We start from the raw sequence: 72,089 nt of genomic DNA, 5'->3' as shown, positions 1-72,089 counted from the left end.
GAATCCCATGAGGTGGTGCTTCTACAGGTACGCTGCATGCCCCTGCTGCCCCCGGGGTTGTGTGGTTGTGGCAGCTGCTTCCGGAGAGATCTTGCTTGATTTCAACTCTCACAAGCTCTTCCTAGAACCCACAACAGCAGTGCAACCCATGTAAGCAAAGCTTCGATGGGGTGGGGTGTCTGTGTCCCACATGGCGGGCACCTTTCTGCTTTGCCTCAGGTAGCGAAATGGGACAGGGTGCCCTTGGCTTCAGCTGGGACTACAGCAGAGGGCAAGGTCTTGAAAATTCTGGGTTGGAGCTAGACACGTCAAAGCATAGCTGTCAACTGTTTCCTTCTTTTAAGGGAAATTCCCTTATTCCAAATAGGATTCCTCACAAGAAAAGGGAAAAGTTGACAGCTATGCGTCAAAGCAGCATTTCAGTTCAATGCGTTGTAAACTCAGAGAAATCAGTAGGGAAAGATGGGACTCCACAGCACCATCTGGTGTCACAGTGTTACATCGCGTATACAACGCATATAAAATGCTTTTTCTTTACGAATCTAGCTGAGTCCCTGTCCTCTCCCCACTTGGGTCCCAATTTAGTTCAGCGCCCATGCAATTAGTAATTGCTAGCCATACAACTGGCGCCTTGTCTAGATATCCACATATCTGCAACAAATGGCTTCTAATAATGCCAACACATAAATATAGAAGGCTGGAAAGTTTGGTGTGAGAATATTGATGGAACCAAACTTTTTAAAAAGAGACACACACAGAGAGAGAGAGACTCAGCTAAAGAACACCTACAAAAGGAATAGCAAATGATTCACTGACCTCCTCTCTGTCTGAGGTTATTTTCCTTTCTGTCTGAAGGATAGGCATATGTGCTGGGGCATCATGACAAAACTCAGTGGGTTCGAGAATGGGATGTCTCAAGGCCATCTTCTGGAAACCTTACTGCAGTATCTCAAGTCTAATATTTGCCTATTACAAAGAAATTTCCAGGCCTAACTGCCTGCTGATAATCTGAAGATACTGCTTAAGAAGTCAGTGTGAAAGTTTGGTGTGGAAGGATTTTATTAATGGAAAATGAGAAATTTAGGTACCACATCTGAAAGAAGCCCATGCATATGGGTAAAGCAAGCTGTGCAAATAGAGAATACTAAAAACTTTAGAACTGAATAAGGCCACGTGATTGATGGAGTGTCATGACCGATATATTTGCTTATGCCTTACTATTTATTCGTTAAGTACTTTGTTAAGCACATTGACAATTGAGACTGGTTGATATTATCCCAGTTTTAAATATAGGGAACTGAGGCACAGTAGACATTTGCACAATATTATCCCAATTTTACATATGGAAAACTGAGGCAGACATAAAAATTTGACTAAGGCAAAGACTGGGAATGAGTAAAAAATGAGAAATCATTTAACACTTGTAAGATGATTTACATGAGAAATGTATGGCCTTGGTTTCGACGAATGGCATAAAAAAAAACCCAAACAGCTAGCACCTACCTAGGAATTAGAGGTCACTTTCTAGCAAAGAAGGTCCTTCAAGGATTTGGTGCTGCTAATCATATCTGGTTTATTTAGTCATTCATTTATTTAAGGAATCCATTCAGTGCTATTCTCTTGCACAACCTCAGATTTATTACTAAAAAGCTTTAAAATCATTTTATGCAGATGAGAATATACAGCAAAATCAAAGTGAAGCAGAACAACAGTCACGTTAAGACAATTATGTGGGATAACATTTCTTCAGCTTTTGTATTAACTGGATTAAATGTGGCTGTCCTTCCTCGCTCTCTCTTTTAAGCTGCCTTACAATTTTAGACCACTTTTGCGTAACTTTCTGAGACTTGCCTCTAAATGCCTGAAGCTAGTTAACATTACTGTCCCCAAACCATTTCTCTGTATTATAAAATGCAAGATAAATTGCAGACTTTAGTGGGGAACGAATTTTCCATTTACCCTAATTTTGGCATGGGCCTAGCTAGCTAGACCAGTTTGGAGTGGGAGGTAATGACCTGGATTGCCCAAGCCCAGCATGATGACGGAATTTCAAAAAATAATTACTTTTTCCTTCTCTTTCCATTTTTTTTAAACACTGTACCGAATCATCTCACTTTCCAGGGGGGAGTCAAGTGGTGACTATACATATTTGGCAGCTCTTTCTATTCATGATATGCGGTTGAGCATATCCACAAAGGATATATAAAGGTACAAGATGGGAACCATTAAAGAGAAAGCACCATATAACACTGAGCTGGAACCTGTAAAAAAGAGAAAAGAGGATTCAGTCAGGAGAAATGGTTCACTGGCTGAAAATTCAAAGCTGACAAAAATATACAATCTTTGAGACAAATGTATAGTAGGGAGGGAGGAATCTACAGAAAAGAGAGATGGGCAACCAAAGTCTCTAATAAAAAGAAATGAATCCAGTACCTTGGTAGGACTGGGGTTTTTTTCCACGGCATGTTAGGCTCATTGCCAGTGGTAATAACTTTCACTGAAGATCAGCCTTCAATTCACTGACTCACACAAATAAGAGCAGTGGTGACTTGGCACTACAAGGCCATAAATTCAAAATAGAAGAAAAGAGCATTCACAAGAGGTCAGTTTAGAATATGTTTTCAGATGATGCAAAGGCATATTCTAATTAAAAGACTGCAGGAGCAGGGACTCTGAGGGTCCATGTTTTAATCTGGAGGGTGTTAAGCAACAATTGGGAATTAAAAAATTATTAACAAATATGTAAAAAAAAATGACTGCCTCAAAGAAAAGCTCTCTCCTTGAAAAAGGAAAACAGAAAAGCATAGCAGCTGCAGAAACAGAACCATTTCCCTTGGCTGAACTACAACGTAACAAAATTGGCCCACTAGTCTGAAAGACAGGTGACCTTTTTCAGGGCAAGACTGGACCATTTTGATTGGCCACATTTTAGAGACTATATAATACTAACCAGATATAAACACTTGGAATACCAATGAATAATTTAGAACTTAAGTCTTCAAGAAGAAGAAGAAATAGTGATAAACCTGAGAACAACAAATTGTGTTCTCCCTAAAAGAGGGCATGTGTTGTGGTGAGACCTGGAAAATGATTTCCTGTGTTGTGGGTGGGTTGGATTGGTTTGCCACAACACCCGATTGGTAGGTCCCTCAGTGTTGGGTTCAACCTGACCAATGGGGCGCAGTCCAAACGGATCGAGGGACCTATTTATACCCATGCACATGACCCAGAGCTTCCTCTTTCGGCTCTTGCATTCAGAACACCCGCCCACCTCTCCCGAATTTTAGGGATTTGTGTGATTTACCTTTGCTATGCCGTCCTGTGTTGTCTGTCATTGGGACAGGGGCACGGTAGGAATTTCCCCACTTGGCCTGATTGGCTGTTGCCATTTGGGTTTCGCCTGCCGCGTAGTAAATTGTCACAACTTGTAAGGTTGCAGATAGGCACTGGTTCAGATGATAGGTATGGGGGAGCAGTCTCACCATCCCTATGTGAAGGGTATTCTGTTAAAGGAATCCAGGGACTCAACTGATTTGGTCAACCCCTGAGAGGGGGTTGTGCCCGTACCTGAGTCCAGGGTGGCTTCTGGGTGGTGAACAGAGTCTGTTCCCGTCTTTTCACTTTCCCAGATGTTCACCCTTGGCTGACCTATGCTGGTGCCCTGGGTCAGCGCTGCCTGCAAGAGTGCAGGGAGCTAGCTGAACCAGAGCCTATGCAACCACTCACTTGTTGTAATCAATAAAGTTGTGGCCTAAATTCTGCCAAAAACCAAAACTAAAATTTGAGTCATGTGTGAATTTATTTGGGGGGAGGTTTCTGGGTCTGAACATGCAAATAAGGAAATCCATGAAAATCCACTCTTGCCAGTTCAAATAAAGCTGCTGTCTTGAATGGGACTTGTAATAGCTTAACGGTGTGCTGCATTACGGTAATTTATTTTATGGTCCTTGGAAATGGGTTGAAGGAGTGGGTTCTGTTTATCTCTCCTACACCATGATAAACTTGGCTGTATTTCGCCATAATTTCATCATTCTCAGGAAATACAGAAAGCAGCCATCTTCTGTGAATCTGCATTTAGCCCTGTTATTGGCAAGTGTCTAAAACATGTAGAAACGGCATTGAAAAGATATGAAGGCAGACTGACTCATACACTGTGATTAAAAGGCAGGCTGCAGCTTACTCTGCATTTTATGAAAAGTGGCAGACAGTAGTGATTGTCCAGCCAGCTGCATTCATTTGGTGTGCATGAGAAGTCATGAGAGTCTCATAATTTCTCAAAACTTGATTTTGGCAATGCAGCAAACAACAGTTTGCTGGAGATGCTTGTCATTATCATCAACCTTTTTATTCGACCGTCAGTCAGAAAAAAGTACATTTGTCAATACACAGTTAAAACATCCAGGAAGATTTTACAACTTAGCCAACACTAAAATGGGCTAAACAGATAGCCCTATAGGAGATGCTTGTGCTAGTAGCTTATGATAAACAACAACAACAGAGCTATCTTTGCTCATCTTGTGCACTCTCATTTTATTTTGTCCACCAATAGAGTCTGGTCAAATGGCTTTTCCAACTCTGCCCCAAAGTTACGACCCAATGGAGCCTTGCCCACATCACAGTGCCTATTGAATCAAACTCCTGTTTATGCCCAAGTTATTCATGCATTGTGAGTTGTGTGTGTGTGTTAATATCTGGCTAATCATATGCAAAAAATTGCAGAGGTAGTTGATAGTCCTGCTTTGTCAGCTTTGTACATGACGACTGAAATCAAGAAAATAATTAGATTTCAGATTCTGGTTTAATTGCAGTGGTATGAAACTGCTTTGGACATCATTGCTGGAGAGAATTCTATCCCTATGCCTTATTTCATAAACTAGGGTGTTCCTATTGACTTGAAATATAAGTATTCATTTCTGTTTGGTTCCTCGGGAACAGAATCCAATATGGTGCAGAAGTCTGCAGTATGTGTGTGGGAGGCAGTGCAAATCAGATGTCTTGAACTACGTCAGCAGAAACATTTTCCACCAAGGCAAATTTAGCACTGGATGTAACCTACGGTATCTATGTCACTGAATTTACAAAAAGGAAGGAAAGAGCAATGATTCAGTCTGTCCATTTACAAAAAAAATACATACAAATGTTTTCCAAAGGTGGGGGGGGTAGGATGTATGCTGCTGCCTAATAAATTCCCAGAACTGTGCATAGATGCCTTTGCCTTGGACATCAGGATAGAAAGAAATAAGTAGAGAGCAGACATAACCAGTGAGAAAGTTAGAGGTCTCTGAAAGGTCATGTACTTCATGAAAAAATTAGTTTCAAACTTAGGAGAAAAAAAGCATTGCAACCGAGTAAAATCAAAGATAGCATATATTCTGGCCAGTTAAATGTCAACATTCAATAAGGCTAGATGAGAAGTAGCTCGAAGACCTGCTCACTAAAGACCAAATAAACAAAACAAAGTATTTTTAAAATTTCATTGGAAGCATGAAGCTTGTCAGAAAATTGGTGGGGCCATTAAACATCCAAGATGTAAAAGGAGTCTTCAAGGACAAAGGTATTGCAGGGAAACTAAATGAATTCTTTTCATGGTTCTTCATTCCGGAGACTTTTGGGAATTTATCCTCATGTAAGCCTTCCTTTTAAAGTGATAAATCTGAATAATTGCTTGAAGTTGAAATGCCGGTTGAAAACGTTTTAAAGAAAATTGATAGATTAAACAGTGATAACTCATTCAGAATTACTGTGGGTAAATGTAAAAGAATGGTAATCTGTCCCGAATATGGTACCAACCAGCATAGTCTCACTTCTTACTGTAGAGGGAAATCTTCAGTGTGGGATTAACAAGAGAAGAGAAGTGGGACCGTCTCTGTCATTTAAAGGAGTTCAGGCAGAGAACCTGGTATGCTAATTGTAAGTAAGACACATAATAATGAAAACCTTTGTTCAGTAGAGGGACTCTGCATATCATCAAACCAACATGGTGCCCTACGGATGTTGTTGGACAAACTCCCATTGGTTCCAGTCAATGGTAAGAAAGAGTGGAATGACTGATGTCTAGCAATGTCTGGCCAGCTCCAAGGTGGCTACCCCCAATTTCAACCAATGTTCACAGTAGAACTACAACCTTAATCCAAACTATAGAAACAACAAAAAGTATACACGCCCATTTTAATAGAGAACCTTGACTGCTACTTTTTCACTGGCAGTAGGTAATGAAGGACAAAAAACTAAAGCACGGTACCCCAATGTTGCACATGGCAGCAGGACATTTTTTTCAGTGGGAACTCCCCAGAACTCAGATCCTGCACCTCTCAGGTGGGTGCCATTGCCAATCTAAGAGAATGGGGGGCATGTTCATGGTGAGTTCTGGCACCTCTTTTTCTAGAAAAATAGCACTGCGTGACAGTACAGTGGTACCTCGGGTTACAAACACCTCGGGTCACAAACACTTCGGGTTACAGACTCTACTAACCCAGATGTAATACCTCGGGTTAAGAACTTTACCTCAGGATGACAACAGAAATCAGGTGGTGGCGGCAGCAGAAGGCCCCATTAGCTAAAGTGGTACCTCAGGTTAAGAATGGTTTCAGGTTAAGAACGGACCTCCGGAATGAATTAAGTTGGTAACCAGAGGTACCACTGTATTACTTTCCCCAGCTCAAGCTTGCTACTGCTACATTTGATGGGCTGGGCTGGGCACACTGATATATTAACAGGAAAGCAGTCTTTCAGAATTTCTTCTGGGTACTATGCTTCACATCCCAACTCATCTCTAAATCTACTGTTGGCAAACAGAGTTGTCAAAGGAAAAATTAAGCTTCTAACTTTCCCTAAGCATAAATGCTCCTTCTTGGTTGCCTAGAGTGTATCCATAGTACACATTTAAACTGGGTTGAAACAGGTTAATTGTTACAAAATCTTTCAAAGCCCCTCAGGTATCGACACTTTGCAGGCCTGCAGAGGATTCTTGTTACAGATCCCTAGTCCTTCACAAAATTACAATTCTCAGAGTACCTTAGTTGAAAATCGCATTAGGCTTCAAATAGGCTTAACGGTCCTATGCTCGTAAACAAAGCACTTTACTAATAAGATAGTAGGGTCAACCCTGTGGGATCAATGCCAAATTGTTGCAGTTTGGGGTGTTCCTGGTTAGGGTTCCAGCTAGCCATGCCTCCCCTCCCCTCACAATTCTCCATTCCATTCCCTCTTTCTCTCCAGGTTTTCCATTCCTCACCCCAACATACACTCCGATTCTGTGGCTACTGTATCAGTCAACATTGGGTTGTTTGGGGCAAGTTTGCCATTTTAGTCCCAGCCTCCCATATATTGTTTCTACTTCTACAAATTATGCTGTTTCCCGGGCCATACTTGTTTATAAGTAGCCACATTTGGGCTAGACAGCTGTCATAACTCAACATTTGAGTTTGCTATATATCAGGGGTATCAATCTAGTGCTTTTTATTCGTTTATTTTCCCAAGCAGTCTGCCATCAGTTGCCACTGGGAGGACTGCTGCTGCTGCTGCTGCTGCTGTTGTTGCCACTGGTGAGTTTCACTTCACCTCCAGCTTTGCACATATTAATTCCTCCTCACCCAACTGATGGGGGGGGGGGCTCATGTAAGAACTTTTATCTCCTACACAGTCCTTTAAAATAATAATAATACTGAGCCGCTAACATCTCCTTATCTTAATTACATACTCTACTGTGTTGTTAAATGAGAGTTTTCACCCTGTATTACCTAATATCTTCTGTGTTGTCTGTTGAATCTGACTAAGGCATTTGCATTCCACATAATTTAATGGGCTTATTAATGGAGTTTTATACAATCTTTGTGGCAGGGCCTCTCAATGCCAGGAAGGCAGCAGAGTTTCTTATTGGACGGAGAGGGAATGGCAATCTGGGTTTCTATCTATTTATTTATAAAAGTGTTTACGTACCACCATCTTATAAAGTAGCAGGGCAGTGTCTGTTTGTAATAAAACACAAAACACCATTTAAAAACAGTACAAATCATTAAAATAACTGGCTTATCAAGGTTTTCATCAACTGTTAGTGCCTGTGGAGATTAAAAAAAAATAAAAGTCTTCCAATGATGCCTGAAAGTCAAAAGCCTGTCAGCTCTATGATTCTACAACTTTTTGCAGGCAGTGTTCTACATTGTGCTGATACATGGCAATACTTATTGCATGACGTCAAGAAAACAGCTCTGAGCATGCTCAGCTCCTGAGTCCGCCAGATCAGTTAACCTTATAGGTCTTGGTTGGATTGACATAATGACAAGAGAAGTGGGTTGGAAAGCTGTACAGTTGGAGCAAATTAAGCCCAGGTAAAATACAAAATTGGAGGCTGATGGATGGCACCTCCTGGCTACAGCAATGCTTTTGGACTGAGATTGGCTGAGTGGTGCAGAGAGCTGGTTGGCCAGAGAATGGGAGATTGACAGAAAATATATCCAGGACTCTCTCTACATGTTTATTATAGAAGGACCTGTGGAACAGAAAAGAACAGGGCTTTGAGATTGTGGGGCGGGCTTAAAAATAAATTGCTGGGTGTTTCACTTAGTAGGGCTCATCCTTAATGGATCAGCCTCTGCTGATGTGGTCACATTGGGGAAGCACTGGGGAATAAACTGAAGCAGAATAAATCCACCAAGGATGCATTATTAGGTTGCAGAATACACCTGGAATAAAATACCTGTCCCGGGGGGCGGGAGCTTATACTGTTTCATTCCACCTCCCTTCATTGGGGTCTGAGCAATGCAAAATCCATTTTCATGAAATCTTCAAATTAAATCGCACATCTGCCACCCGCCACAAAAAATGTGGAAGTGGCATTGCACTTATGAGAGTGGTAAGAAGCAAAGGTTGTCCAGAGGATAACACCAAAAGGAGGGAGAAGTTCTGTGCCCTTCACTTTCCTTTTGCCATGCAAGGAGGCAGGGGAATCCACTGAACCATCTTCCCACCTTGCAGCATACAATTATCTACAAAGAGGGGGGAAAACATTTAGTATTTGGCCAGGAGCAACAGAGCCAAGGAGGTATTTTTATTCATACTAAATGCGTCTATTTCACTATTTGTGTGCGATTAAGGTGAGATTCTCAGCTGCTTGATGCATGGTTTTAAAAAACAAGTAAAGATTTCTCTTTCTCTTTTTCTTTTTGGCAATGGAGGGTGTCTTTGATGTAGGACTCCACTGTACTTTCCAAAGGAGTAAGAATGTCAGTGGGAGGATTTACAGCTGTTTGAAGTATTCCTCCACCCCTGCGATTGATTTTAATGGAAACAAGTGAAATAATATCCTGTACACATGCAAGGGCTGTTCTGAATTGCTGGCCTCTGTACGGAAGGAAGGTGATTTTATTAAAGTAAAAATAGGTTGCGATGATATCTGTTTCGGAAGGTCTGCTGAATTTAAAACTTGCCAAGGGAAAGAAGCAAAATCCGCTTGTTCAGAAAAAAGAAGAAAAAAGACAAAAGGGGCCACTCTAAAGTGGATGATTCCTCTGTTTCTGTTTCCGGTCATGCATGAGATTATTGCCTTTTTGTTGTTCTGGAACAACTCTTCATTGAGTGGAATGGTGATTTCTGGGTACCTTGTGCTGGTTAAGTATTTCTGCAGGAATATAGCAGTGGTTTTAATGTGCAGTGTTCCATTTTAATAGCCAATTGAAATTACTATTAAGCTGCAGCACTGCACATTTAGTTTCTATGGCCCAAGTAAATAAGACTGCCGAATGTGTGTAGTCTCCAAAAAGCACTATTCATCTTAATGGAGAGGTGCTGCCTGCAACAAAGGGAGGAAGAAGAAAAACCCTTAATAAAAACGGAAAATGGGGAGGAGAAAGTCAGCAAACTAGCGAGACTGTGCCCTGTTTGCAAGAGAAAATTCTATTTGCTCTGCATTCCTAGCTGCTGAAACCTCTTCACATTGGCCTTAGCCTGCTATTTTATTGTGTTTTCTATTGAGGAAAATGGTAGTCTATAGCTGCAAGGTTTCAGCGCCCTATAGTGCTCAAGTTACACTCTAGTTGGAGCACAGAAGGTAATAAAATGTGATACTTGTCTTAGCTGATATTTCTGGAATACTAATGTGTTTGTGTGTCTCCAAGACCAGTATCTATGGGGTTCTGTTTTGGTTTCGTTGCCTGCACAACGATACCACATCCTAGAGCAGAGGTGATACTTCCTCTCCAGTCAAGGCAAAGACCTGGCTTCTAATATTATACAAAAGTCAAGTCTCTGGTTAGCTATTCGCAGACATCAAGCAGATATTTGTAATTCTAGCCAGCTGCTAATAGTTTAAAGGAATGAAGATGTGAGAGGTGTAGCTAAAAACCTGGACTCTGATATTACAAGAAGACAGTTCTGGACGCCATTAATGTGCAACACAGTTTCCTACTGAGTAGAATCGATATGGTCCAACTGAGTCCTGTAAAAGTTGCTTTCAACCATTTTACAGCAGATCTTATTTTCTGTATGCACACACATGAATGGAGAAAACTAGTAAGTCTTTTTTAAAAAAAACCACAAGAGCAGGGGCATTGTTGAATGTTAAAAGCAGCTTCACATATATTATCTCAGTAATCCTTACAGCAGTGCTGTAAAATAGATAGGTTTGTTATTCACAAACTGAGGACAAGAGTGATTTCCAGCTTATGATTCTGTGGTTGAATGTAAGATTTGAATGCAGGACTTGAAAGCAAACAGTCCACACTCTGACAGTGGAATCCGATGGGCTTATTCTCAGGTAAGTGTAGATGGGGTTGCAGTCTTAGTCACTATAACTAAGCAGTGTTTTGATTATTTGGAGCTGGTGCAGATGTTACCACAGCTAGTTTAGCTGCATAAATAATTATTCACACAAGTCAGGGGTGGTGAATCGGGCCTGGGGCAGAATGTGACTCTCCAAGGCTCTCTCTGAACCTTGGAACTTCAGGCCATGCCTCCTCGCAAAGGTACACTCCTCATCACCTCTGCTCCACACACTCCCCAAGTCATAGGTATCAACTCCTAGGGGTTCAGCTCTTTTGCCAATAATTTTTTGGAGAGCGAACCCCCATAATGTTCAGGAGGTGAAGGAGGCTGAGCGCAGCACATCTTCAGTGACCGGTGGCAGATCCATCTGTTACCCCCATGGAGGGGAAGGAGGGGGAAGCCGCTCCCAGCCAGTAGCAGCAGCAGGAGGAAGAGGAACTGAGCACAGCACAGCTTCAGTTGCTGGTGGCGCCTTCTCCTGTATAAGAGAAAAACAAGGGATGCAGTCCCCAGTTGGTGGCGGCAGCAGGAGGAGGCCAGGGGTGCCATTGGCCCCCTCAATCTTAGGTTTAAGTTGGCGCCTCTGCCCCAAATGCTTTTGTTTGCCTGGATGGAACCCTGGTATTGCTTCTTGTTTGCCTGGATAGAGGATAAACTTAGGGGTGCAGCCCTGCTGTGACAAAGTGGGAGGCTGTTCAGAGGTGGAGAGGTGCCTGGTGGTGTCTCTGAGCAAAGAGAAGAGGGGAGACTTATCCGCAAAGATGAGTACAGATCAGGAATTCCCACAAGGACAGGGATTCTCGCAAGGAGCTGAACTTTCTCTGCCTCTGCTTAAAAGCCTGGCAGATAGGTGGGGAAACTTGCTGGAACAACTTTCAGTCTAAATATACTTTCTACCAATTTGGATTCCTGAACCTTGGCCTTTGCTCTAAGACCGGCTACGAAGTTGATACTCCTTGCCTTGTAAGATCACTTGGATTAGATTCTACCACTTCCTCATCACCGGATTTGTACTATTAGACTGCTGTAATAAACGTTTACTGCTTTACTTAAACATAAACACCTCTGCGGTGTGGCCTTGGGCAAGAGCCAGTACTGTATCTGGAGTCCCAGATGGAACTACACTTGCTTTTAGGTCAACATCTGCTCTGTGTTTCCACACCAATCGGGACATGGTGGTCTGACATTTGAGAGCAACAGAGCCTTTCTGGTTGTGGCACCTAAACGATGGAGCATGAGGGACAGATCTGACCGCATCAGTGCTGGTCTTCATTGGCAGGCAATGAAGATGTGGCTCTTTCAGCTGACATTGGGGTTGTAAATTAATTGACACAGGATTTTTTTGCTCCATTATGGTTTCATCATTGTTTTTAATTGGGTTGTTAATTGGCTTTGATAGCCTTTTTAGCTAAGAAACAGGGGTATTTCAAGTAGAAATAAACAAACAGAAGAAACTCTGTCATGTGGTTAATCTCTAATTGCACTATGTGAGAGCACTTTCTGAACAAATACTTATGCAAAAATGATGAAGTTGTCTCAGAGTTGCTCTACCATGACAGAAATAAAAGTGAGAATTGGGTCTAAGACAATGTTCTTAAAATGAGATGGCCTTGGCTGTGTCTCAAAGAAGTGAACTAATTAGCAGAGAGCAGTGGAATGAGGGTTAAAGAAATGTTACAGATCTGCCTTGCTCCTACGAGTGCACATTAAAATAGCAGATGGTGGGCATTTTGAAACAGGGTCAATTGCTTCTATTGCAAGGTTCCATTTTTAAAGTGCCTATTTTTATTATATGGGTTTGTTCATTCTTACTAATTAAATATGGTATTTATATATATATTTAAAGACATTAAATGGCTGTCTAGAAATTAATTCGCCTTCTCAAATTAGGCAAACATGAGACAATGTGACCTCTGTCTTTATTATTATTATTATTATTATCTAGCAACTTCCCAGGAATAATTTACTTTTTGCTTCTGGCTTCTTCTTGCAATTGGGCTTCATATTGATTCTGCTGTACATGACCATTGATATTCAACATAACAGATTCAAAATGTGGGTGTGATCAATAGGTACTTGGAAGTTCTTGCTCCTCTGTGGTATATGGGAAAGAGGGAAACAGGGCAAGTGATTGCTTTTCTTTTGAGCTTTAAAAACAAAAATGTTTTGAATGAGTTTCAAAAAATAGTGCAGAAAGAAGCCCCTTTTTAAAAAATAAAAAGGCACAGCTCTCTCCTTAGCTAGCTCCTCTGGGAGAACTCTTGTGACAGTTTGTCAGGTGTGAGTATCCTGTATGCATATTAAAAGTGCCTGACTCATCCTACTAAGCAGAACTGCCAGGCGATAGTATTTAAAACACAGGGATATGATAAACATGCTGCAGACTCTGCAAGAGGCTCAGAGAAAAAGAAGGGGGCAGAGGTTCTTGCAAAGCGTGTCCTCCCTAAAAGAGGGCACGTGTTGCGGTGAGACCTGGAGACTGACCTCCTGGTTGTGGGTGGGTATATTGGATAGCCGCAACCCCTGACTGGTAGGTCCCTCGTTGCTGGGTTTAATCTGGTCAATGGCAAGCTGTCTAAATGGACCGAGAGACCTATATATACCTATGCACGTGACCCAGAGATGCCTCTTTCGGCTCGTGCATCGAAACAGTTAACCATGGAAGGCAACTCTTCCTGGACTCAAAATGTTTTGGTCGCAGCTGTTGCAACAATGTGTGTGGCGATGTAGCCAGTGCCCAGCTGCCACTGAGAGGGCTAGGAAGCGGGTCCAGAGAGCTGTGTCCAGGAAGGTTTTGGCCTTGGGCAGGACAGTGATCCGTCACCTGGGCATTACCTTCCGTGGTGCATCCCTTGATGGGGGTCATCTGTCTGTGATTGGGAATGATTTGTGGCTGACAGCAGTGTCAGCTTGGTTAAGGGATTGGTTAGAGGTGTGAGTGGTTGGCAGCGAGCGCGGGTGCTCGTGTGGCGGATAGGCACTGGTTCAGGTGATAGGGATGGGAGAACGGTCTCGCCATCCCTATGTGAAGGGTATTCCATTAAAGGAATCCAGGGACTCAACTTGGTTTGGTCAACCCCCGAGAGGGGGTTGTGCCCGTGCCTGAGTCCAGGGGAGTATCTGGGGAGTGGACATAGTCTGTTCCTGGGCTTTCTACCTACCTCAGGTGTTCATCCTTGGCTGACCTTTGATAGAGCTCTGAGTCAGCGCTACCTGCAAAACCACTCACTTTTTGTAATAATAAAGTTGTGGCCTAAATTCTGCTAAAAACCAAAACTAAAATTTGAGTCAAATGTGTGTTTATTTAGGGGGAAGGTCTCTGGGTCTGAACACGCAAAGAGCCCCAGTCCCAAGACCTTCCAAATCAGGTGATGGTTTCTTGGATTATTTATCTATTCGACCAGGAGTGATGGCATGGTGGGGCTATGGCATTCGCCTGATCGCTTGACAGCTAAGTCACTGCTGCTTACAAGGACTGAGAGGAGGGAGAAGACTATGGGGAGTGTTAAAGATGAACCTACGCTCAGCCAAAAGCCTCATCGAGCAAAGATTAGCAGACATTGAAAATCAACACAACCTCTCCAGGGGTGGGGGTGTCTGCTCTCCCAGGTATTACGGAATAACCCCACTACTTGGCCTCCCATCATACATGTCATCACTTTCATCAGCACCACACCGACTTGCATTTATTCGTGCAAGGTTCAATGTTTTTCCATCGAACCTGCTGAGCCACAGATTTTCCAAGGGTTTGGTTCTCCGCTATGCGAGTGTGACGGGAAAACAGTTGAATCTCTTCCACATATAATGTTCAACTGTCCCTTACATAGCATAGCCAGGACTAAATTCCTGGGTCCTGCTTTACTGCGCTTGGTTGGCAGGCCTGTTGAGTCACATGCCGCACTGCTTTTGCAGGATACAGATCCTTCTGTAACTCTGCAGGTGGCGAGATTCCTGAATGCGGTTATCTCACACACAAAAACCACCAAAAAACAACAACAACAACAAAAACTAATCGGACAGTTATGATGAGAGTGCATGACGGATCTCGTCTCCAGTTCTCCTTTCTCTGTGAACCGTCCCTCGGATCTTTCTGGGCCCCAAGCTGTTATTTGTCACTGCTCAATGTCCCACTCTTGCATCGTGGTGTTCCTCTTCTGTCGTTCGATGTATTGGTTTTTATGCTTCTGTGCTTTTATGTTTGTACATATTTTATGGGCTAATAGCCGTAAATAAATAAATATATATAAGATGGGGAGTGTTGTGCAAAATAAATTGTAGGATGTTGGTTGGGTGTGTCAAATGAACTAGCAGGATACTCCAAGGACCAGGAGAGAAAGGTCGGGCTCTGTAGGACAGAAATGCCACAGGAACCACAGTCTTTGAGTAGGGCTCAACTTCACTTCCCAAGTGCCCCCAGCCACAAGACACTAAAATGACCAGGACCTCTGACTAGGGGGTGATGAATGCATTGATTTTTATTCCTCTCAGTTTCTCAGTTTTTTCCACATTCATGCATCATTCTCCAGAAGGATTTGTTTGCATTTTAGTGTGCGCTTCTCCTAATGTATGCAGCCAAGCTGATGCCAAATATAATGCTCTGCTTTCCTTTGGACCACATCAGTGAGGCTGAGAAGGAGGGTCTTGTCATCTGGGCAGCCCAGGACCTCCATACACACTGCCCAGGCATGCACCTCATAGAGGTCACTTCTTCACACTTCATTCTCTCTCAAGACAGATGGATGCCAACCATGCCAACCTAATATACATATGCTGGAAGCAATTTTCTTTGCTATAAAGTCTTGTGTATGTTTTCACTGACATGCATGTTTTTAATGCACACTTTTATCTAGCTATATGCATTTTTGTACACATCATTTGGTTGGAGAGCTGCATAGAAGAATTCAGAGAAGTGTGGTTTCTGAAGGATAGCTGCATTTCTGTTCACGTATTGTTTAGGAAAGTACAGACAGGCCATCTCTCATTAAAATGTGACCAGACCTGAATTTCTCTCTCATCCCTACCTGTGAGGAGTTATTGCTGAACCATGCTATCCTTCTGTCTCTTCCACTGAAGAGAGAGCAGCACTTAAGAGGCTAAGTAAAACTATTCCTTACCTCCTTCCCTCCATCTTCAGGATACAGCAAAGCATGCAGTAAGAAATTCTATCCTTATCCTCCAAAGGTACAGCCAAACATTTCAATATTACCATTAACAGAGGTGTTATCAGTAGCAGTAGCAGCTGTAGTACATCTCACTGCAGGTTTTTTTACCTTACTGCTTTAATTGTGTCTAAGGTGTAAATGTTTACAGCAAAATCGATATCATCCATACTGCTCTAATCTGGTGACCATAAATTTTTAGATATGGTTTGTAAACCTGTCTGAAATTTATATCCCTCTGTTTGGGTTTATTCCATATCCTTAGCTGGTGTGGATGTATGAGAAATATCCTGTTAGCTCTGTTGACAGCATGTTAGGACACTCTGGCACGGGAAAAAATAGATCCTCGTTCTTCCTCAAAGGCCAAATATAGGGCATTTTGTTTATTACAGAAATGCTACGGAGCCATATGCATAATGGTAGAAAAGATAAATTGGATGATGTTTTCATTCTGCCTCTCATGAAAATCTTTTTCTGACTGCAGAGTATTTTTCCAGTGTTTTGTTGCGCTGGCTTAAATTATAGTCATTGAGGTTTCTAGTACTGCCCTTGGAATGTGTTTCCTTCATTTAACCAATCTGTTGGCTGTAGAATATTTCCAAACATTAAATTCTGAACTCATATTTTTCAGTCTGATGCTGCTCTTCAAGTAATTCCACATAATCAAGAGTACAGATGTAGTCTCTCTGGCTATTGCTACAAACACTTGAAGAGTGAACGTCAGGTCTGTATTAAACATTTGAACTGCTGCATCTCTGCAGCACCAGCCGAAAGCTACATTTTGTGACATTTGGCTGAAGTCAGTGGGAAGCTACTATAGACATGTTTGAATTGTTCCCAGTTTAGGGATATATTGACTAGCTCATTTCGTTAATTGTTGTTTAAATCTTTTTAGTAAACATGTCTGTTTTTAATAATAAAACTCATTTTCCTTAATGTAGCCCACTGGTGTCTCTAAAAGTCAACAAAAACCCTTAGACAACTTTCCCTCTGCATTACAGATGGAAATGAATATTCACAGATGAACGTCATTTTCAATTAATTCATTCATTTACATTTGATGATTGGACAAAGTAAACAAGTATGGAAAGTAAAGTTCAATTTGGCTCTAATTATAATGGTGACAGTTTCCTATTAACTTAAGAGGAGATTGTTAGACCTTGTTTGTATATTGACAGAACTACTTTGCTGTGAGGATATGATTTATTTTATCTTAAATTCCTTCGCTGCAAACACTGTCATAGATTAGATTCTATACATACAGACCGAATGCCCTTTCTTTTAGTAGCAAAGGAATGAGAAATATGTGCATGTAGTAAGGCTATGTTTCAACTATGGGCTAAAATGAGTATAGTTAACATTTGTGTCAAAACAGGAGGGAGTTTAGACTTTTAATTTTTTCAGGGAAATGTCACTGCAAGATGAAAAACTCCTGCTGATTCTGCCATGGTTGCTTCTTCCTATAAATGAAGAAATAATAGGTGACACTTCTTTCACAAAAGTTGGTGACAGCGAACAAATTCAAACGAATGAGTAAGCAAATGAATTGCAGATATTTCCTACCTCCTGGTGACACTTTCTTGTAAAAAGAGATAGTTTGAAGGTAGAGAGCAACACCAACCTGGCAGAGTTAAACAAATCATGGCTAAACAAAGATGTCAATATATAAAGGCAATGCCTGGTTGAATTACAAACCTGGGATAGCAAAGCTCATGGATATGCCAGCCAGACTTTCTTGGCACCATTGCTAATGAGGTGGTTGTGGGGTCGGCCTTTGTGCCAAGTGAGTCTGTTATTCTACCAACACTATTTCCCTTTTCTTATCTGCTGGGACACAGGCCTGCTCTCTTCCTTGGGAACAAACCCTTCCAGTTCTGAAGCGAATGTTATTCTTCTCGCATTAGTGCCATGTGCAGAAGGCAGAGGTTTTCCACCTTTAATAGTTGTGTAGAAGAATCTCAACTATTAAAGGTGCCTGCAGGTGCACTGTCATCTTGCATCTGGCTTAAAGTCTCTGGAAATCCCAGATGGAAATTATAAAAATAACTAATGGCATTCAGCCATACATCTTTTTTTTAGCTGGTGACAAAGTGAAGGCTACGTTGCATTGTGGCATATTCCATTATGGCTGTGTACAGAGTCACTGGGCTTTCTCCTCTCCCAGGATGCTTCCATCCTTGATTCAGCCTCATTTCGGAGAGAATAAAGTTTCCTCACTTGACAAGGTGTTCGAGCAACAAGCAAATCAGGCAAAGTGTATGTTCAGCAGCAGTATGACCTAACAAATCCCAAGCTCCCCAAACCTTTCATAAAAATAATAATTGTAATAATAGCCAATATAAAAAGGTAAAGGGACCCCTGACCGTTAGGTCCAGTCACGGATGACTCTGGGGTTGCGGTGCTGGCCAAGGGAGCCCGCGTGCAGCTCATGTGGCCACCATGACTAAGCTGCTTCTGGCGAACCAAGGCAGCACACGGAAATGCCATTTACCTTCCCGCTGGAGTTGTACCTATTTATCTACTTGCACTTTGATGTGCTTTCGAAATGCTAGGTGGGCAGGAGCTGGGACGGAGCAACAGGAGCTCACCCTGTCACAGGGATTTGAACCGCCAAACTTCTGATCAGCAAGCCCAAGAGGCTCGGTGGTTTAGACCACAGCGCCACCCATGTCCCTAATAAATAACCAGTTTAGATGATGTTCAAAAGAGGATTAGACAACTTTGCGCAGGATGAAGCTATCAGTGGCAGCTACTGCAACAATTAATGTTATTTATATTTATTAGTCACTTTTATTCAGAATAAAGAACTCCAACCAACTTACAAAAGCCATTTAAGTATAAAAACAAGAATGAAATGCTCTAAAGTACATATTCAATATTATGCTGGATGGATGTGTTCTACCTCCATAGCTGGAGACAGTATGCTTCTGAATACCATTTGCTGGGTACCACAGGAGGGGAGAGTGCTGTTGTTCTCATATCTTGCTTGTGGGCTTCTCTGGTTGGCCGCTGTGAAAACAGGATGCTGCAATAGATGGACCGCTGGCCTGATTCAGCAGGCTCTTCTTACATTTGCAGTTTTACAAAGGGTGCAACCCTATCCTTAGCTGGGAGTTGAACACCACATTGAACCAGAGCTTTTTTCCCCCTGAGGGTACTCAATGGTACAAAGTGGTACCGACACCTTTTTTATTCTAAAAGAAAACCACTGCATTAAACATAGTAGTACTTCTAAGTAAGTATGCATAGGCTTGTGCTGTAAGGTTACCTTTAATGAAAGAAGCAACTAATAGTGATTTTTGAAAATGTCCATGCTGTGTAGGATTTTTAGTGATACTTGGTTAGACATCTATAAATATATTCTACCCTTGGAATATTTTGTAAATACTTATTATTATTATTATTATTATTATTATTATTATTATTATTATTATTATTATTTCTTGCATTCTATACTGCCCCTCATCCGAGGATCACAGGACAGTTTACAATATATACATATATGTCTATACACATGTAATTTTTAAACTAGATTAATTTTAATGATTGATCTCTTTTTGAGATTACCCCAATGAAGCATGTTTATGTTAAAATATTCTGAGATCTGACATTTCCTGAGAATGACCCTCCAGACCAGCTCATTGAAAAACCATGCAGTTTTTTGGTTTTTGTTTTGGGAGGCCTATAAAAGTTTTTGAATATATATGTGTGTGTGTGTGTGTGCTAATCCTATTCCCAAGATTGCTTTTTGACAATCATTTCTGCTTTCTTTTCCATCCATTTATTTTTCCTGGGCCATTTTGTAACATGCTCCTTCAAAAAGGGATTTGCCACCAGCTGCATGATGACAAGCTCCTATGGATACACATTTTTTCTATATATATAAAGAAAACCTCCCACTTCCTTGGCATTTTAGCAGCGAACAATGACTAGCTCTCAGAAGGCAGGAAACTGTTACATAGCTGGATGAAATCCTCTTGTCCTTGAATAGGAAAATATAGCAATACAAATATGATGTGTTTAGTACATAGTCAAAGCCACTTTCATTCTCTCACTCTTTGACATGATCTAACCCAAAACCTTCTGCTTCAATAAATAAAGTAAGAGAATGTTGTAGCTCTTGCTGCAACACACTAGCACAGCTACTCTCAAAGAAATGTTACTTTTTTGAAAGCCTAGAGCCTTTAATTTCATTGTTATAAAGTTTCTGGCTCCTCAGCATTTCCGCTTGTCCTGTGCCTAAAGAGCGTGCCTCTGCGTGGTTTTCCCTTTTTCCAGCTCCTTTCCCAGTGAAAACCAATTCTTTAGCTCTAAACTGGAGCATACAGCAACCCCTGGAAAACCCGATTGCAGTTTGATCCGATTGAACGCTAAGTAGCAGTTTTACCCAGGGGAAAGCAGCGGGGCAAGAGAAAATGTGGATAAACCCTTAACACTGGAATTTGGGATGTGTCATTAATTGATTAATTATAAAGGTTTATTGATGGTTAGCATTGATTTGTTTGTGGGGCAAAAAAGACCAAAATAAAAATAAAAATTAGGGCTCTGAGGCAGAGAACCTATGGCCCTCCATATATTCTTGGACTCCCAGTTCCCTTCAGCTCTAGCCAGCATGACTAATATGCTGAGAGTTGTGGTCCAAAACATTATCGGGGGAGGGGGGTGAGTCTTGTATCCCTACTTTAAACCACATATTAAGCACAGAAACTACTTTGGTCACCCTGTACAATTACCTATATCAGGAGAGAGACAGAGGTGTGACCCTGATGATTTTCCTTGATCTCTCACCAGCTGCAATGCCATCATTGATGATAGTCCTCTGAGGTGATTGTTTGAACTGGACACACTATTCTGTGGTGGTTCAGCTCCAGTCTGGATAGTGTAGGAAGTGGTGTTTTGGGAGGAGAACCCCTGAGTCCCCACAGGCCATCATCCGCCATGCAATTTAACATCTCATTGTGTAGAATCACCCAGTGGTTGGGTGTGTTGTGTCATCAATATACTGATGAGGTGCAACTGTGTTTCTCCTTTTCATCTTCAGCAGGTATGGTAAGCTCAACCAGGGCTTGCTTGAAGTAATGGACTGGGCATTTCATGGAATTTGAAAAGTTTTTAAGCTTGATTTTTCCACACATGTATCTGTTTATCCACAGATACATTTAAAGCACATTTAAAATATGTGGCTTCCCCCCAAAGACTCTTGGGAACTGTAGTTTGTTGAGGGTAACCAGGACTCTGTGGGATAAACTACAGTTCCCATGATTTCTTTTCTTTCTTTCTTTGGGGGGTGGGGAGTCCTGTGCTTTAAATGCATGGTATGGATATGACCTATCTCACCTAAAGAAACATCCTGTGTTAGGCAACAAACAAACAAACATAAAGTCACTGTAACATATAAACGTACCAACTTTATCTTAGTTTTATCAAACTTTAAATTTTGCCTGTTCCATCTAGTTTGTGTCCGAAAGCATCAGGAAAAAATACTATAGCTTTACCAAGAAAAATGCAAGCTTGATTTGAAATCTCTTCTCCAAAAGCATGATAACCATCTTCCTGAAAATAGAATTGCATCCATGGATTTGCTGTTCAAAGCCTCTTATATTCTCTGTTGTGCAGAGTCCTCACTTGTTATGAAACCACAAAGGCACCTGATGTGCAGATCCTTTTATAGCCTAAACAGAACCATCCATGTGCAATAGGGATGCATCAGCAGGCTGGAAGGAACCCCAAGGTTTGTGGAAGACAGTCATTTATTTATGGTTCATAGACTACAAATAGTAGAACAGCATCATATAAATAGAATTTGATTACACAAAATGTGCAAAAATTACAGCAGTAGATAAAATTGAATTAAATCTTGAATTAAACTGAAAAGTTTAATTTAAGTAATACAACCATAGAGCAATGCTAATATATTATTGTTATTATTTAGCAATTTGATTTGTTATTAAAATATTAGTCAAGTAAAATGGTCAGCAGACATTCTGAAGAATGACCTGGAGGATGATGCATAAAGGAATACTGTATTATTATTTTTTTAAAAAATCTAACCTCCTGCAGAATACTAAGTTTTTTAAAAAATATGTGAGACCTTCTTCACCTCATCTCTGTTGCAGGGGCTACATATATTATTTACTGGGACCCTCATATCTGCCTTCTGAGAGCTTAGATAGTAAGACATTAATATGTGCTCCTGAAAAAGCTTTTATATACTGTGGAGCAGATAACCAGCATAAGAAAGGGATCCCATTCTTAGAGTCTGTTAAACTCTGAACAAGACAGACCCAATGACCAGAAGAACATAGCTCCCAGTCTCTTATGAATCAATAAAGAAATGCCTGTGGTAGTAAATCTGGCCAGTAAAAAAGGTAGAGGGACCCCTGACCATTAGGTCCAGTTGTGGCCGACTCTGGGGTTGTGGCGCTCATCTCGCTTTATTGGCCGAGGGAGCCGGCGTACAGCTTCTGGGTCATGTGGCCAGCATGACTAAGCCACTTCTGGTGAACCAGAGCAGCGTGCGGAAATGCCATTTAGCTTCCCGCCAGAGCGGTACCTATTTATCTACTAGCACTTTGACGTGCTTTCGAACTGCTATGTTGGCAGGAGCAGTGACCGAGCAACGGGAGCTCACCCCGTTGTGGAGATTCGAACCGGCAACCTTCTGATCGGCAAGTCCTAGGCTCTGTGGTTTAACCCACAGCGCCACCTCTGGCCGGTACCCATTCATAAATAACAAATAAGGAGGACGCAGCCCACCCAGGAAGATTTCTTTCACCCTTTTTCTCTTCCAGGTATATTCATAACTGCCCATCATCACTTGTACTATGAAGGCCAGTCACAAAGTCAAAAGTGAGTAGAGCCTGTCCAAGCCAGATTACTTAAGGAGTCAAGACCGGCTTCCAAACTGAGAGCAGCACTGGCACCACATCAAGGCATGCCAAATATAGATCTGAGAAAGAAGGACTGAACTTCTAAAGAGACTTTAAGGCCTGGAAACCATATAGGAGCTCCAAAGAGAATATGAGATACAATGTTGGCTCTGAAAACCGAGGGGAGGGATTTCTTGCCCTTCGCACATAAAAATACTATTGCTGTAGTACCTTGGCTTTAGCATTTCCCAATTTCACTAGGACTCCAGTTATCTAAGTCATGATACCAAACAACCAAATATGTATATGGATTAACTTGATTGAGTCTATAGTCAGGCAAGACCCAAGAACATCTAACCTTCTTCTTATAAAATGTTGTAACCAAATTTCTAGCAAACAATGGTTAGAGATTAAAATCCAGCCAGTGAATGCTTAAGGCCCAGATGTGTGTGTGTGATCAGAACTGCATCTTCTGCATAAATCTTTCATTCAAAGTAAGCAGGTGAGCAGATCTGGGAGCACAGAGAGGGCAAGTCGACCAGAGTCCCACTTGTGGCTTGTGTTCCACACACAAGCAAAATTCTATACCCAGTTGCATCTGTTGCTATCCTATTAAACTGTCATTGTCTGGCAACCTTGTTGGCAATCTCTGGAAAGAAGCAGCTACTGAAAGGACATGGGGGCAAACCACATTCTTGCTCTTTAAGTGATCCTGCTAAATCAGAACTGAAAAAGGAAGCTTGCAAGAAGTTTAAATTGTCAGAGTCAAATGCAACACAGATTTTGCAATCTTTAGTGGTGTCAAAATTGATTTGCTTTAAGTTTTTATTATAAAAATAATTCATGTTGATTTCCTGCCCCCTCAAGCCTGTTTTGAATGTGTTAGCTATTTGGATACTGTTAGGAGGGTACTGCTTAAGGAGACATGGGACTGGGCATAATTTTTTCCCCTGTCTTTCTGTCTGCATTTGGCTATTTTCCCTGACAACAAATATTTCTGTAGCTATTGCTGTAAACAATTAAATTAGCAAAAATATTTCAGTTTTATATGTTGTACAGTGGTACCTTGGGTTAAGAACTTAATTCGTTCTGGGGGGTCCGTTCTTAACCTGAAACTGTTCTTAACCTGAAGCACCACTTTAGCTAATGGGCCTCCTGCTGCTGCCGTGCCACCGGAGCACAATTTCTGTTCTCATCCTGAAGCAAAGTTATTAACCTGAGGTCCTATTTCAGGGTTAGCGGAGTCTGCAACCTGAAGCGTCTGTAACCTGAAGCGTCTGTAACCCGAGGTACCTCTGTATCCATGTTCATGTTCAGTTTCTGTTAATTGATTCTCATGGGAAACTTGCAGATTCTGGCTTCAAACAATTAACTCAAGGCAGTGTCAATTTACTCTTGGCAGAAAGCCCAGGTCAGCTTGACCTAGAAACTGCTTACTCTGATTGGTTAACGACCAGCATTCAACTCTTAACTAGGGATTGCTAGCTCAGTTTGAGGTGAGGTGTGTTAGGAGTGGAAGTGCTGTGTATGGTTTTGAGAGAGAGAGAAAGAGAGGATTTACTTTGCTTTTATTTGTATGCAGAAACTCTGCTGGTTTTATTTTCTCCTTTTTAATAAATCCTGTAAATAGTTATTCTGAGTCTAGCTGACTAGTCATTACTGCCGCAACTAGCTTCTTCGCTGTGCAGGAAAACTCTGCTACGTTTGGGCTAAAGCCAATAGGGCTATGCCTGACACTTCAAAGTTCCAAGAGGTTATGGGTATTGTGCTGCCAGCCTGAGTTGTGGTGGTGTCAGCATCAACGGCGTTGGTTCCAGTAGTTCCAGAAGTTGTTGTTCCTGGCTGGTTCCTGACCGTGGTGAGCTGGTGACGCAGCGGACAGAAGGACAACAGCTGCAGCGTGTGAGTGCTGGGTGCTGTGGTTCTTGTTCTCTCTCTCGGTGGTCGTGAGTAGCTGGTTCCGGGTTCCAGGGACATCGCTCTCAAGATGGCCTCACAACCAGTTCAGATGGCTTTTGAGCGTCTGAATGACTCCAATTACTTGCTGTGGTCGGAACGCATGCAGGCAGTGCTGCAGAGGGATCGTCTCTGGCAAGTGGTGAGTAAGTTTCCTGCAAAGCCTGATGATGAAGACCTCGATAAAGACCAAAGGGCAAGGGCCACAATTGTCTTGGGGCTGGAAGATTCCCAGTTGCCGTATGTGAGGGGAATCAAGACAGCTAGAGGTGTGTGGCAAGCACTTAAAGAACTCCATGTGCGTGAGACAGCGGTCTCTAAGCTGTTCATTCGCAAGGCATTGTACAAGGCAATGTTACAGCCTGGGGTTACAATGCAGGAACACCTACACAGTTTACAGTTAAAGTTTGCAGCGCTACAGGAAAGAGACTGTGCATTAGACCAGCAGGAGAAGGTGGCTATTATTTTGAGCTCTCTCCCGGAAAGCTGGGAAAATTTAGTTTTGTCTCTAGAAGGCATGCAGGAGCGTGATTTATCCGTCAGTTACGTTACTGGGCGTTTGATTGAAGAATGGCAGAAGAGGCAAGAAAGGTCGTTTGCTGCAGAGGCTTCTACAGGCGGACGGTTTGAAGGGAGTTCTCATGCCGTGCCAGAGGTGAAGCAAAAGCAGTGTACCGGTGAGGAGTCAGCGTTTGCTGTTAGGCGTTGTTTCCGATGTGGGTCTTCAGCGCATCTAAAACGACAATGTCCGGAGTTGGTCAAGTCTCAGTGGCCGGTGCAGGAGCAGAGACGTGATCAGCAGCAGCAGCAGCGGAAAAAGAAATTCTTCAAACGAAAACAGTCGGCTCAGCTGGTGACCGCCGAGGTCAAGATTGCTGATGAGAAACAAGCTGTCTGGGTGGTCGATTCGGGAGCTTCTCGGCACATTGTAAATTCAGATGAATTGTTTGTTTCCAAGAACTCAGCACAGCGTAGCCAGGTGGCCCTGGCAGACGGAAGTACTTCCGAAGTGATTTCAGGGGGTGCAGTTTTTGTTCCTTGTCTTCGTGAATGTCTGCAAAATGTACTGTGTGTGCCTTCATTAAGGAGCAATCTGATGTCTGTAGATTGTTTGCTAAAAGCTGGGTTTAAAGTGTATTTTGAAGGAGACAGTTGCATCATTAAGAAGGCTGGTGAGATTTTAGGCACTGCTAAGTCAGAGGGAGGCTTGTTTTGGCTTAAAGCAGGATCTCAAGCTGCAGCAGTAGTCAGTAAATCTCAGCCTGCAGTGAACAACAAAGCTATACATGACAACTGTGTGCACTTATTGCATAGGAAATTGGGGCATGCTGGCTGGAAAAGTGTACTAAAAATGTCTGAATTGGCTGATGGGGGTAATTTAAAGAGTTGTAACAAGTACCTTGATTGTAATGTGTGTAAAAAGGTTAAAACCCACAGAGTCTCTTACCCCAGAAGTGACAGAGTTAGTGAGTCACCGCTACAGCTGGTTCACATGGACGTAATTGGTCCATTTGCTGTAAGCAGGGGTGGATCGCGTTTTTCACTAACAATTGTGGATGACGCCACACGTTATTCTTGGGTTTTTCCCATGAAGAACAAGGGTGACGTGTTCACTAAGTTTAAAGGCTGGGTGGCATCTGTGGAAAGATTTCTGTCCACTAAACTTAAAAGGATTCAGACGGACAGAGGTGGCGAATTTATGTCAAATGCTTTTAGAGATTGGTTACAGAAGCGTGGCATTGGGCATAGAAAAACAAACGCTTCTTCCCCAGAGGAGAATGGAGTTGCAGAGCGAAAAAACAGATCTTTACAAAATATGATGTTTGCCATGCTTGATGATGCTGATTTGCCCATGTCTTATTGGGGGGAGAGCATGCTCACCGCGTGTTATCTCCAAAATAGGCTCTTTCATCAAACAATAGGTACAACCCCGTACTTTAAATTGTTTCAGAAAAAAACCCAAAATTGACCATTTGCATGTGTTTGGATCAAAAGCCTGGGTATTAATTCCAAAACAAATGAGAAAGAAGGGAGATCCTAAGACCAAACAGTTAGTGTTTGTGGGTTACCAGGAGCTGGGAAAAGGTTTCCGTTTTGCTGAAGGGACAAATGGCATTGTGATCTCCAGGAATGCCAGTTTTTGTGAACATAGTGGCTGGGAGAGACTACATGCGAATACTGAGGTTTGGTTTGAACCTTCCCAGGAGCTTCATGACTCTGAAGGTAGACACAGGGAGTCAGAGTCTGAGGGGGAGGAAAGTTCAGATAAGAGCTCTCAAGAAAGTGGAGTTAGCCAGAGACCAGTTGCTAAGCAACAAAAGAGAGGTCGTAGTTCTGAAGAGGAAAGTGGGTCAGAAGAAAAATTTTCTCCCAGAAGATCTAAAAGACAAAACAAAGGAGTGCCTCCAGTGCGTTTTTCTCCTGATACTGCAAATGTTTTTAGTGTGATTGCAGAACCCAAGAGTTTTCAGGAGGTGTTAAAGTTACCAAAAGAGGAGGCAGAGCGCTGGAAACAGGCAATGGAGGAAGAGATGTCCTCTCTGAATGAGCACCAAACCAGTAGCAGCGCCTGAGGGGGCAAAGATTGTAGGCTGCAGGTGGGTGTACAAACTTAAACCTCTGGTGACAGGAAAGTACAAATACACAGCTCGTTTAGTGGCTCAAGGATACTCTCTGAGGCCTGGAAAAGATTATGACGAGACTTAGGCCCGGTGAGGACATATCTAGGGTTGGAAGTGCGCTGGGCCCAAGATGGCAGCTGCCTAATTAGTCAGCAGAACAAAATTAAACAACTACTGACTACATACAGAATGCAGGATTGCAAAGGGGCAGTGGTGCCTATGGATCCAGGTTTCATAAAAACACTTCATACAGATGAGAGTCCTGAATTTGAACATCCTGATGTATATCACTCTGTAATTGGAAGTTTATTGTATCTAGCACAGTGGTCCAGACCTGATACAGAGGGTTTCAAATCACGTTCTAAACATATCTCTGTAAAATACCAAAATGTGCGTTGCTGTGTACAAGACAATATAATCACCTGTACTTATGTATCAAGTGAAGAAAATGTAGCAGATGTGTTAACTAAACCATTGGCAAAGGTAAAGAACAAGCGAATGTGCAATGGTTTAGATTTGCTGGAAAAATGATCTTCTACATAGGTGTATTTGATGTTAATTGTCCAGCAGAATCTGTGAGGGGGTGTTCAGTTTCTGTTAATTGATTCTCATGGGAAACTTGCAGATTCTGGCTTCAAACAATTAACTCAAGGCAGTGTCAATTTACTCTTGGCAGAAAGCCCAGGTCAGCTTGACCTAGAAACTGCTTACTCTGATTGGTTAACGACCAGCATTCAACTCTTAACTAGGGATTGCTAGCTCAGTTTGAGGTGAGGTGTGTTAGGAGTGGAAGTGCTGTGTATGGTTTTGAGAGAGAGAGAAAGAGAGGATTTACTTTGCTTTTATTTGTATGCAGAAACTCTGCTGGTTTTATTTTCTCCTTTTTAATAAATCCTGTAAATAGTTATTCTGAGTCTAGCTGACTAGTCATTACTGCCGCAACTAGCTTCTTCGCTGTGCAGGAAAACTCTGCTACGTTTGGGCTAAAGCCAATAGGGCTATGCCTGACACTTCAAAGTTCCAAGAGTTCATTACACGTTCATTCATGCTACAAAATGCTGGCAAACTAAAGCTCTTAAGGGCTATGCCTTAAAGGTTATGCCCTTTAGAGATGTGCCATTTAGGCAAAATTGATGTGGTAAGGTATTATGCCCTGTGGTTAGTTCAAGCTTCACCAATACTTTGGAGCTGGATGACTCTGTGTAGAGTGGTAAAACACATTTGCCTTGTCATTGCAAAGGACACCTGAAGTCTATACAACTTGAAGCTACACTAAATAACATGTCAGTGCAACAGCTGTATCCTATAACTGAATGGGTTCAAATTTCTCCTCTTTTTAAAAAAGTGATTATTTGACTTATTGATAACATTGCTGTAGTTATCAAAAGGTAATCACAAAACAGCTCTTAAATCTTTCACCCTCCAGAATTTTCATGGGCTGCAACTTTCATTAGCCTGAGGCAGCATGTCAACAGTCAGGGATGATGGGAGTTGTGGTCCAACAATATCTGGAAGCCACTACATTGGCAGCTCCTGCTTCTATGCCTTGCTGTTAATAATGTGCTGCCACCACTAACAGGGAAGGTAAAATGTGATCTGGAATGAAATCTTTGAAATTTACAGGATAGGGTTTTCTTAGAGGGTCTGAAGTCATGAGGATGCTATTCTTTCTAGCGGAGTCCTCCTACCTGTTAGTTTTGTCTAACTAGATTTTCAGTGGACCTTTTGAATTGGCACATTTTAAAAGGCCTTCTGCTTGTCTGAGTCACTTAGCATGCAGTGCGGAAACATCTGTTAATAGAAGCACGGGAGTAGACCAAACTGCACAATGATTCTTGAAGAGCCTGACAATAGCTACACAATGAAATCATGCTTTTGTATTGCCTTATGCATTCATCCCATTTGTCTTAATTGCATGTTTTCAGCATGTTAATTATCAATGCACTATACTGTACAGTTGGTCTCTGGTGAAACAGGGATTTGACTATGAAACTATTGTCTTGTAGACAATTTGAAGTAGATGTGATTTTTCTTTTGGCGATAAATAAATTGAAATTCCAGTATTTTACACATTTTACAAATATCATTTTGCAACCCAATAAAATATTTAATAAAAATTATAAAAAATAAAAAATATATCATTTTGTAAAAATGATACATTATCTTGCAGCTTCAGGGACTGTCACTTGAATTCTACCATTGATTTGTCAGCAGGTAGATCGCTGAAACCAGGTTTTTTTTTTCCAGCTGTCAGTGAAGCAGTAAGATCCAAAATAAGAGCAGTAGAAGTCATTCAGATATTGGGTTCTTATCAGATTTCTGTGAACGGGGATATCACTGGGGAATTGATATTCCCTTGCCCCCTTTTCAGGAAAGCCTTGCAGACTTCAGTGTTGATAGCACACAATATTCATGTGGTGTGTCCTCATGGGAGTTAAGATGGCCTAATAGGGTGATGGTTAAATGAGATGGCTCATCCTTATTCCTCTCTCCCAGCTAGCCTGGGTGTGTATAGAGTTATATCTGTGTGCAGTCTGTGAGTCAGACAGAGTTAGGGCTTAGTATGCAAGGATGTGAGTTGTTTGTCTGGAGAGCTGGTGTGGGAGCAGTGGCTACTAACTGTGTGCTGGTCTATTCAAACAGTTCCTCTACTTATGCTCAACCTGCATATTTGTAAATAAACCCAAATACAAAATGCCAAGAAGCCTCTGTGCCTTCATTCCAACAGGCCCTAAGTCCAGGCAAGTGTGCTTCTCTGAACTTCTTACTGCTCAGAGAAGTGTACTTAGCATAGCCATACATTTTTAGGGCTGCTTGGTTTTTCTTTTCTTTTTAAAAATGGTATTCAAAATTCCCTCACAACATCTTCTCCATATAATCCTCTGAGGGAGGGGTGCATCCTGTTAGAATTGTCTCCAAAAGGCTCAGCAGAAGAGAAACTTAAATGAAGGAGTAACTGTGCTCACATACTCCTTAGGAATTATAACACATCATTACAGCAAAATGAGCAGCAAAGCTGGCGAAGTCAATCAGTAGGATACCCTTAGGTAACGTAGCAGCTCCTATTGATTTTTACCTCTTGTGCAGAAGCTGTGAGGTGCTGAGAGCCCACTTCAGATTAAAGCAGCTACGAGCTGGATATGCTTTTGCTTCTACCAGATCTGGCTCAGCATCTCTCAGGATCCACAGCCCTCTTGTATAAATGGGATGGAAAGTGTTTAGAGGAAAGATAAGCATGGAGGAGAATGAAGCCTGAATATTTATATCTTCCTAATTAAGCAAGTGCTTGAGGAGAAGCAGATGTACATGTTTTCGACATTTGTAGCCAGTTAAATCTGTGCTGCTGCTAATCAGAACCCGACTGGTTTCAACCCTGAAGATATGTGATGCCAAAGATAGCATTGAATAATTCAACAAACAGTAGTCCTGAACTCACGTTTTGTTTCATAAGGAAACACCTCAGGCAAAAAGTTTCTGTCTATCAGGCCTTGGTTATTCTTTTCACGCCTCTGCTCCTAAGTGTAGTGTAAGTGTGAAAGGCTGTATTACTGTATAATTTTGCTGGGATCCAGCTTCCAGGTGCCTGTTTTTGCTTCACTTCCATACAAACAGACACACCCAAATCGGAATCCTTTTCATTTCCCGACAATAGACAATTTTGCTCTAATTATTCCCAAAGTGTGAAATTTCAAAGCATGGCGCTCAAGTGATTTCTGATATTTCTCTTATCTACACATGAATAAAATAGCAATGCATTTTCCCATAATGAACTTTGAGATAAACAACTGAAAAAAGTAATTTGTTTTTTTGACAATGCTGAACCTTTGAATAGAGAAAATCACAGAGTCGAACACAAGAGTGCAGTCCTGTGTGGTAAGTGGTCTCCATAGCAACCAATAGATTTTATGCTAAGTCTGGCCTTTAAAAACATTTCACGTTTACCACTGAGAAAAAGATGGCCTTGATTTAAAAATGATACAAGTATCTCGAATGAGCATGCTCCCCTGTTTTCTGCCACAAATAAAATTAACAGCCATCTCTTTAGCGTGGAAGCATCTCAGTACTCGTGTGTGTCACCACTGATGCCCATGTGCGGCCAGTTTTAAAACAATAAATTGGCTTTTTTTCTTTTTTTGCTGATGACTGCATGGTATTAAGTGTGCTTTTGAAATGAAAACGAAAACATTGCATTCTGAGCAAAAATAATCAGCTCTAATCTTACTCTGTGAGCAACTATAAAAAATATAATTTACTTATTCATTTACTTACTTTGCAAGATTTATATACTGCTTGATTGTAAGAAAATTTCAAAGCAGTTTACAAAAAAACCAGCAAAATTATCTGTAAAAAAAGTTTAAAACAACTATTTAAAGTTTCCCCAAAAAATTATTAAAATCAACAATAAGCTGTGGTGGTCTTGTAGCAAGGTTAAAGCTTACTGGGAAATGATATAGAATGAATTTAAAAGGATGTTCAAAATAACTTTTATTTTTTGAATAAATAAGCTTTTCTTTTTGGAAGGGACAGAACTACCTAAATTGTATAGACATTTATTTATGTATGCTACTACAGCAGCAAGAATGGCCCAAAATGGAAAGAAGGAGAAGTCCGAGTAAAGGAAGAATGGATACAAAAACTTATGGCAGAAATGGCAAAACTTACTGGAAGAATAAGAAATCAAGATAACAAACTTTTTATAAAAGAAAGGAAATGGCATATTGAATATTTACAGATAAACTGTAAACAGATAAAAACATCAGTAAGATTATTGTAACAACCTGCAGTTTTATAAGATTATATATTTACAGTAGATAATTAAATGAGCAAGTTAAATTAATTTGGATATGTAGAAGATATGAAAAAATAAATTTAAGGAACTGCAGAAAGAGGGAGAAGGAAGTCAGATTTTGAAATGTTAAATGGATGGTAAAAATAATGAAATGTATATATTTGAAAAGTATAAATAAAAAACTAAAAAAAAAATCAGCAATAAGCTAAAAAACCAAATTAAAACACATGTTGTAAGACATGTGTCTTAAAGACATATAGGCAGGGAGTTCCAAAGTGCGGTTGCTCCCACACTGAAAGATGGATGTCTCACAAATGCAGAATGAGTATTATGTAGCAGTTGTAACAGCGCCAGTTCCACAGATCAAAGTGGTCAAGTGGGCATCTGCGACGTGAGGCAACCTCGCAGGTAAACTGGTCCCATCTTACCGCAGTTCTATTCCTCAAGGCTTATAGTAACTGGCAATAATAGATGCAGCAGTAGTAACTATAGCTACAGAGCCTGTGACTGCCTAAGCATCCCAATTCACTTTCTCTCCACATCCAAATAACAGAGTGCCAAGAAAATGAAATGTGTTTTTAATAAGGGAGTCCATCTTGAAAATTAATTGATATATAATTACTGATAGTGCATGTAACAGCTAACCGCAGTGATAATAATGATTAGCACTTAAGCAGGAAGTAAAAGGGTTTGATCAGCACTACAGTAGGATAGAAAATCTGTGACTTAACCAAGCTTGATTTGCTATTTAAAACACAGCTTTCTTTGATCTTTGATCAGTTGTCTCTTGGGGGAAGTGTTCTCTTAGGTCATTTTATTTTGGACAGCTCAAATCTGTACGCTGAAGATTCTGAAACTGAAGGATCCACTATCAAGAGATTTGTGAATGTAAGGGCCACATCCACACCATGCATTTAAAGCACTCTTATACCAGTTTAACAGCAGAGAATTCTGGGAACCCAAGTTCATTAAGGGTTATGGAAACTATAGCTCTGTGAGATCAGCACCCTAAACAAACTACAGTTCCCAGAATTTTCCATTGTTAAGGTAGCATAAGAGTGCTTCAAATGTTTGGCGTGGATGTGAACATAATGTTGTTTTACTGCTATTGTTATGAAGGCAGCTGACCAACACCAAAGGAGACCTAGCACACAATCGTGTATATTTATTCTAACTTCTACAATTTAAGCAAAAGCAGCTTTGGGAGGCTGCCAGTTAAGGTGGAGAGAAGGCTAGAAGCAGAGGTATTTAACTGTTTTCTCCTTGCTGTTGTACTTCTCAATTACCTCCCCATAACTGATTTTCATCCCGTGGGAAAATCACATCCAGTTCTTCCTCCTGTCAGAGTCTCTTCTTGTGCATGCAGGGTACATGAGGGGAAAGTCCAGCCTAAAACCATTCCCTCATGCGCTGGCCTTTTAAATGCAGAGCATGCCTAATGTGCATCTGCCCAGTGTGGTGTAGTGGTTAAGAGCAGTGGACTCGTAATCTGGGGAACGAGTCCACTGGGGAATCGTAATCTGGGGAACCGGGTTTGCGTCTCCGCTCCTCCACATGCAGCTGCTGGGAGACCTTAGGCTAGTCACACTTCTTTGAAGTCTCTCAGCCCCACTCACCGCACAGAGTGTTTGTTGTGGGGGAGGAAGGGAAAGGAGATTGTTAGCCGCTTTGAGACTCCTTCGGGTAGTGATTAAGCGGGGATATCAAATCCAAACTCCTCCTCCTCCACTTCTTCTTCTTCTTCTTCTTCGTCTTCGTCTTCGTCTTCGTCTTCTTCTTCTCACCACTATCACCACCACCTTCTGAAGTGTTGCAGTCCAGAGAGACTGGGATATATGCATTTTTTAGATAAACAAAAGTTGGGTCTGATTACATAGAGGGAACATAGGAAGCTTTCTTATGGCTGTTGGCCCATCTAACTCTGTACTGTTGACACTGGCTGACAGCAGCAGCTCTCCACGGCTTCAGGCAAAGAGTTCCCAGCCCTACCTGGAGACGCCAGGAATTGAACCTGGTATGTGCTATGGCCCTTCTCATATTACGCAGTGGGAAAGTTAAACTGAACATAGCAATCCTGTTAAAAATATGGAAGCATTTAGGTTAATTTTATCCATACTAACATAAGGAAGGCTGATCGCCGAAGAATTGATGCTTTTGAATTATGGTGCTGGAGGAGATTCTTGAGAGTCCCATGGACTGCAAGAAGATCTAACCTCTCCATTCTGAAGCAAATCAGCCCTGAGTGCTCACTGGAAGGACAAATCATGAAGCTGAGGCTCAAATACTTTAGCCACCTCATGAGAAGAGAAGACTCCCTGGAAAAGACCCTGATGCTGGGAAAGATTGAGGGCACAAGGAGAAGGGGACGACAGAGGATGAGATGGTTGGACGGTGTTCTCGAGGCTACCAGCATGAGTTTGCCCAAGCTGCGGGAGGCGGAGGAGGACAGGGGTGCCTGGCGTGCTCTGGTCCATGGGGTCATGAAGAGTCGGACACAACTAAACGACTAAACAACAAATTATATTCACCCATCTCTTAGTATAAACAGTTTCAGGATTAGTTTTTAATGCTAAAAACAGAGGATGGAGAGAGATGACAAGAAGTCATAGAAAGCATAGTATAGTGGTTAGAATTTTATACTAGGGCCCAAGATACCTGCATTCTATTTCCTATTCAACCATGGAGCTTATGGGATTAATATTGGACCTACCAGGCAGTGAGGTGGTACCACTCTCAGTGCAGCCAGTGCACTCTCTGGTGCATGACTGGACCAGAACTGGTGGGGTGGTTGGGGCATCAGCGGATGCTCTCCTGCTTCCACTGCAGCTGTGTAAATGGTAGCCTGTTGAAATGGAAAAGGAGCACAGCAGAATTTCAGTCAAAGAAGATGCTAGAGGTATGTTCATAAATGCTAGCTGATACATTTGGCGAGGGATATGGGTTTGGAAAGCCTGGCTGCTACTTTTGCCCTGCACAGCTGCTGATGTTCAATAGAGACCCAATAGAATGCTTCCTCCTTCCCATGTTTAGTACTTCCCTTCTAGTGGCATTCTCTGTTTCTCCTTGTCCATGCAGATCAGGAGAGTGGAAAAACTGGCCATCCAGATGATGTTGGACTTCAACTCCCATCTGCTCCAGCCAGCATGATCAGGGATGATCCACAAGTCCACAAGTCCCCCATACCTGATGTAGATTGGCAGTGCCTCCACAGCTCATGAACTGTTTGTAGGACACATCATAATAGGCAATAGATATAGTACTTCCTGCCCTTGTTCTTCCTCAGCTTTGGCTGAAGGAAAGAATGCTAATGTGGCAATATAAGTGTCTTCTGCTATGCCAAACCTCATGCAAGAATTGGGTCACTACCCAAAGGTACACGTTGTTCCATATTATCTGCACCTGACAGCTCTACCTGGACTTATTAGTCATGAGCTTACTAGTTCAACATGGAGTCTTGGGGCAGATTCACACCTGACAGGTGCTGCCCCATAACAAACTATAGGTCCCAGGATTCTTTGGTGGGGAGTCGGGTGCTTGAAATATGCACCGGGTGTGCTTTAAATGTTTGGTGTGGTTCTGCACACAGATTCATCGCCCCCTCCATTCATTCCAAATTAACGTGAGAAAATAAAACTTTCCCAAGTATAATAATGAAACTGCCACCAGTAGACAATAAAAACTACTAGCCCCAAACAGAACTTTCATAAACTATTTTTACATGACCAAACACTTTGGATCATGTGACCCTGTGCTATAAAAACAGTGTCATCATAAAAACAGTCAAGTCAGATTCAATATACCGGTACATAAATTCCGTGTTAAGTGTTGCTCTTCAAAGGCAAGCAAATAGCTCTCTTTGCCCAGTGGTGTGAAAGTTGATTGTTTCACACTGTGAATCATAAATCCTTCAGCCTTAAGATTCTGTTAACTTTTACTTATAAACTGTTTTAATGTAGAAATGTCAGGAACCTGTGAAAATAATATGTAGTGACAGGTTTAGGATTAAAACATTCTCTGGCAGTTAGGATGCTGAGTTAGACTGCAAGCTAAGTACAAAGAGCAAAGCCATGATACAACAGGAGCTTCAGAAGGTTCCTAAAACCCGACACCCAGCATGGCAGCTGAATGCTAGTAATTCATCTTAATTATTTGTCAGCAAAGCTGCCTTAATAGGATGTGTCTTTCATTTTGATTAAAATGACCCACACAAATGCAGTATTCATACAAAGCTGTCAGCCAGAAGTAGAAGGTTGAGCCTCCTGGCACTACCAATTTTATGTCAAGAAACCAAGAAATGAGTTTCTAAATACGCATTTCTAACTAGTCGTTCTTGCTTTGCTTAGTTTGGTGGATTTCTGCCCTGTGACATTAGAAGAGTTTTCCTGTCTCTTCAGTGACTGAAAACTCTCATGACAAACTGAGGCTTATTTGACATCCCTCTGATTTCCACCAGTATCCCTTTCTGCAGCATCGTTGCCTGGCCTTGTCAGTGTATGCTCAATGGTTCCATAGAGTTTGACGCTATTTAAGTGCACAAGATTCAACATTTTTATTTAGCAATGCTTATGTTTCTGTGTATCCCCTGCCCCCGCTGGATGGATTCTTTTGGGGCGGGTGTTGCTGCCACATTTTGTGTTAAGTCAGTCCCTCATGCAAGAACAGAGTGTGTCCTCTTATTAACAGTGCCACCTCATTGACAGTTGGTTTTTGTGAGAGGGCTTTGGTCAGTGCTGGGTGTGATCTCAACTCTCTAAAAACAGTGGACTACAAAGGGTCACTTCTCACACATTGTTCCAGCCAAAACCTATAAACTGCTGATCTTTGCCATTGCTTCCTCACTCCTTCTTCTCCTGCTTCAGCCATTTCTTCTTCTTCTTCTTCTTCTTCTTCTTCTTCTTCTTCTTCTTCTTCTTCGCACTGTGTCCTTGTGCAATCACATGGATAAATTCAGTTCAGAATTATATAGTAAAGGGGACAGTGCAACTTGTCAATAGCCAAGCAGCTTTGGTTACTGTGCAATGTCACTAAGGGCTAATAAAACCAGTGTGGAGTGATAGCAATGCTTCTTACATTAGTCACTTTGCTGATTCCAGCCTATTAGAGATGTTGTCCTCATTCTGAATAGGCTTTGTTTGTTTTCAGTGACAGTGTCAGATCTGATAGTCACATTCATCATCTTAATTTTTGCAGACAGAAAAGTAGACCACTGGTGAATTCCAGCTGTTGAGGCAGTTCCTCAGCTGTAACTCCCCTCTAAATGTGGAGTCTTCCATGTCAGCCATTGTGCAGCTGATGGGTCCTTTTGTTTTCCACCCAAATTTTCAGTTCAGAAGCCTGATAACTCTCCTCGGATTCCCTTCTTCTGTCACAAAAGGCCTTCTATGACAGAAGCCTTTCTTCATATTTCAAATAGCCCTTTCCTCAGCTAACACTTCCTTACTTCCTCCTTAAATTCCTCCCTGGGGCATTTTTACTCTCTTTTCTGAGTCCTCTGGTTTCCATGACAACCTGTTGCATTTCTCCCTATAACCTTTAGATGGCCACTATTTATACAGGGTATACTGGGCCCTACTTAGAATCTCTGGTTAGCAGTGTCCAGTTAGTCTTACAACCTATCTAGATGAAGCAGAAATACATTTATGAGGTAAAACCTCAAGATCATATTGTAGCTGGAACAGATATACTGTATGAACTAAGCCTGTGCTGGTCAGGGCCCCTGTAGCTTTTCACAGTTGCAGCTGAAACAATTTCAGCAGCTTGTCATGTTACAGCACTGCCAGGGTTGAGAATATGTTCCTTGCAAAAATCGCTCTTCTAATAATATAGAGGCACAGGAACTGTAGTGTTGACAGGATGGACTTACCTGCTCTGAGCAGAACCTTTAGTTGCAATGTGTCAGTTTTCCTCCTCATGAATTTTCCAGAATTTAGTGAAACCACTCAAAACACTCTTGTCAGTAACCCAGGCTCGATTTGGTTCTCTGTCCTTCACTCTTTCTTCTTGATTGGTGTTTTCAAACATCTTTACACCCTGTTGATTTGAGATCATGATTTGACTTAAAGAATAACAATTCTGACAGCTACTCAGTGGTAGAATTGTATGTGCTCTTTGCCTATTTTATTATTCAGAATAACAGTAGTGTTTTTATTCTGGTAGACTAAAATGTTCACTGATTTTCTTTTAAATGTCCCCCCTCCCATTTCTACTCAGAGCTTTTTATTGCCTGTGTGCTGTTGCTTCACTGCCATTTAATGGCTGTTTTTTGTTTTGTTTTTTATCTTGGAGGGATCCCAGTCTGTGATGAATCATAATGAAGTCATGAAGCTATGTAGACAATGTCACTGAGGGCAAGAAAAGTCAATTCAGAGTGAATGCAATGTTATAAAATACGCATTGACCTCATTCTGAATGAACTTTGTTTACTGCCACCCATCATGTCATCAGGTGGCACTATAATTCTGAAAGCAAATATTTTCATTTCCTTTTATCCTGACATTCAAAAAAATTACCAGTGGACGAGTATTTTCACAAAGTGTCCACCTTGTAGTTTAAAATATTGTTTCTCCTATTTCCTGAGACAAGTTCTGCCATGGTGCATGTATCAGTGTTACTTAACAATATCATTCCTGTTCCAAGAAATCAAAATTGCCAATTATTGTGTCTTCAGGCAGCATGGATAGTGTAATGCAGAGACCACAAATTGACCACTGTGTAATTCTTCCAGCTAGTGCTTAATATCTGGAGAGACATTCATTGCTGCAGTTTTTCTGGCAGATATACCCACAGTTAATCAGAGATGTGGCTGTCCTGTGAGAGTGCTTCATTCGGCAGTTATATCTTATGTTTTCTTCCTCTTGACTCCATGTATTGTGACTTTACCTTATTCTTCCAATCTGGGGCCTGCAGTCTTAAAATTATTTACAACTGTTGCATTAGTGGCTTAACTACCCCCCCCCCGGTAATAATTATAGATGTGAGAAACAGTTGCACATTAGTGTTCCTTTGTACCATCTGGTAAGTTATTTCTAGGTCTACTGAAAACACAATATATTTTCCATTTATAACCTTTTAAAAAATTCTGGAAAAGAATCTGTTCAGACTTCTTAAAATAGAATATATTTCTTAAGCACTGACAGCCACTCGGCCTGATTTTAAACTTTAGATCCCACCTTTTCCAAAATTTTTTGAAGTGGGCTATAGTTTAAATAACTGTAAGCATGCTATGAGCACCTCCAAAACACAGCACAAGTAAAAAGAGACCCTCCTTGGTTCCAAGATAGGCAGTGTCCTATGGCCCTTCAGAAAAACAGGAATGACCTATGGCCCTTCAGAAAAACTGCAGGAATGACCTCCCACTCTACTTCGTTTCTAAGCTCAAGAGAAGGGTTGGGGCTTCCCCATGTTGCACTGTATTTTAAATGCATTCCAAGCACCCCAAGGGTGACATTCCTCCTGCCCCACTCCTCCTGCCAGCTCCAAAATCAAGAAGACAAAGGGACACTATCCCATAGTGAACAAACTTGTACACGGCCTCATAGAATTTATATACATATACAAGTACAGGGTTGTATTCAAGCAAGTCCTACTTTGAGTAGACCCATTGAAACTAATGAACCTAAGTTGATCATGTCCATTGACATCAATGTGTCTAATCTGAATAGTACTAGCATTGTTCTACCATTGTTTGTAGATCTTAGCGATGCTTGAGGGGGTGGGGAGATTAGAGGAAAAGCATGTGCAGAAATAGTAGCATAGAAGTGTAAATGCCATAGATGTGGTAGATTGTGTTGGGTCTTTTAACCACTGCTCATAGCAGGATGGAGAAGCTCCCTGGTATTCTTAAAGATACAGCTAGACAGGAAAGGGGGGGAGAGAGAGATTAAATAAAGCGAAACATGGTTACCCTCAAGTATTGAATGACAGAATTCAAAAGAGGGAAATTTTCGTGTGAAGTAGAAAAAGACAGGCAATAGATTGGCACAAGGGAAGCAGTTTTCAAACACACTGTTCTTCAGCTTTGACCACTTTTGTTAAATTGATGATACAGGCAAAGTGACGAATGGAACAAGACCAAAAAGTACTAATTTCTGCGGCACATTCAACTATTTCTCATCCTGTGCAACTTTTGAGGTTCTCTGTACTATAAAACTAACTTCAGTCAATAGAGGAAGTTTCAGGGCTATTGTCAGCCCATTGTAATTCAGAGCATATTCTTCTTCTGCATACCCAAGAAGCTTCAATATTCTTTTATTCCCTTGTTTTCAGTATTCTCCTTCCTCAAGCATCAAGGAGAATCCTGATAGTGAATATTGTTTTTTAGATTACAATGCTGAGGATACGTATTTGATAGCAAATTCCTTTGGAATGAATTTTGGAGCCTCAAGTTTGTTTAGATGGTTATTGAAATAAATATTGCACTGAGTTTGAGTGGCAATATAAGAAAAAAATATTCCGGGCAACTTTTCTATGCACGTGAAAAGCAGCAAATTTAGCTTCTTGTGTTCCAGTATTCCTTTTGCCAGCTGTTCTTGGCAAGATTGAGCTCCATGTATGAAACTAAATCTCCCCGCCCCCTCCAAGGACAATAACAATGAAGTCAGAAATGTTTCAGTGAACCTCAGATTTTGATGTGCTTACTGTTTATGAAATTTGTCATTTTGCTGCTGTTCATATCTGAGAGCTTGAAGGTAGAAGCTCTGTATCCTCAGCAGTTTATATACATGTTGATAAGCTAAGTTCCTTAAAGATTCCCCCATGGTGCTGCAGAGCAGAAACACTACTTGTGTAACAGCCTGTTTTCATTTACAGCAGCAGAAAATTCAACATTCTCCATGGAACTTCCATCTATCTATTTTACAATTAGGTAGAAAAAGATCAAAAAATTCCAGAATATTGAATTAGCAATGCTGAATACTGATTGCTGTGTTAAAGCATTATCACATCTCTTCTGATGAGTTTTTATCCTTAACATAAAGTACCCAAGGACATAGCATAAGTGAAGTAGTGTGTGGGGTGGCGCTCATACACTTGTCACAGACTAGGTTCATCACTGAGCTCATGCACAAGGTTCGTACTGAGTTACAGAGGGAAATGCTTAGGGTGTCACTTGAGACATGGACAGGTACCATCCAAGAAGCATTCCTGTTAAAACAAGAGTCACTTGAATGTTCACAGATGTGCCAAAGAACTGCTTGGGCAGGGGATGTGCATTGTCTGAGCCAAATTGGTCATACATCTGTGCTAAGAAAGCTCTGTTCTGCAGCTTCTCATGCAGCACAAATCTATGCATATTTACTTGTCCCCAGTAGTAAGTGCATAAGCTGCAGCAGTGATGGGGAACTTGTGGTCCTCCAGATGTTCCTAGACTTCAACCATCAGCCTCAGCCAACATGGGGTTGGTAGGAGTGGTAGTCCGGCAATATTGGGGAGGGCGGTACAGACTAAAGGCGTGTTTTTCTTACAACTGATTATGTCCTTTCTAACCATGGAATGACAAGGAGTGGCAAAGGACACCAACACTTTCCTCTGCTGTTTCCCAGCCTTTGTGCTGGTTTCTGAGTTTCCCAATTTATTGCCTATAAATTTCTAAACCAAATTTTCAGCCATGACAACTAGAACTTGAAAGCTGAAATTCCCTGGATGCTTAATACCACAACCAGTATCCTGTGGTGATGATGATGATGATGATGATGATGATGATTATTTTGCAATGTGTAAGAAAAGACAGAATAAGCAAGAAAGGCAAAATCAGTATAGTTACACAGAAGCAGAAGAGTCCTACTATCTCACAAGATGTCTGGCTGCAGAACTAAGTACATTTACTTGGAAATAAATTCCATTTAAATAAGTAGAGCTTACTTTGAATTAAATTATTTCTGCCTTTTACAAATAACACAGATTTATTCATTTTATCTAGCCAAACAGTGTGGGCCTAGACTCATTTTTTTGTGAAGCACTGAAAGGAAGAATTATAATTCCTGAGATTTACCAAAAGGTGCCTAAAGCAGCTTACTTTTTCTCTTTTGACTAGAGAAAACAGTTTTTTAAGAAAGAGAAGAAGCACTAATGGATTCCCATTTATTTCATTTTAGTGGGGTGTTTCTTCTTTCTTTTTTTGCCTTCATTCTTATTCTGTTGTATCTTTATCAAGGGATAAGGAATGGTTTTCAAAGAAGGAGGTGGATTTTCAAGGCAACACAATAAGAGAAGAATGGGAAGCGCTCAGTGGGGCCCCTCTCATTTTGTACAGCTTTGGACATTTAAAAAAGGCTGCCTGAACAGCCTGTGCTATGTGTTCATTGTTATAAATCACATGCAGACATTCAAGACACTAAATCAATACTGTTTCTAAATTCTGAAAGAGAAGCCTGCAGTCAGCGAGGAGGGAGAAATGTGCCTGCTGCCCACACTGCCTGTCCTAAATAGGCCTCCTAGTGATGAGGATCACCCTCCTTTGCACAGACATTCATAGAGCAGGGAAGTGGAGGGGGACAGTACACAGCAGAAGCAAAAGATCCACCTTCCAGTAATGATTGATTTGAAGATTATGCTTGGAGCCATATAATTGGCATTTCTCTAGCAACCACGTTCTTGCTTTCCAGGAAAGACACTGAAATGGGGGAGACTAGAAAATCCCATAGAGCCGGTGACTTGGATCCCAAAACAGCTAAACTTAAGGAAGCAAAGGAATGAAAAATCCCCTCCCCTTCCTTCTCCTACTGTCAGTTGCAGGCCCCCCAAAAGCCTTTTCATGGCACTGAGGGCCTTTCCTGAACTATGTGGGATGGAGCAGGGGACAGGCTGCAAAAGGAGGATAATATGGAAAACTTACCTTTTGTTAACATTTGCATTTTCCTTCTTAAAATGTAAAATAAAAATGACCTACCTGTTTCTCAGAAGAAATACATGGTGAGTTGCATTTTTTTTTAAAAAAAGGAATAATACAATAATCAACAGTTCAACCAAATCACAAACAAAATATTAGCATTTAAAAAACTTCAAAATACAGTTACAAAGCAGCCACCAAAATTCAGACATCAAAATATCCAAAAGAGGAAATGTTTGGCTGAAGGCCTTTTCAAATGGTCAAGTCTCAAAGACAGCGTGGACTGAGGGCCTCATGCAGATCACTAGCCAAGGTGTGTGCCATTAAAGACAGGACCCTAGCCCTGGTCACCACCACGTGCCTCAGGATATTGAAGGAGCAGGATCCAAGGTGATAACTGGAGCATGAAGGGGGGGGGTTCCTATAGAAAAAGGGATTCCTTAAGGCAGTGTTTCACAACCTTGGGCATCCAGCTGTTTTTGAACTACAATTCCCATCATCCCTGACCACTGGTCTTGCTAGCTAGGGGTGATGGGAGTTGTAGTCCAAAAACAGCTGGAGGCCCAAGGTTGGGAAACACTGCCTTAAGGTACCCAGTTCTGCTTTGGAACCTTGAATTGACTCAAGAAACAACCTGGCAGCCTGTGGAGATCACACAAAACTGGTATTATAGGCTCAAAGCAGTAACATTCATCAGCATCCTAGCTGCAGCATTTTGCATTAGCTGCAGTTTCTAGATCTTCAAAGGCAGCCCTGCATAGAGTGCACATAGGATTCATGTTAATATTCCTTCCAATTTTGGGTGTGGTAGGATGGATGAGTTATTGACATAAGACCAGTTATTGATGGAATACAGCTCAGCATAGCAAGAAGCCCCATTAACAAGTATGGTCATTTGGATACCACATGTGCTATGGCTGGTGGTCATTGGATGGTAGGAGCTTATCTAGCTGACCTCAGCTCCAAATAAGCATTGTGTGAAGTGCTTTTTGCGAGCAACCATAGAGGCCAAACTAAGTGTGCAAGAGAAATTCAAAATATTCCCAAGGGAAGGATGTTGGGTGGGACGGACAAGCCCGCCTCATTTCTTAAGTGTTTAGAAACTGCTGATGAAAAGTTTTTCTCCTAACTTCCAGTCTTAAGATGCTCAACCTTCACAATCTACTGAAACAACCCCAGACATAAAAGTATCGAGATAAAAACATTTGCATTTAGATATACTTAACCTCACCACAAAAATGAATAGTATTTTAATGTGTGCCATGGTTATAAGATGTTCAAGGTGAGTTGCGACTCATGGGACATTATGTGCTAGCTTTAAAAAAACTTTTTTTGTACATCAGTAACTGATATTGCTGCTATTATTTTTTTTCCCCAACTGCTTAACTGGAACAAGTACATAAATGAAGCAAAGCTATAAAGGCTGGAGGATGAAAGAGATAAAACTGGGCATTAATGTACTCACATAAAAAAGCGGGGGAGACCCAGACAAAAATGGTATATCCAATAAGTGTGTTAACTTGCTCTAAAATGTTCAACTTGGATTACTTTATGGCTTCGATCACAAACCTATTTACCCGTAAGCGTTCCTAGTAAAGTAAACAAGGCCATTTTGCTATAAGTAAATGATGGCTAGTGGTATGATATGGTCATGGTCCACAAAGCAGCTAAACTAAAATGTTTGACAAGTGCTATAGCAAACATACTGTTGCACACCACCTCAGTCTCTGAGCAGGACAAGATTCCAGTGGTTCCAGGTGATTACCCAGGGTTCTTGTTTCCTTTGGAATGAGATACAACAGACACTGTGGTGTCTTTATGATATATGGTTTATTTACACACATATACAACCTGAGTCTGTGATGGAAGGGTCTACAGCATTATACCCCAAAAAGGTCTTGCTTCTTCCATAGCTGCAGCCTATTTCAGGCAGAAATCAAGCATCACTCTTACTCTCTGCCTTCCCAGCCTACCGCTTCTAGCTTCTAGCTCATACCACAACTCTCAGCTCTGGTCTTTGTCTTTCTAACTACCAGCAGATTGAAGAAGGGGGTCATTTGCTGTCTGGCACAGAGTCACCACCAGTGTGGTGTAGTGGTTAAGAGCGGTAGACTCATAATCTGGTGAACTGGGTTCGCGTCTCCGCTCCTCCACATGCAGCTGCTGGGTGACCTTGGGCCAGTCACACTTCTTTGAAGTCTCTCAGCCTCACTCACCTCACAGAGTGTTTGTTCTGGGGGAGGAAAGGAAAGGAGATTGTTAGCCACTTTGAGACTCCTTAGGGTAGTGATAAAGCGGGATATCAAATCCAAACTATTCTTCTTCCTCTTAATGGCCCTAGGCTATCACCTCACCAGGAAGCTAGCCTTGCTATTCCAGGAATTTGAATCCTTTCTTATATTTTAACAGGTGCTGGATCCAGGAGTTTGAAGGGTCTTGGCATACAGCCTGCCCCCCCCAACCTGCCAAACTCATAACAATACAGTGGAGCACTGGGATAGCACCCACCCACCTACAGCACCTCTGACCTCTTAATACTTGCCATATAATCTACAAGTGTGTAGAAATGACACTTTATTGGGTCTACATGTGTAGGACTATATACACACCAATGCAGCCAATGTAAGAACAGATTTGATCTGAGTGAATATGGGAAATTACAGACCTGTCAGTCTAGCTTTTGTCTCAGATACATTGATAGATAGCAGTATTCAAGTTGAAATTGTAAAAAAAAACCACAAAAAACTTCCAAGAACAAACCTTGCTAATGACAAATCAGCAAGATTGTGCAAAGGAAAGTCCTGCCTTGCCAAACCTTTTAGAATTTGTTGAGAATGACTGTCAACAAACAAGTTAATGGGGCAAACTGGTAGATAATATATACTCTAGTTCCTAAAAGCTTGTTAACAAAGTGCTTGATCAAAGTCTTCATGGTAACTTAACAAACTATCTAATGGTTTAAAGAGGCAGAGTATAAGAATACCTGGTAAATGGACAGCTGCTGAGGCTGCTGCTTTTCAACATTCTTAAATGATAATCCACAGTCAGAGGGGAGTCATGGAGTATGCAGATTAGCAGATGGCATCAAATGAATCAGGATGGTGAAAACTGAAGCTGCCTGCGATGAACTCCAAAATGATCTCTCCTACCTTGGGTGAATGTGCAATGCAATGGCATATGAGATTCCATTGGAATGAATTTAAAGTGATGGACCATTGGGACAAGATCTCCCCTCTTTCGCTCTTTCCATCTCTCTCTGTGTGTGTGTGTGTGAGAGAGAGAGAGAGAGAGAGAGACAGAGACAGAGAGAGAGAGAGAGAGAGAGAGAGAGAGAGAGAGAGAGAGAGATCTGAATTGGCTTTGACTACCCAGAAAAGACATTTTGAGGTCAAGGTGGACAGCTCACTGAAATGAGCAGCAGCAATACAAAATGTGCCACTGTTTCAGGAATTATTAGGCAACCGGTTGAAAACAAAATTGCCAGTATTATAATGCCTTCATAAATATATATGGTACAGCCACATCTGGAATACTGTGTACACCTACTGTTGCTGGGTCTCAAAAATAGTAACTTAGCATTGGAAAATAGATAGAAAATTGCATCTAAAGATATGAGGAAGAGCTAAAGCAATTGGGGCTTTGTGCAGGAAAATGGTAAGGGTGTCTGCATAGTAGAAGTTTATGAAGTTATGAATGGTACAAAGAGACTGGATAGCAATAGATTTTTCTCCATGTCATCATAATAGAACGTAAGGTCACCCAAGGAAAATTATTCAAATTAGAGAGACCATCTACTTGTGAGTCCTGCAAGACCTGATCCCTATTCTTTGACTCATTTCTACCTAGCGTGGCAGGGTAGGACTCTGAGTCCAGCTACAAAGATCCTTTCCGCTGCTCAAAGAGTCTAAAGTTTGTCATGATGTGGTCTTCTTTGTGGGATGCTGCCTGGGCAACATATAGTTTTGGAGTGGTGTAATTTGTGCTGTTCTTTAGAGCATGTTTTTGTATTTCCATTGTTGGTTCTTATAATACATTATTGGTGGATTTTTGCTATTTGTAGATGCCTATGAATATCAGATGTTATTATTAGCCAAATAAGACTTGTATGACTATTTAATTTTTTCCTCTTGTAACTCTCCATGCATTGGCTTGAATTTGTTGCGTAAAGTCTTCTAATGTTGGGAGATGCTTTGAGAAGAATTGACTGTGGAAAACTGATATATAAATAAACGATGATGGTGATTCAGAATAGATAAAAGAAAGTACTATTCCATACAACAGAGAACTAATTTATAGAATTCATAGCCACAGGATGTTGGGACGAGCTTAGGGTACTTTTAAGAAGATCCATTAATACCCTTCTTAAAGCCTTTACCATTGATAGTCTTTCTACTCCTTTGATCACGTATAAAAACATTAGACACATTCGTGGAGTGTAGGTCTATTAGCAGCTATGAGTCATGATATTTAAATGGAAGCACCATGGTCAGTGGGAGTAGATTCTTTCTACCAGATGTTCTCAAGGAAGGTATACAATGATAAGCTATCTTCACAGACTGCTAGGAGGGTTCCCGGAAGTCTTTGACGGGCTCTTGTTGCAAACAGGATGCTGGGCAAGATGTAATCTTGGCAGGGTGGTCATGTGTCCTTCTTTAGAAAGGATATCCCTTTATTTGGAAGAGCCCTCTAGCCCAACTTAAAAATAAACACAAATCAGATCAAAGACCTATCTAGCACAACATTTTGTTTTCACAGTGGCCAACCAGATGTCTATGGAAAGGCCACACTTGCTGTTGTTCCCAGTAACTGATATTCAGAGGTATGCTGCCCTATCTTCCATTAATTTGCTAATCTGCTTTGAAAGACATCAATGATGTGGCCATCGTTACATTCTGTAATATGGAATTAGGGCTGCTATACGTCTGGATTTTCCCAGACATTACTGGGATTTTGAAGGTGGAATTGACATCTGGGGGGAATTTCCTAAAGGTGACACTCAACAATTTTGGGGTCTTCCTAAAAAAAAATTCCTGGTTTTTACTATTTGAAATACCGCAACCCTATATGGAACTCCATCATGACAAAGGAAATACAATTTCCTTTTGTATTGTCTTGTATTTCTCATTATTCAGTCTCATGAGATGATCCCAGGTTCTTGTAAGAGGAAGAAATATATTTTTCTATCCACCTTCTCCACAGCATGCATAATGCACCTCTTTCACGTCTCCTCTTACTTGCATTTTCTCTGAATAAAAATGTCCTAAACCTTGTATCCTTTCCTGCTCCATCCCCTTGATCACTGGCTTTTCCAGCATCTTTTCCCTCTCTCCAGTTTCCTTTTTGAGATGAAATGACCAGAACTGAGGACGGTATTCCAAGTGTGATTGCACCATAGATCTGTATAAAGGCATTACAATATTGGCAGTTTTGTTTTTTGATCCCTTTCCTAAAGAAAGGAATTTTACTTTTTTCGCAACTACCACACATTTTCACTGATAAAGATAGGACAGCAAGAGCCTTGAAGCTGCTCATCAACAATCTGAACTTCCACCTAGTCACAGTCTTCCCCACTAGGGCGAGATGTTATGTATTTCTATTTAAATCATGGCAATGATATCTAATTTTGTGCCTATACATGTAAAGGAGCATATGTAACTCTGGGTCCTCTTTGTCTTGTTTTCAGGTGCTATATAAGTGGCCATCCTAACTCTGATCTAATAGGATTTTTGTTGCATATGTTCTTATATTCTTGCAATGTAGAAAATATGTGCACGAGGCTGGAAACAGGGCAGCCTGGCCCATGGCCCATATGCATTTACAATATTCCATATGTCAAACATGTTTATACGTCCTCTGTATGAGATTTAAAACTTTCACAGTTCAATACTTACTGACTTACAAATAAGTTCTTTTCAAGATGATCCAGCTGCCAAGAAAATATTTTTAGGCTCCTAGTGTTAGCCTGCATGGGAATTATATCCTAAGTGCTTAACTGCATATTCCTTCATGAAATGTGTTCATTTTTAATTCGATAAAACACAAGTGTTATTCCCTGAACAACTGGTCCGATTTATTTCTTTTTCAAATTTGTATTACATATGAAAGATTGTAGTAGCAAAAGAACCTACAGAGCATATCACCAGGCCACAAACTTCCTCCTTGGCTTCTAGTGAAATCAACACATTGGAAGTTGGGCTGCAGTCAAACATTTGAAAACTAGCCGTGAAATTTTCTGGTCACTTTTAGCCCATTGGAAAGTACTTCTATTTTATGTTTTCTGATTAATCTGAACAGCCTTTGCATGCTTTTCACCCAACTGTAAAATACTATTAAAAGTCTTTCTGCTCCATTTGTAGCATATCGTTGCAGTGACGCCACCCCAATCTCCAAGCGGTGCAAGATTCCAGGGGTTCCAGGCATTTAGCCAGAGTTCATGTTTCCTTTGGGAATGAGGCACAGCGGAATCTGTGGTGTCTTTATGATATATGGCTTATTTACACATATATACCATCTGAGCCCACAGTGGAGGGGTTCAAAGCATCAACACCCCAAAAGGGTATTGTTTCTCCCATAGCTACAGTCTTCAAACAGAAATCAAACATGGGTCTCAAACATTGCTTTAAGACACACATTCTCTCTCCAGCTTGCTGCTTTACTTCTAAGTCACATTCTGCAGTCTTATCTGCAGAATTTAGAATTTTTAGGAGAAGCATGTTCAAACTCAGTCTGACTGTTTAAGTTGAATGAGTAGATGCCATTCAAAGTAGGGGAGTTAGCAGGGCTTCGGCTTCATGAAAACTGGATGCTAATCCACTATAATAGAGATGGACTATGGAGAGGCAAGGGCTAAGGCCAAAATAGCTGGGATCCAAGGCAACAGAACTTGTCAAACTGGTGAGGCTTAAGGTTGAAGCAGTTTGGATTTAATAGAGCACTAGTAGTTAAGAGTGTTGGGCTTAAACTAAGGAGACCTGTCTAATCCTAGGCCACAAATCTCCTAAGTGGCTGTGGGCCAGTTGCTGTCTCTCAGTCTAACCCTTCCTCACAGGATTGTTGTGGGTATCGTGCACATTACCCTGAGCATTGCCAAACAAAAACTAAGTGTAACATGTAGTTTTCCCCTGAGATCATGGAACAATGTTTTGGATATAGCAGAACCACTTAGGTGCCAACTGTGAATAATCTCCACCAGAAATACCATGAGAATATAGTATTGTGGGGAACAGGCCTGGAGGCACCGGAACCAAGTAATGAATTCATCCGGAAACAGCATTTGTCAGTCACAAAATAGCCCTGGTCATTGGCTAGAGCTTAGGCAGCTTATGGCAAGTCTATAAGAAGCACTGTGCCAATTCCTTACCCTTAGGCAAAAAATGCCTCTTGCCCCTGATGGATGATTATACACTGTGCTGTCTGTTTAAAAGGAAGCATTGTTCCGCTTGGAGAAACCCAAATAGTTTTAATGAGCATACACATGAAAAGGTACTGTGTTTCGTAGCATAGTTCTAACTGAAACCCCTTGAGCCCTTTCCTCAGACACACATGCCTCTGTTGTTTAAGTATTGGCATGCTGGAGTCCAACAAATTTTCATTTTTGTCGCCTGGAGTTACATATGTCCCATTCCAAATGCTTCCTTGGAATGCATCCCAAACTGATTTCTCTACTGTTTATTTTATTTCTCCGCTACTTTGCAAGCCCACCCACTCCCCTTCCCTCTCCCAAAGATCTTTGCACTTGGAATTTCACATTGGTGGTTTTCAGGTCCAATTAAGGCCCAAGAGACAGCCTTCCTGTTTGCCCCACCACCAATCACTGCTGCTGAGAGGCATAAATTTTGGGAAAGGGAAAAGACTGGGAGCAGCTAGGAATGGGCTGAACTTATTTACAAGCCTAGTCATGTTTCTAAAGGATTTTAACTGAAATCAGAAAAAGCTTATTATTTCTGAAATGAGTTTTGTTATTCCAAAACTTGACAACAACACTATTATAAATGCAGACTTGGAAAGACTCTGTGAGGCAAAATTTGCCCACTCCAGAAACAGATTCAAATAGTGCCCATGAAAGTCCAGTTTAGCAGTTGAGTATCAAATATGTACTACAGTAGATACTAGAGTACTATATGTACTTTAATACCGCACAAATTCTTGTGTGTCCACTCTTATGCCACTGAAACAACACTACTGGCACAAAAGAGTGAAGTGGGTGGAAACACCCCCCCTCTCTCTCACACACACAAACAAACAAACAAAAAACCAAGAAGGGAATAAAAATTAAACATAAAAGCAACCCAGTGGTTCAACATAATTACACTGAGGAATAATGAATGGGTGAGCCCATCGGTTTTGGTTTCTCTCATTTTCTCAGCTCTGCTCTCCACATTTTCACATCAGTTTGTCTTTTCTAAAAAAATATTTTAAATCCTCAAAATTCATTAGCATTTTAGTGTGAATTTCTCATTATACACACATTATTATTGCAGTTTCCCTTAATATAACATTTTGCATATTATGCTTACTAATGTGTACATTTTAATGCACACTTGAACCTAGTACATGCATGTTTGTACACACTACTTAACCGAAGAACTGCATTATAAAATTCAGAGACGTGTGAATTTTGAATAATGACTATGTTTTGGTTTGCATATTCCTTTGAAAGTGAGGATTTGGTAGGTGAACCTTTAATTGTGAAACAAATCAAATTTCTCCTCTGTCTCTTCCATGATCAGGACTGATAACGATTATTGTGGGGAAATGTTGTTGTAGTGAGGAAACAAAAACCCAGGAAGGTGGATGGAGAATAGTGGCTGAACTCTGCAAGGCCCCACTTGTCTATAATATCCGTTTAGTTGGATGCTGGTCTATTATGTGGAATAACATCATACCTTTCAGTTCAAAATTCAGCAACAAACAGGTTCATTTCTGTGGGTTGCTTCAAAATGTCAGATATATATAAATATAAAACCTGAAGAAAAACATTTTTTAAAAAAAATATCTTAAAGTTCACTTGCTTCCCTCCTCACAGAATTATTAAAAGGTTAAAATGCCCAACTGATGTGTGAAACCTTTCCTGACTCAGAATGACATTTAAATGAATTGTCCTTACTACTTTTATCCGAAACAAAACAATGAGGTTTGGCAGGTCCTTTACAAATGTTGGCTCATCTGATTTACAATATACTATCTCATTCTGATTATTTGGATAGGAGGCATTTTAAATCGTTTACATGCACGACACGAGTAATATAACAGCAACACCTATCTGGAGACACCTTTTAAGTCACAGTAATGATGTGATATGGTAGTTTTACAAAGCATTATTTGACGGCTCACTTTAAATTCAAAGCCATTCTAAGTCTAGAATTGTATGCTGAATCAAACCCGATGTCCTTCGAATGTTCCCTCAGTTGGAAAACTGCAATGTATTGTGAACATCTAAGAAGCTCATGACCATGAAAATAGATATTAGATAGGGATGAGAAGATGAGAAACAAGGAAATTCTAATGCCTGAGGCTGACTCCTTTCTGGGAAACTTACAGCCTGCTAAAATGTTCAACTGTAGTTTGGAAAACACTCATTCAGATGAAAAGGTATCATCTCTATGGCATAGCTAAAAGAACAGGGGAACAAGCTGTCCACAAAAGTCTGTTTGTGTCTATGGAGAGAAAAAAATTGCATGCCCTTGCCATGAAGTAGAATTGTATAAATTCCATATTTGAAAAGAGCAAGACCAAGATAGTAGAACACCCTCATGGGTCCTGACACAATGGAGAAGGAAATTTGTGGTGCCTGGAACCTGGCTAGTTTTACCAAGGCCTGATAGTTAGTGGTTTGTGCTAACATGGAAGTAGGCTTTTTAACTGGTAGCGCCAGTGACATGGAATGCCTTCCCTGAAATATGAGAAACCTCATCTGTATTTGCATTCCACCTCTTGAAGACACACTTGTAGAGGCAAGCATTTTCCTGAACTTGAACTTTTTGATCTGTTTTCATTGTTTGCTATTCTCAGTAGTAGTAATAATAATAATAATAATAGTGATAATAGTAATAATAATTTATTATTTATACCCTGCCCATCTGGCTGGGACTCCCCAGCCACTCTGGACGGCTTCCAACAAAATATTAAAATACAGTAATGCATCAAACATTAAAAGCTTTCCTAAACAGGGCTGCCTTCAGATGTTTTCTGAACATCAGATAGTTGTTTATTTCTTTGACTTTTGGTGGGAGGGTGTTCCACAGGGTGGGTGCCACTACCAAGAAAGCCCTCTGCCTTGTTCCCTGTAACTTGGCTTCTCGCAGTGAGGGAACCACCAGAAGGCCTTTGGCGCTGGACCTCAGGGTCCGGGTAGAACAATAGGGGTGGAGACGCTCCTTCAGGACCGAGGCCGTTTAGGGCTTTAAAGGTTAGCACCAACACTTTGAATTGTGCTTGGAAACGTACTGAATCTACAAAAGTAAATATATCAAGGGTGGTTTAAAAAAACAACAACCCTGTAACAATATAAGACACTCTAAATGACATTTAGCTAACCATGCAGGTGTTGGCTTCAAGAATCTGCAAAAACCATGAGAAAATAATCAGTGAAAATGGCAAGGATTTCTATCCATGCAAAATGCATATCACATTAATTTAGGTCTTGGCTGATTCTGAGACAGCTTCTATTTTTCAGTGAAACTATAATCAACATAATTAAAAGCTATGCATCAGACTGTGATCATCCTCAAAGCCAGCATGGACTACAGCAGCCACGACAGAGCCATATTCTGTCTTTTGCTTAATCTAATCAGTGACTACTCACAGAATATTGGCAGTTTGTTAGGATGGGTACCTAAGTCAGTCTGTTGCTCACCTGAATAAATGTTCTCATATTGTTAGACTTTCAATATATGCCATTCACTTTTCCTGTGGTTGCTTAAGACAGCACATTTCCTTGTAACACTGTCTTGCTTTTCATGCTTTTTTCCCCACCATCACCCTCCACACCAGTATTTTCACATTAGGTCAGTGTACTGAATGCTGATGAAATCATAGCTAGTCTGCCTCCAACCTTGACTTTATGTGCTGAATATCTGCCTTTTATATTTTCTAGTTTCAGGGAAATTGCCTTGGGGCAAATCACATATCTCAGTGTGCACAAAGAGTTCAATAGTTTAACTGGGAAGTCTGGTGTCCAAAATTCTAAACATTGGTGCTGGCATGTCTGTATTCAAAACAAAAGAAAATTAGGAGGGCTGGATTGGATGCTGTTTCTCCCTGATCTGGCCATTATGCACAGAAGGGAACGAGATTGTTGCTGACCTCTCTATTCATCCCAAATACTTGCACCACTTCCAGTATTCTCAGGCACCACTTCAAATGCAATCTACCTATGGTACTCAGGGTACTTCAAGGTGGGGCCTTAATATGCCAACAGGTTGTTGGGAACAGGTAGATAGATAGATGATAAATAGATAGATATGATTTCACTGGAAAGGTTTGATGTGGATTAAATGAATTTGGGTGAGAAATACAGGTTGGCATTTTGAAGTCAACAATGCTATATGGATACGGCAAGAAGCACGACTCCATAAGGAGCATCAATCTCACAATAAATACCAGACCAGAAGCATTTGCAAGATTATCAGATCAATTACCTGATTTTCTCATTATATTTATAAGGTGAGTTGCAATTGAACTGCATTATCTTTTAGACTGAGGTGGCTAACCCCTGGCCCAAGAGCCTCAGTGAGTCCATCAAAACCCCACCAGTTGCAAAAGAAAAAGAAAAAGCCGAGGTGGGGCAGAGCTATAGAAGACACAGCACCTTTCCACCCAACCCAGCAGCATGATGAAGAAGCAAATTGTCTCTTCACGGGTCATCAGACTGATCTACATGGATCAGCTGAGAAGGAAGGCTTTGTGTCCTGTGTGTGGTGTGTGCATAAGACTGTGAGGTAGCCATGTCCACCACCGGCACGCAGTAATTAATGAATGCAACTACGGATGTGGAAGCAATTTGATTTAGTCTGCCATTATAAGCAAACCTACCTAACTCACACTTTCCAAAACAATATGTGAACTGAAATGTGTGTGTGGTAAAGAGTGCATAAAGTGCATATATTTGTGAAAACAACAAGTAAATCTGCATGACACAAGGGGAAAATGCTTTGCAAAAGAAAATAGGTGTGCATTAGACAAAATTGCATAGAAGCACTGCATAATAGGAGCAAACCACATTGAAATGCTGGTGGATTTTCATGAGTCCTTTAAAAATTAGACTCGAATCTAATGTGGGAATGTGAAGAAATTGACACATTGGCTGATCACTAAATGCAGCCCTCTAGTCCCCAAAAAAGGATCCCCTGGTTTAGAGATATACATTTATTTTGTACTGATTGTGTTGTACCGGTTGTCGGCCTCTACTTTGGGCTTCTATTTAGAGGGGAAAGTAGGGTACAAATCTTAAATGAAAAGAAAGGAAATGACCACACAACTTATGGGCCTGTGCAGCTAGGCTGCATCTATTCAATGCCCTTTTCTGTGTGTTGTGGGATGAGGGATTATTGGTTGTTTTTTCTTCTTATTTTTATGATATATTTTGTGTTCTTTACGTTGTAATTTTACATTGTGAACTGCCCTAAGATCTACAAATATAGCGCACTACACAAATGTAGTAAATAAGAGAAATAATAAAATTCAAGGAAGAATCAGTGGACTGGATGCAGTCTTTACCATAGTTAAATAATACAGTACCCACTGAAATGAATAGGGTTTAGGTTAGTCCCATTTGTTGCAGTGGGTCTGCTCTAGGTATTGCTAAGTCTCCCTTCCATCTCTATTTAAGATTTTCCTGATTTAGTGTATTTGACCAACACAGCTATTCAGCCTGTATGCTGCTGTCATGAAGCCAGTCTGCCACACACTTAAGGTCCTGTAGATTTGTTTTCTACCACCTTGAAAGTCAAAAAGGCATTCTGTCACTGGTTTCAATGACAAGATCAGCTCCTTACGCTGATCAGAGAGAATCCAAGGAATCCCCCTCCTGACCCTCAGCAATCCTCCTCCTCTTTGCATTCATGAGTTAAGCTCATTCTTTCCATGCCAGACATATCTGCAAATCAAGCAAAGCTGATAAACACTGCCTCCGGATTCCCCCCCCCCCTTGGCACAAAATAAAAACTACACTCTCTAAATGTGAGTTGGAAAGATAACTAACAGGAAAATAAAGCCTGATTGCTAAGGCACCTTAGATCTGGCAGGATGTGCATAAGATTAAAAGAGAAATTAGCTGACAAGTATCTGCGCCACTCCATGCACAATCAAACATCAAACAGATCTGAAAAGTTATTAGAGCTATGCTTTGTGGAAAGAGTGTATAATATGCCACTTTAAAACATGCTTTCATTACTCAGTAGCTCATTTTGTGGCCTTGTATCATTATCATATTCTCTCAGAATCCATATGCCAAACATCGGGAAGAACAGGAAAGAGGGCTGATTGGGGACATTAGTGTTTGGGTTGTCTTTAAGAAGTTGCCCAAAATGGTTGCTGCAACTACGCAACTGCTCCCTGCAATACCTTTGCAGGGGGCACTTTGGCCCACTGTTCCATTTCATTCTCACTCCCACCTTATTTTCCAGGTTCACTCCAACAGTCAGGATGCCATGACACCTGATTGCACTTATCCCTTCTAATTGGCTGTTTTGAGGTTCTTCAGCCAAGCAGAGTCCCCTCCCCCCCCCCCAGCCAAGTTAGTTTCGTACATCTGCAAACCGTTTGCATTTCCCATACCTGCTGATGCCTTCCTCTTGTGCCTGGATGATGGGGCAATTACATTGTACTCTTCAGAGCCGATGTCTTCTTCATACAGTGATCAGGGTGGCCAGAAGTTACTTATCCTGCACAACACACACCCTTTTCTGAGTGGTCAGCCTCTCTGATAAAGTTGAGCCAGCATGCTGTAAGGGCTTTACAATTATTATGCAAAACACTAAATCTGCCAACTTATATTTGGAGTATAAAACTGAAGGAGAAAGATATAACATCAAATTGGAGGCAATTGCTTTATTAAAATTTGGCGGAGACCTAGCATGGCAAGGTGGGAGGCGCAGATGCAATTGCCTCATGGGTCACTATTTGGCCCTCCCTGATTGCTATCATACTGCACATTTTGTAAAAAGTTCCCCATGTCTTTGTGGTATGCCACAAAGAAAGCAGTCTAGGCATACAATCGTTTCGATCCAAGTATAACACATGGCAAAACAAAACATTCCAGAATATGGATAATTGCATAGTTTGACCATATCAACTATCCATTTTAAAGCTGTTAATAAGCCCTAATGAACAAAAATCTTAATGACCTTACATTTCATCAAAAGACTTGGAAACATCTAAAAGGTCAAGTAGAAACATTTCCTCTTCGTTTTATTAGATTAAGGGCAAGCAAAGGAAATAGTAATCAAATTACAAGATGATTACAAAAACTGTAACTAGAGAAATCATGAATACCAAGTGGCATTTGTTACAAGGAGCCTTGATGTAGTCTCTTTACGAAGACAAATAAACATAAAACAAGATTAGGTGACTAGTAACCCAGGGAAGTAATTTGCATCTGCTGAAATTGCTCTTTCACTTTACTATATATTTAGCTGTACTGTTCATTTATAAACTGATGAAATGTTATCCAAATAAAAGAATGTTGCTTCCACCAAAGCAGTGTTCTGGATAAATACCCAAGGATACTATAGCCCAGAATCATATCATGTGTCCTGTTTGCTACATTATGTAGACAAAATTACAGGTCTTGGAATTTCAGCTGGTTAAAAGATGTCTTAAGAATTTTCCCATGCCTTCTTGCAACTTAGGGAGTAGTCCTTGGAGCTATTATATCAAGCCATCAGGCTAGTCACTCACCACTGGAGCACCATTGTCCTCTGCAGCCCCCACATCGACTCCCTTCCACTCCCGTTATCTGCATACATTGTGTCTGAGAAAAATCTAACAAACTGGATGAACTGTCTTCCATGCTATTTATGTATCCAGAGGAAATTAAAAAGCGTTGCTCACTGCAATATATTCAAGATGGTCTGTATTCAAATAGGAAGGTTAAATACCGTAAACTTTTGTAGTAATGACTAAAGCTCCTAATTTCAGTCACATAGGTCATATGACCATTATAACTCTGTGCCAGATTGCTGGCAACCAAAATGAGAATACCCCAGATTCAGGAGGAGCTTGTGTGGAGAGGGCAGTTTCCATGAGTGGGTGCTTATCCAGGCAAGGCTAGTGAAATTCAGTGATGCAGCTTGGTAATTTTAGACCAGGAGTGGGGAACCTCAGGATCAATACCTGAATGCAGCCCTCTTGACCTTTCTGTGTGGCTCTTGAAATTCTTCCCAGGCCACAGCTGGCTTTAGCCTGCCTTCAATAAGAACACAAGAACATAAGAAGAGCCTGTTGGGTCAAGCCAATGACTCGCCTAGTCCAGCATCTTGTTCCCACAGTGGCTGACCAGATGCCTGTGGGAAGCCTGAAAGCTGGACCTGAGCACTCTGCCCAACTGCGATTCTAGAGGCATACACGGTGATGGCAGAACATAGCCATAGTGGGGCACTGCTCCATGGCCAGCCTCCCAGCATCAGTATTGGTGCCATTGATCGGGATGGAATGGAGATGGGTCAGTGGCAAGGTTGGAAATCTGCAGGTTCACTGACAGGAGTGTTGAATTGCATTCATTGGTAGCAGCGCAGTCCGAATCACACTGCAACCCTGCCCCAGCTCTGCACCATCTTGGTAAGCAAGAGTGAGGCTGCTTTCAGGAAGGTGGTGGTATTGCTCTGCCCCATCACGCCAGCTGCTGCTGCTGCTGCTGCTGCTGCTGCTGGGTAGGTGACTTCTCTTGCACAGGCTATGCTATATAGAGCATGAGAAAACATATTTATTTATAGAACTGTACCTGAATTCAAGATGTCAAAAATGTAGGCTGAGCATGCAGAACAGGGTCAAGAGGTAGCAATATCTTAGTGCAGCAGTTCTGCAGAGGCAATAGTTTGAAAACATTTCCCAAAGATAACAAGTCCGGTTCTCTTGACAAAACACTTATAAACAGACAGGTTGTGTGATGGGCTGCCTAAAGTTTAGGAATCCCAGATGCATTCATTTCATTTATTAAGTGCTTCCCATGAAAGATCCTGAAGCAATTAACGATAAAAACATTGACAGTGAAACACATAAAAATTTCAAATCCAATGCAGCTACAATCTGCATTTAAAATGTTTGTTGGAGAATGAGACATTTTCAAGTCTACTAAGGCTGCAGTCTGACAACACTTTTTTCCCATTTCCCCAACATTTCCTTGTCTAAGAATGGCCGCTTATTTGCTTTGTTGGTGAGCACCAGTTGCAGCCCTACACGATGCCTCCTCTACCAGCTCGGGTGCACCACGCCACATTGCTGTGTACATCTTCCTCCGCTGCCGCGGAGGCTCACAGGTTCCCGCCAAACCCAGTTTCAAATTGGGTCAATCCTTGGTGACCTTGGGAGGGTGTGGCTTGGCAAATGGACCTGAGTTAGGCAGGCTTCACTCAGGTCCGCCCGCCAACTATATATCCCAGCCAACGCTGTGCTCTTCACCCAGTCGGCTGGGAGCCCACCCTTTCCCTCTCTACATTAATTTCTTGCTGCTTTAACCATTTTCCTTTTCATATAGGAGGGCTTTGCTTTGGTCTTATGATGGCTGCCAAATTCGGAGCTGGGAAGGCGTTATGTACTAAGCTTGCATCCTAGAACAATAGGCAAGGAGTATCCTAGAATGCAACAACTGATCGGCTTGCAGGAAAAGACCAATCAGGCTCCAGGAGGGAAGCAGAATCAGCCAATCAGATGGGACTCATTGTGTAAATGATGTATATAAAAGCCTGAGGTTTGGGGGGCAATTCAATCACTGTTTTACAAGCTGCAATAAAGAGCATGAAATCATTACAGGACTCCGAATATATTTCAGAAGGAATTTTTGCCTTCCCCTTAACACTAGTCACAGCTTGGCGGTTTAGGCTTTGGTCGGGATCCTTTAGTCTTTCATCCAAAGGGTGTGGTGAAGTGGTGACACAGCTACCCCTCTGTTCTCTGCGGCAGCAATAACAGGGTATCCCATTAGAGGGAAGTCTCTGTCCAAGGAGCCAGTTCCATAGGGCCAGTAGGCCATAGAACTTCCCTCCGCATTTCAGCAGTGGTGAGCTTCATGCTCCGGCACCGGGGGGTGGAGAGCAGGTGGTGGCAATTGGTATGAATACTCCTGTAAAGTTTTCATACCAATCAACCACTGTTTTGTGACTGTAAGACCATTGTCCTTGGGGCAAGGCAAGGTTGCAAGCAAATGTTCATTGGCAAACAATATTATAATGTGTGTGCACGATATGGACTCCAAGTTGTTGACATACCATTCCTGTCTCATTAAGACAATATAGTTAAAAGCACACTGGTTTTATGGCTTTAAAAAGGGGGGGTGTCCTTAGCAAAGCAGTCTAAGAACACTGTCTCCAAACAGGAATGTGATTAATTAAGAATACCAGCTTTGTTTATCAGGAGAATCTCTTATCATATCTTAATTCTAATAGAGTTCAGGCTGCAAAATGGATCTAAGAAATTAATTATCCTGTATGCATCAGGAGGCAATGAAGAGCTAATAAGAATCTCTCTACTGTTCAACTTGTTAAATCCAAGTTGTTCGTCCATATCATTTCAATTTGAACAGCTCTTCAAAGGTTATCTCTGGGTCTTTCCCCTTGTGTTTATCCATAACTTTCCAATATATCTTCAAAGGCTGAAGTACCACAAAGCTGCCAGATTTGGTTTTTATTTATTTATTTTGTTCTGCTATTATAAACAGCTGGTCAATAAATAATTCAACTGGAACTATAAAACAAATACTCAAACGTTTTTTAAAAAATCAAAAATCCACCCAAACTTCTTTTCTTGCTTCTTTCTTTGATGGAGAATCCAACTGCCAAACCAAATTTTTAATTAAATGCTGTTCTATTTCTAGAAGTGGTCATTGTAGATTTTATCTGCTGTGATATTACTTCTATTAGTTTTAATTATTTTTAGTCATCTCAGAGTCTTCATAGCAGGGGTGAAACCTGTAGCCGTCTGGATGTTATGGACTTAAACTCTCAGCAACCCTGACGACTGTCTGTCCTATCTAGGACTGATGGAGATGGAATTCAACAGCTCCTGGAGGGCCACTAATTCCCTATTCCTGCTTTATGGAAAGGCTCATCTTAAGTTCAAACAACCAGAATCCTTTGGGAAAAGTTCAAAGCATGATAATATTTCAGAAACTGAATGATAGTATCTGGTCAGCTCTGGTATTCACAGAATGGGAAATCTCTCTTAAGGGAAATCACAAAAAACCCCAGAAACAAAGGGTTCCTAGGCCTACTTTCACAAATATTTATGTCAAAAAACATTTTGATCAACAAATAGCAATCTCTTTTCCAATTGTTGAATGTCTAAGTTTTCATTACCTTCAATTTTTTTTAATCTGAGCTAAGGCTATTATCTTCCCAATACACGTAATAAACTAAACCTAAAGCTAAAGAGATTGAGTGTTAGCTTTGTTGACAATCCCTTAATCATTTTTTCCATGAGTTGGAATGAAGATGAATGTGCATGTCTATGCGGTGGAGTGGGGGGGAGGGTGGTTAGTATTTATTGCCTTGTCTCAGCACATATATTATAAGTTTTTCTGAACCTTTATCCCTTCTCCCCTTCATAACTTCCATTTATGAGGTTATTCACCTTAGTATTCACAACAGTGCAAAGAAGGTGGCTTATCCATCTTTTCCCTTTCTAATTAATCCCACTCTTCACTCTACACAACTAAGTTTTTCTTACAACAAGCTGTGTGCTGAAATGCAACATGGCCCTGTCACAGGTATGCATTATTAAGAAAGTTCTGTTATTGTGTGAAAGCAACCATCACCAATGGAGATGACCTTACTAACTATCTTGGAAGTGAGTGAGTGAGTGAGTGAGTGATACGTAAGTAAATAGCTAGCTGATAAGTGCTAGAAAATGGAAGAAGTGGTGGTTAAATCTATTTTAATAAGTTATGTCATGATTGTTTGATTTGTAAATAATAAGAGGGGGGGAGAGGGAGAGACTAAGGACTGCACACCTGCTTTCTTTGCTCACCAACCCCACCAACCACTAATCCTGCCTACTCATCAACCACCACCCACCCCACTTGTCAAAGTCATCCACCCCTATTTACACTTCACGGCCACCTCTCATTCCACCTCTTACTCCTCACCAAAGTGACCCCTTCATCTTACTCCCCCCCCCCAGCTCCCTGCTCCCCACCTGCCTGCCTGCCTCTATCTCTGTTGTCCAGGGCAACCCAAAGTGACTCACAACCAATCAAACAATAAATACCACATTAAAATGAAAAGGAAAGAGAAATACATCAAAAACATCCCACCCACTTCTAAAAGGTCAATAGACAGCTGAAAGCCGAAAGGAAATATTTTGCCTGCTGCACCTAAAGATGGCACCTGGTGAGGGTGCCTGGGAAGAGCATTCCACAAACAGTGAACTGCTGCAGAAAAAGACATTTCTTGTGTTTCCACCCTCTGGACCTCTCGTGGAGGAGGCACACAAAGTTAGGCTTCAGATGATGAGTGCAGGGTCTGGGTTGGTTCCTACTGGGAGATGCAGTCCTACAGGTACTGTGGTCCTGAGCCATTGAAGATTGTGCTTAAGAGGTCACCTTGAGAGTGCAAAAATATAGAATCAGAGGTGTATGTAGCTTTGACTCAACATTTTGGAGTGAAACAGCAACTGGGTTACATAATGTGATGGGGAAATGCGTTCTGTTAAGTGAGCCTGTGGAACTGATGTTTCCCCATAACCTGCTGGAGATTTGTGGGATTGTACAACCAACCATGGTCTGAGTAAAGGGGACTGTACCTTGAAGGACTGTTTGGCTACACTTGATCTAGATGCAAGTTCATACTGAGTTTTCCCCTTCCCGTCTTTTCTGAGCAGCATTTAAAATGAAGCAATAATGGGCATTATAGTAGCCATTTATCTGTCAAATAAAGAGCAAGTATAGTAGTTATGATCCTCAGGCAAGTCTGATGGTGCAATTCGTTCTTATCTGACTTCTAAAGAATTGCCATCAAAATCTTTACTGGTATTATAAAACTGAATTTTTGAAAAGAAGTTAGGATTTCTTTTAAAGATCTCAAAAGACAAAGCTGCCATTTCTCAAGTGCAAGCCTGTTTTTTCTTTTTCTTTTAGAGTTGCCTAAAGAAACCAACTTGTTATTGACCCAAAGCATGGACTGCTAGAAGCCATAAGCAAAGGGCTAACCATTTGTCCACATAGCTCCTGTCTGTAGATACAGACTAGCATGCATGAACTATTTATTGAAGGACTAGCGTAAATCCCAGTAGAGTTTTTGAGGAACCATATGTCTAGGGTAAGTGCTTTGTTGATTGAATCTGAACCACAGGAAGCACATCTAACCAGTAAGGCATGTGTTCCTATAAAGAATTCAAGAGATTAGCACTTCAGGCTAGGAGTACATGACAAAACGCCTACTCGGAACAATGTGAGAAGAACTGTGCACACATTAGAAAAATGTGCGTGTGGTTGCAGCTTCCCTGAGGCAGCTTTCCACACTGGTCTGGTAAGATAGTAATGGAGAAACCACATGGGATGGATAGAATCACATTGTAAGAGTTAACTAAACCTTAGCTATCATAGCCATTATTGGACAGATTCAATCCAATCATCAAAGAAAAATGGTTCTGTTTGTGTCTGGAGTTCTTCAACATCCAAGAAGTAGTGTATAAAATAATACATATTATGTCATATTTACATTAATTTTACATTAATTCTATACTGTATGATTGCAGAGTTGCATACAAGGGCACAGGTCTATATAACAAAAAGTGCTGAAAGGTGTGCACAACTTTAACAAAAAATATATTAATGATGAGAATATATTTACAATAAAGAGGAAAAATATAATTACAATTGCGAATTGTACATTTCAGCAAGGCTGGCAGCACTGTCCTAAATATTTCTGCTAATGCATTCTTGGGGTTGGTTTAATGTAATTTGCTGGTACAGGTTTTTGTGCCCTCCTAATACATACCCTACCCAAATATAAGTGCTGGTGGTTGGGCAGGGCAGGCAGGGCAGAGAGAGAGAAAAAGAGAAAAAGAACTAATACATTCTCTTGTAGCATTTGTCACCTGCCTGTGAATCAGCAAAGAAATATTCATGGCGTAAGATAGTCAGGGTTGTTTCTCTTCCTCACTCCATCCCCTCCAAGGCATCACCTGAATTCTGAAGAGGGAGCACTAAACAAATTTAGAACCTTAAATTAAAACCATGCTCAGTAAACTCTAGGAGCAGCCAGACATTAATTTTGTCTTGAAGGAGGGGGAAAACAGTTCTCTCTTGAAATACAAGACATTTCATTATTAGAAGCTGTCTGCAACCCTTGTGCCACTTGGCTTAACTATCATTTAATTAATTTAACATTACGAGGAAAAAACCAACCTAGAGGACAGTCAAAGAACATGAAGTTGTAATGGAAATAGATAGAAGTATGTTTTATTTACTTCCATCCCTCCCTACCCACTGACCCACCCACCCAAGAATTTTGTCAAATACAGCTTATTTTCGTCAGTACATCTGCACTAATTAAGAATATCTGGAAGAAAGAGGAAAGGCCACTTCTGTCGTAGTGCCACTTGGTAGATGTGTCTCTGCTTCCAGGGCACAGAAGGAGTGAAGGAAAGATTATTGTAAATTATTTCATTGATTTCAAAGATTGGTATGAGGGTACCTCAAAGCAATCTAGAGCCTGTACATAACTAGGATGTAATACAAAACAGGACAAATCTTCAGAATATGGGCTATGTCCATTTGTAATCACAACTTTATGAAGAACAACTTTTCTTCTGTCCTACATGTATAAATGAAACATAAAATGGATTCTACTTCTCATCTAGGTTTGTAGCTACATAAAATGACTTATCTTCCAACTATGTTGAAAACCACTACAGTGGTACCTCGGGTTAAGTACTTAATTTGTTCCGGAGGTCCGTTCTTAACCTGAAACTGTTCTTAACCTGAAGCACCACTTTAGCTAATGGGGCCTCCTGCTGCTGCTGCGCCGCTGGAGCCCGAAGCAAAGTCTTATCCTGAAGCAAAGTTCTTAACCTGAAGCATTATTTCTGGGTTAGCGGAGTGTGTAACCTGAAATATATGTAACCTGAAGCGTATGTAACCCGAGGTACCACTGTATCTTGAAGCTACAACAATAGGAATTTGAATTTGAACTATGTCAGCGGTGTTGTGCCCCATTTTAGAAGCTATCTTGAGCCCCAACTTTATTTAACAGTAGCTGGGATTATTTTTGTTTCTGCATGAAAACTGTTGGGTGCACATAAGCAACATGTATTTGCACGATCAGCCATTATGTCAGAGAGCATAGTTTATTGCTGCACCTGAAGTAAACAACAAAGGTCATAAAATATCCCTGCATTTATAAAGACCTGAGGAATGAGATTATCACCCCTCTTTTATTGTCTATTCTGGGTCGCCCACAGTGTCTTTTCTCCTGGCAGATCAAGAGGAACAGATGACAGCAAAGGTTGCAATGTTTCTAGCCGGGGCAACCAGAATAAGGTCCACTATTTGACTCCTGATTCAGGACCTTAAACTGTGTTTTATATAATCAACTTTTTATTTTGTTTTGTGCATATTGCAGTGTTCTTTTGCTGCTATGGCCGATGGCTGACGCAAATAAAGTTTCATTCATTCGTTCATATCCCTGCCATGTGTTCCTCTACAAAAGTAGAATAGATCTGAATCTGCCCCATCTAGGCTACACACGCTCCCCTGGGAGCAAATCTTGGTGAAGTCAGTGGATCTTACTTATGAGTAGACAGGTACTAGATTGCACTGTTAATGAGATTAATGAAATTTGATTAGCAACTAAAATCTTAATCCAATTCATGCCATACCTATTTTACTTAAAATCTGACAGATGATCACATTCTAAATTTCTGAAAGCTTTTTCCACATAAAGGAATAATAGCTCATATGCCTTTTTTAAAAACTTTCTTTTTATGTGAATTATGACCAAGACGTTTTGTATGTACAGTGATAATTTATGATTTCTAATAAAGCTTGCCTGATCTTCTGGAAATATATTCATCATTAATTACATTCAGCTATGCCCTGTTTCAGAATATCAATTATTTTTGCATCTTCCCAAGTATTTTTTTTGGGGGGGGGATATGCTTTTGCATTGTTTATTCAGTGCAGTTAAGCAGAGATGTGATAATACATTTAGGAAGACTTTTAAAAAATTGAGCAGAACACCCACAGGCTTACTCCCCCCCCCCAAAAAAGCTACAATGATTTAGCAATTCTTCTGTTGTGATTGGATCTGGCAAATTTTCAGTGTCCTCTGTAGCTAGAGGTGGGCATTCAAATTAATTTCCTCTCAGAAATATTTATTTCCTTCTTTGTGTAGGTTCTCCGAAGTATAGTTATACATACATAGAGGCTGTAACACAGTATCTTATTTCCCTCCTTCAGCCCATATTATTGTGTGTGTGTTTTAGCAATGATACTAAAAGCCTACCTAGTTTATTGTCTCTCTCAAATGTTCATTGTTTTAAGACAAATGTAGGTAATTTGGAGTCCCATCAGCCCCAACTAGCATAGTCAATGGTTAGGAATTATGGGCACTGTAGTCCAAAAACTTCTGAAGAGTATCCCATTGGATACTCCTGTTTCAAAAAATGTAAACTCTCCCCATCTGTTTCCTTCTGAGTACAATTAATTAAGTCCAATTATTTCCTTACAGCCTTAAATGTTTTATATATATTTTCACTGAGCATGCTTCTTCATGCTGTAGCTCCAGCTGGTAAATTTGTGTAGGGAGATCATTTATATTCCACCACCAGTAGCAGCTATTCTGATTCTATTTGAAACATAATGTCTCCTTTCTGAGGCCTCCCATATCATAACATTGTCTGTGTTGGGGGAATAATTAATTTGGAAATATTAGTGTGTTTTAATATGTAAAATGTGCACAACTTCTTAGTTTCATAAAAGTACATTGTCCCTAACCCTAGCAGGTTTCTCCCTGCCAAGTGGTCATTCCAGCTTTTCTTCACCAAATGTGTTAAACATAGTGAGGTTAAAAAGGTTCTTATTGGCTATAGTAAGGAGAGCATTTAACATGAGATCTGGTTGAGTTCTGGTTCATGTTGCTACAGTAAAAAAATAATAATTAAAGGCTGAGAAGGAGCAAAGCAGCTCTAAGCTCCTCTCCAAGAGGCATAATCTGGGAGTCGTGTGGACCACCGTGTATCAATAAAATGTTTCTGTTATAATTGTTTTTATAAAAAAACCCTGTACATAAATATCCATCTTGATGAGCTCATCTTCGACTTTCTAACTTAGTTGATTCTCTACTGTTAAATGATTCATACTATCCAGCAGTCAGAGGGCATGGCATAGTCGATGCAACATCTAAAAGATCAGGAAAAGCAGTACAGTGGTACCTCGGGTTACATATGCTTCAGGTTACACACTCCGCTAACCCAGAAATAGTGCTTCAGGTTAAGAACTTTGCTTCAGAATGAGAACAGAAATCGTGCTCCGGTGGCGCAGCGGCAGCAGGAGGCCCCATTAGCTAAAGTGGTGCTTCAGGTTAAGAACAGTTTCAGGTTAACAATGGACCTCCGGAATGAATTAAGTACTTAACCCGAGATACCACTGTATCAGCTATTCCATCAGTGGGAGAAAGCCATGTACCACATTGCCCACTGCCACAGAGAAAATCTCTTTGTCCTTCATCTCTGTCTAGGATGAAAGGGATGGGGAGCATCTAATCATTCAGTGAAAGGTGGGCTGTTTATTTTTTTTTATAAAATTTTTATTGGGTTTTCACATTTTATATAGACATACACACACATAGAAAAACAAAGACAAAACATGTATAATTTCATACCCTTACTTTCTTTACCTTCTTTCCTTGACTTCCCCCCACCCCCCCTTCCTACATCCCAATTTCATTAATTAACTCAGCAAGTTCTTTTCCCTCATCCTTAAAATATTGTTGTAATTTTTAAGCTTAACTCTTTTTACTAGGCCAAATTTTACTTATCCAATTTTCTTGTACACATTAAATCCTTTTTCTAAGGTCGACCTAAGTTCTCTTCCACGAATTTCTCCCTTTTTATATTAAACCAAAAATCATAATAACCAAATACAAAAGTCATAAATTTTTACAATTCTGCTCTCCCCCTCCCTCTCTACCCCGGTTTCTGTCCCTTCCCAAACCAATGTCCTCAAAAAACAATTCCTAGCCCGGATTCCTCACATCCGAGGCCCTTAAGTCTCTGTTAGCCTCGCTCCGTCGGTTTTGTTGGTAATCCTTTTTGTTGGCCCTCAAGTTTCGAAGGAGTTCTATCACAAGCACCTCATATTTTCTTCCCTCCAAATCAGTTAGAAACAGTTGCTGCCAAGGATCAGCTGGTCTCCCATGCTCAAACTTGAAGAAGAAGTCCCAGTCATATTTATTTGTTCCTTTAAATTCCAGTATTCCAGATACTCCAGGGGCTTCTTCCTTTATCTTTCTCTCCTTTCGCAGATTTGTAATCCAATGATCTTCTTCTTTGTTTCCTGACAATATAGGCTTCTGATTGATGTTTTCCACCTGAACTTCCTCTCCTCCTTCTTCTTTTTCCCCCCATTCCAAAGTTGTCTCTTCTGATTCAGTGCAGATTTTTTTTCCGTCCAGTCCTTTGTGCCTTCAGCAGAGTTGCTTATTTTAGAGTTCAAGGTCGTAAGTTGTTTGTTCATAGCTATGCTCTGCTCTTGTAGAATTCCCACGAGAAAAAACATTCTTTCTATCTCTGCCGAAAGGTGGGCTGTTTAAGGGGGCAATTTAAATGCAGGAGAGGCTGAGATAGTGCAGATAGGAACTGAGCAGGAATGCAGTCTATTCTGTATTGTGGGTTTTTGAGGTGGTATTTATTTAGACTTTTCACAGGCACCATAAGTGGTATAAGTGGGCACAAGCACCCACAGATGTCATGTTGGTGATTCCTGCCATAGTAGACGTGCACCCATAAGACATTTTTACACACAAAGCAATAATTCCACTCCCTAACCCATGTAACTACAAAACCTACATTGGCTAGAATGCTGCTTCAAATTATGCATGCCTCCTTTCCATGTTTTAACCTCTGCTATCAATAATCACAATAGCACTGGAGAGGCTAAACAGTAATTTAAACTTCATGTCTGAAAACACCCATTCGTTCAGAATTTCCCTTCATGCTGCTTTAAAAACCCAAAATATAATGACTTAGAGCTCTGTGTGGGGAGTATAAACATATTCCAGTCTCCAAAAGAATATGTGAAAAATATGTTTTCCTATTGACCTCAAAAAATGAAACACCTTAAAAGCCCTGCTGTGATATTAAAACACACACACACACACTGAGGCAGCTAAAATGCCTTCTCAATAAGTGAAACAGGTTTCCAGTTCACCTGTATGCTGCCATTGGTATGTATTACACACTTCCACAAAATTTTAGTCTTGCAGGTAAATAGGTTGGGTAGAGCTGGAAGCAGAGCAATGCAGACAACTGCAGAAATTTTAAAATATAAATGCTTTCAGGTGATTTGAAGTCAGGTCACTAATTGCATTTATTCTGTAGACAATAGAAGTGTGGAGTGGAAGCTGAGAATGCAAGGAGAGGAATCAAAGTATATTTAACAGAGTGCCTGGAGAATTGACAGAGCAAAGGGAAGTCAGCATTTATACTAGGTGTGTGCAACGACTACAACATTCCTCCAGTATCTGTAGCATTTGGGAGCAGTCCAATCTGTTTCAGATCTATATTGTGTTGCTACAGTTCAATTTGTTATTCAGGTCTGAATCTGATCTGTTAAATCCAGAGCTCCATTCTGCCCCATTAACTTTCTGCATAAGTAGCTGAAATTTTCAGACAAAGGAGGCCTTCCAGAGTGGATTAAGCCCCTCAGTTTTTCTTGTGAAGACTTGCGCTGTGTGTGTGTGTGTGTGTGTAAAGGAAGTCTCAAACTTTTTTGCCAGAATTGGCTGCAAATTGCAGGCATGGGCACTTCTGAGGGGACGAGGCCTGGCATATTTCAGAAAAATGGGTGCAGAGGTTCTTCCAGAAGGACAGTCTTTACTGCTTAGGTAGGTTTGCCATATTTCAAAAAGTAAAAACTAGGACAATTGTTTACCTTTTTAAAGGAAAATGCAAAAAAGAAAAAGAAAAAGTGAAAAGGAGACAAAGAGGATCCGGAGTTATACATGCTCCTTTACATGTATAGTCACCCCATAGTCTAATTCTATTCATTACACTCTACTGTCATGGCCTGAACTTGGAGAATGATGATCCACATAGAAGCATGGAATTGTAGAGTTGGAAGGGACCCTGAGGACTGTCCAGTCCAACCCCCTGCCATGCAGGAATATGCAGCCGCCCCATAAGGGGATTGAACCTGCCACCTTGGTGTTATCAGCACCGTGCTGTCACCAACTGAGCTATCCAGAAGCTGATAAGTATGAAGAACAACTCTATTTACTTCAACGTCCCTCGCCCAAGTCACTTTGACTGGAGTGGCCTCAGAAAATGTGAGTAAAAGCCTGACTTGTCTGTCAAAATGTAAGGCGCTCACACCCACGCTCCCATCTACTCTACCTCTCAGAAAATAAAATGTGGGGGAATGACGTGTGTTTAACTTTTTGGAGGGGAAACAAGGCCAGAGTGCCTCAGAAGCATAGGGGGATATGTGATCCACCTAGGCATGCCTTGTTAATAGTATGATTTGAGGTAGGGATATGAAATCATTACTTGAATCATTCATTTCACCTCCTTATTCAGAGTTCAAATAGAGCTGATGCGCACCCCTAATTTATACTTCATTCAACCTTGCTCTTCCCAGTAGAAAACCTCTGACATGTATCCAGTGCCTGCCACCACAGATTTAAGTGTGTCAGGGAGCCACATGTGAATATGTGGTTGTGGACAGTGGACAGTGTCTGCTTCAAGAACTGGCAAGTATTCACTGGTGTGATGTAAAATCCATTGGCTTTTGTTGAAGGCATGTTTTGATCCTAATAGAAGTATGCTTCACTCAATGAACAAAACTCTCCCCCTCCTGATTCCAGCACAAAGTGTCCCATTAACTAAAAAGTACATTTAAATGTAGAAAGGGAAGTAAAAACTTTAAATTTTGCTTCGTTCAATGAAGGGAATGGTTTCTTTTATCTCTTTGATGAATACGCCTTGCAGGGGATGGCTGCCAGCAGATATCTGAGAAATTCTAGCCTGTTTGTTGGTTTACTGTCAGGGATTTTATTTTATTTTTCATTTTCACTGTGCCCTTGTATCTCCAAATAATAACTATGCATCTTTGCTGTTGATGAAATGTACACCCTGTCTTTCCAGGAGATCACAGTTATATAACTGCATTTTGCTCTCAATGATGTTTTACTACAGGATGTGTGTAGATGTCAGGGCAAATTGTGATCCAACCCTGCAATGGAAAAAGCAAGCGTGAATTGACTAACAATGGACCAAGTAAAGCTGTAGGCACCCTTTACAGAATGGAAGATTCTCCTCATGAAGAATTTTTTGCACAGTGCTTCTTCCACACTCGGAACAACCACACTTTGATCACAAAACAAGCTGTTCAGTTTGGCGTGTGTTTTTCCCACCCAAAGCTCACACCATTTCCACAGGCGTGGCTAGGAATGGGGGAGAAGCTCATTCACTGTGCAGTTTACTTCAAAGCTACAAAATTCATACTTCATTAACCACCATGCAAACCAAACCAGAACACTCATTTGAAATCTGAAGTTCTTCTAATTTTGTGATCTAATTTTTAGGTTGTCGGTTAAAAAAATACAAAAAAAAAAGATTTCTACTCAGGAGAAATTGGATATAAACTAGGCAAAATTGTGTGTATATTAAGAGGAACACACATGAAAATGCTACAAATTCTCATGTGAACTCCCCCCCCCCAAATCAGACATGTATGCAGAA

This window comes from Podarcis melisellensis (assembly GCF_964234715.1).
Source record: "Podarcis melisellensis genome assembly, chromosome: 9".
NCBI classification, from domain to species: domain Eukaryota; kingdom Metazoa; phylum Chordata; class Lepidosauria; order Squamata; family Lacertidae; genus Podarcis; species Podarcis melisellensis.
Note: the sequence above shows the minus strand (reverse complement) of the source record.